Below are 72,089 nucleotides of genomic sequence, written 5' to 3' on the forward strand. Positions count from 1 at the left end.
GATATGTATTATGTTTGTATATATAGGTGAGGTTTTAGTTTTGAAAAGATTTTTTTTAATAAATATTAACGGTCAAAATGGACTAAATGGGAGAAAACGGTCAAAAAACGAGGCATCCAATCAAATTGCGCGTAACCACCTGTGAACCATGTCACTCCGCGTCACATTCACCGGGGAGGGGGACGGTGTTCACGCGTAAATACCCCCCTCCACGTCACCCTTTACGTGTCAAAAAACCCATCATACCCGGTGGCCTTATGATCGACACCCACCATTGATTTTCTATTAATGCATTGTTTTCAAGTTTGAAACTTTTTTTATTTGACCAACGAAAACTTTAATTTAATGCTGAATGAGTTTTTGGTGTATATTATTCAGATCTTATAATGCTAATGCATAAGTTACAATTATAAACTACAAATAATTAAGTTAACCAAACCAAAAAGAAAGTTAGAAAACCGAATATAGCATAAGTACAAGACACCAAACAAAATGTTGTTTGAAACTACAAATAAACTATAAAAAACAAGACTTCTAATAACAATCTGTAATTAATTCGAATTAAAATATGTTCAAAAACCACGTACACCCACGTCGACCTCATGTAGGGTGAGATGAAACGTCCACCAATGTATACCAGTTGTAATCCTTAGCTAGAAAGATAAATGCTGTGTATAATAAATAAAAACTATTGTCCTTATTGAGCTCAGCACATCATTGTCATGTTTTCCATATTTACTATGACATTACATGTTAGTGTACTTTATAGTAAGCAAGATATGACAGTGTCATTCGTAAGAATATTAAGTTAGAATCAAACAAAGCAACTTTAACACAAAATAAGAAAACAAACCCCTACTTTTTTTATGGGAATGTTTTATTATTAAAACCAAGTTTGTGTTTCCTAGCGGGGTACTTTTGTCTTTGGGAGTGTAACATTTATGCCTTACCGGAAAATGTGGCGATGTTACTAAACTAGAGATGTTTGTTGCAAGTAGTTATCATTGCATATTATGTCGTTTCCCATGAAAGATTAGCTTTCATTTTTCAAAGTGGAATAGTATAAAAGAATAATGCATTTTATTATCCTGGATCAAGAGATTTTGGTAAATCTTATGAATCATGATGGGTAAATACTAAATACATAGTGATTGAAGAAATAAACAAAAAATGATAGATAAATTTGGTGTTTGAGAGTTGTTTGTATATCATTTTGAACGTGTTGATCCGATTATTATGAATTCAACTTATAATTAGAATGGCGATATTTCAAATTAAAATAAAATATTTTAATTATTTATGGGTCAAATGATTAATTTGATACTATCCATACCAAAAGTGATTATCAAATTGCAAAGTAAAATTACTTATATATGATTATTTGATCTATTATTAAACAAGTAGATGTTTCAAGCATTAATACGACAGTTAAAAAGTAGTTATTGCAACTATAATTGGAATTAGTTACAAGTAAAAATGAAATATTTAATTAGTGTGGGTGCTACCCCAACTAAAATGGAGGCACATAAAATGAAATCGATGTGGAATGCGATTCTTAAATCTTGATCACTAAAGTAAAAGCCATTCCCTACTCCATAAATAGAGACGACAAAAAGAAGTAATTTAATTCCCAAATCCCCAACAACTTCTTATTTAATTTTCAACAAAAATTCGTAAAATAAATTAGAACAATTATTATCATCATGATTTATTTTATAAAAACAAATAGATTTTTTTTAACAACAGCAAACTATACATAAATAATAAATAAAAAAGTAATATAGTAAGTAGATATCTAGTACTAGGAATCGACACTACCAGAATTGCAACCACCTTTGTAACTAGATTCATCTTCGAGGGCAGAACTGTCCAAACGAGGGGCAGTTTGGGAAAAACAGTTCCGAACTCAAGACATTTCATTACATAGTGCCAAAATCAGTATTTTTAAATGGTGTCATCACCAAATCCATCAGTTTCATCAGTGGGCATGATCATTTTCGTCAAGGGCAAAATCGTCCGATTAATGGGAGATTGAGAATTATGGTATCGTTTCGAGTTCCTGACCAATTTATGAACACCATCATCATTCATCAAGGGCAAAATCGTCCCTCGAATAAAGCTCACATGTAAATGACTTGCATCGAGGAAAGAAGGACCATAAATGATCCAAGTGCACCTGAGTTTCTTTCTGACTTCATTTTGTAAGACCTTAAAAAAATTATTTAGTGTATGTAATCCATCAAATACTCCTAATTTGCTAAGAATTTCAAGTTATAGAAATTTGTTTCTAAGTGCTATACCTTAGGCATAAAAGTACAATTGTGTTTTAAGGCATTGAGAATTTGTTTATTATGTATGATTATGAATTGTTTACAAGCATATCTATGTGGTTGATCCATCATCCAAAAATAAGGTACATGTATGACACATGAATGTGTATTTAGTATATATGGATTTTAAAGTGTTAAGTTCTTAAACATGGGTATGGGAAGCATATAATGTTATTGCATTGTGTAAGATATGAAACATTTAGCTAAAGAGTTCACAACATATTGACTAGTTTTGACAGTTTGGAAAAGTATATTATCTAAATCGCAAAAATTAGTAAAAATGGAGATTGAGATGTTGAAATATAATGTTAATCCTATAAAATAATTAACTATGTTATTTAAAGGGTATTTAGGGGATTTTCACCGTGCGATGATCAATAAAATTAATCAAGGAAATACTAAATGTGATTTAGGTCTTGTTTGTTTACCTCTTAATTGTAAAATTAAGAGACAATGTCTTAAAAATTCAGATTCAGATCTATTGTTTGCGTCTTATTTTTTACCTTTTAAAATGGCTGAGTTTACATGTGTTTTGCGATGTGGGATAGAATAGCTGGGAAAATAAAACAAAAGTAAACAAAGAATATGTAAAAAGCATGAATTGATCTTGAGACCTTTACTTCAATAACCTAACACCTTGACCAGCAGACCAACTGTTTATTTGTATTTATAAGTGGAGGGATGCGTATATATACACTATACCGAATTTTTTTTTTTGAGGGATACGTAAACAAAAATTACACTACCGAAAATTTTTTGAGGGGTATCCCGGGCTACCCCGGGATCCCCTTGGATCCGCCCCTGTTTAAAATTAAAAACACCTCTTAATTTTTCAGATACGCAACAAAGTCTGAATTTTAAAAAAAGAATGTGATTCTTGTTTTGCCCTAAACCACACAATCGAACATAACCTGCCTCCTCTTCTCTGTTCTGTGCGTCTTCTAATCCAACGTCTTCTTCCATTCGCGTCTGCATATCTCCGACGACATTGCCTGAAACAACATCGCCCACCCCAACGTCGATGTCACAGCACCCTTGCAACGCCAACGCCGCTGCACCTCTGCATATCTCGGATTGTGCCCTAAACTCAAAAATCAAAAACCGAAAACAAGTTCGTTCTCTTCTTTTGAAAATCGATTGCTCTTCTTTTGTTTCTTCCTTCTTTCCCCCTAAAGTCGAAAATCAAAAATCGAAATCCATTCTTATGTTATGCTTATCGGTTTCTGATTTGTTAAATCGTAATCTATATTTGATGTTATGCTCGATTTTGATGGTATACGATCAAATTTAAATGTGTTCAATGGATGTGATGAAATGTTGATGTTGAATTTTTTTTATGCTTTTTTGAAGTTAAAAAACAAAACCAGCTATGTGTACAATCCGACAACTAACACCTTCAATCTTTCCAAAGAAGAATGGGAACTAGAATCGAAGGTGTTTTGTTTACTTATAAAAAATATATTATCATGTTTAAATAATAAAATATTTTTTCCAGAAAGTCAAACAAACATGTGGATTCTTTGAGACGCACGCCACTACCGTACCCCGACCTTTGCACACAATTGTTTGAAGACGTGACTGCGACAGGCAATCATAGTTGTTGGCCAACTTCTACCCTTCCCCGTCCTAGTCAAGATTCAAGCCACTATAGTTTGCATGACTTTGATGACATCGATTGCACTCAACAAGAAACTGTAGGTCTCAGTAAGGAGTCCTCTGCTCATTAAAAAAACAAAAGACTACAAATACAACAAAATGTCAAAATAAAAGTAAAGATAAGAGTAAAGATGCATCGAATTCAAGATTGCTTGAAATCGGGGAAGATATTGCAACAATTGCTAAGATATTTGTGGAAAAACATGCTTCTTCAAAATTGGGTGTGTGTATGGAAAAGTTGGAGAAGTTAGGATGAGGAATATTTGATCCAAGATACACTACTGATGTTGCTCCTTTTGGTGAAGGTGCGGATAAGAGGCACGTGTGGTTAACCATTGATCCAGCTGTTTGTGAGAATTGGGTCAAGACTATTGGAGCATATTGTGGAATGTTTCGCTAAGTAGATGTTTTGAATGATTTGATGGTTTTTGTTGATAACTAGATGTTTTGAACACTTCATGTTTTGGATAACTAGATGTTTTCAATTACTTTATCTTTGGTTTGAACTAGATTTTTATATGACAAGAATGACTTGATGTTTTGGATTACTTGATCTTTGTTTTGAACTATATTTTTATATGACAAAAATGACTTGATGTTTTGGATTACTTGATCTTTAGTTTGAACTAGAATTTTATGACATGAATGACTTGATGTTTTGTATTACTTGATGAATTTTTACGTTATATGTTGTTAATATAATTGTTATGTATTTTCAAAATAACAGATTGCTTATGGATTCAGATGAAGAAATTGCATTTTTCATTTCACTATGTTGTTATTGGTTGAATCTAGCGTCCAATAGAATTGGAAGGACAATTGATAACGATTCGAAAATAAGCGGTCATCAACATACACAAGAATTGTTACATGGAACTTCTACACAATGTCATGAGTTGATGCATCTTTCACGTGAAGCGTATGTACTTTTATGCAATCATTTTAGACGAAACAATTGGTTGCAAAGTAGTAGGCATATAAGCGTTGAAGAAAAGATGGATATGTTCTTGACAACTATAGCACATAATAAACGGTTCAGGATTGTCAAACAAAGGTTTCAACACTCCACAAAAACTGTTCATAGATGCTTTCATGAGGTGTTAAATGTAATGATGATTTTTGCAAAAGAAGTTATAGTGCCAACAAATTCTAATGCAATCGTGAAATTCCTTAGAGAGACATCATAGGCTAAAAGAAAAATATTTCCTGGAGCAATATTTGCGTTAGATTGAACTCTTGTACATACAGTCGTACCTGTTGATCGGAAGAGGAAAAGGTGAATGCTTTCAAAATGTTTTAGGAATTTGTGATTTTGATATGATATTCATATTCGTATGGGTCGGTTGGGAGGGCATAACACATGATTCACGAGTTTTGAAAGAAGTTGCATTTAACCCGACTTCAAGCTTTTCGTTCCCTCCTCCAGGTTTGTAATTCTTTTTAAATTTATTCTGAAATACGATTTTAAATTTCTATATATAATACTTCCTTCATTCATGTGTATAGATAAATATTACCTTTGCAATGCTATATACACCAACACTCATGGATTTATGACTCCTTATCGCAACACGAGGTATTGGTTATCCGGTTATCGATGGTGACATGCGTTAACTAAAGAAGATAAATTCAATCATTCACATGCGCAACTCAGAAATGTTATTGAACGTGCTTACATTGTTTTGAAGGTGAGATTCCCAATCCTAAAGTAAATGACTCATTTTCCTTTTCCAGTGCAAGGAGATATAGTCGTTGCTTGTTTTGTGGTGGTTGTCGAGGCCAACACAAATAATAACCCTAATTATTACACACTAAAATAGTGTATAGTGGTAAAGGGATCGAATCCACGGAGATTGGTTCAATTTATAACTCTATGAAAAATCTCTTTGTAAAAACACTTGTAAAATGACAATAAAATAAATTGGGGGTTTTGGTGTTTTGAAATACTTGAAACAAACTAGAGTTAACTATGATTTAAATAGACAAATGCAAAAAAAAGTAAGGGTTTGATGTAAAATCAATAAGGGAGAGATGGTTGACTTAAAGTTTCCTCACTTTGACTTTTGATGAACATATCATTAGAATCCAATGGTGCAATACTTTGATTTAAATCCTTAATTTGGCTATAGTAATCCAAGGAGCTTGAGATTACCTAGACTTTTCTTAATTGTTGAAATGGCTAGAGAAGCTCATAACAATTTCCTTAGTCAAAGTCACTAATTCCAAATAGCACGTAATTAGTGAAAGTCAACTAGCATTAAGAACCAAAAAGTCACCAAATCCAAGAGGAGTCAATTGCTTTCACCACCATGTTGGAGGAAATGTTTTTATGATTGTGTGAAGCAAAAACAACACAAAAATCATTTGTTGCTTGCTAATGCCAAATCTCCCAGCAACCAGAGAAGATAAAACTACCCTAAAAATCCCATTTTAGATTTGATAGAACTGCCTTGCAACCAGGTCACGCTGATAAGTCCACTCGATAAGATACAACTTCCGGGGCCTTATGGGGGAGGGCCGACCTTGATCCACTTGGCTACATCCGCCCCTACCCCCGCACAGGTTTCAGTCTCTATCTATGCTTTGTTCCAGGGGTGAAGTAGCTGCTTCGAGTTGGACGTTCGTGACTAGTGCCTATGCAGCCTTCACTTGGTCAACGGAGTTGTCCCCTCTTATCTGGTAACCCGCCGCCGCATATGTCGAAAAAGAGGGAGCGGGGAAGGAAGAACAACCGTTTTACTTTGGCGCCTCATCCAAATGAGACTTGGAAAGCGAGATAGGGCCTAACTGGGAGGCAGGAAGAAGACTACACGAGTGGTTCGGGACGGAATCTCTTTGACGATAATGGCTTTATTCAGATTATTGAAACCGGTTCTTTGGAATAGTTGTTTTTGATAAGAAGAGAAATGAGTCCCGTTCGGCGGAAGGGCTCTCTGTGGCTCGGATGTCGATGACAAGCGACTCTGTGCTTCGGTGTACTAGCATGTGTACTAGAGCGGCTGAGTATGAATTCCATTTGAGGATCATTTACTTAATCAAGAAATTAGCCAACTAATCACCACAAACACATTTAAACTCATGAATAAAAACATACTAGTAGTGATAATATGATAAAACAAAAAACATTTACATAAAGATTTAAGAATAAGTTCATGGATTCTTCAACATTCAACAAAAGTTCAAAGGATTCAACAAAAAGTCAACCAAGATTAGTTTAGCCAAGCATGGCTAAACTCAAAGAAACAAAGTTAGTTAAGATTGTACCAAAAATTTGACAAGAATCAAGAGATGAAAAGAAGATATTCTTCAAGTGTTCTTGGCCTCCAAAAGTGCTCCAAACTCCAGAGAGAAAGTATAAAAATTGGACCTCAAGATCAGGCTAAAGAGGCACACCCACCTTCCCAATATAGATCTCTTAGCAAAATCCCAAAATTGCCCTTGTCAGGAATCCACGCGGGCCGCGGGGAATCTTACGCGGGCCACGGGCTCTGACGGGTATTTTGGGCTTCTTCAAGTCTTGGGCCCTCACAGCTAATCCATTGGCCCAGTTCGAGTCCAATCAGCTTCTAGCCCATTTTTTTCAATATTTCTTCAATTTGAGCCCAATTTGTCTTTCCACATCACTCAAAACTTCCACAAACTCCTAAACATCGATCTTGCACACTCAAGAATTTTCCCGTGCCTTTCAAATTTAAAGTTCAACACTTCCAAGCCTTCAAGCAATTGACAAGTCCACTCCATGAATCACCTCCATAGCCATCAAGCATGAAATCCCCATTGCTCTTCAAGTCCAATCTCCTCCCAAGAGTCCCGCTCAGCTAGTCTCCAAGAAAATCTGCAATAATGCTCAAGAAACTAGAAAGTACCCGAAATGGTCATAAAAATAACAAAAGGGAAAATATGCATGGAAATTAACTAAAATGCAAATGAAATGTGCTAAAAAACTATAAAAAGAAGTAAATAAAATGAAACTATCAAATCACCCCAAGCTTAAACCTTACTTGTCCTCAAGTAAGACAAGACTAAAATGAACTCGGGATGAAGTATCCTAAGGAAAACAAAAAGAATGGATAGAACCGCGGAACCTGATCACCGTTAGTCAACATGGTCAGAATTGATCTTGCTATTACCTCATGAATTTTTCATCCGATGACAATGGGACCATAAACCACAGCCAGGACAACTCCTTTAGGTGAGTAAGGAGGGATGAGTAGTCGCATCTCCATTGGAACATGCATATAATGAAGAACATCTGTAGTACGGAGAAAGCAGTTGGATGGGATCGTGTGGAGCTCTTCTTTAAGTGTACACTTTGATCTCACGTCTGCCGGTTTCTATCATGCGTAATTGGGTTTAATCGCTCGGGCACCGTTATAGGAATCAGTTCACTTAGTGTTGGCCCAAACCTCCCGTAGTATCCGACTCGACAGTCTCCCTAACATCACCAATTTGTGAGAAAAAACAACTCGATCTATATACAATAAAACAGACCTGTACAAATGAATATCAAACACCGGGTGACCAAGATGTTGGAAAATTTGTTCAATAATTGAACCGGCCACCTATCTAAGATAGTTGCAACTGAAAATTTGCATGCTTCTTTTTGCTTTTTTTTTGAATTCTTTTTTTTAAACACATGAAGTTAATGTATTAACAATCGAAATTTTTAACAAGAAAACCCTTTGACTCAAAATTTGGTTCCCAAAGGTGTGTAAGTGGAACTGAAAGGGTAATGATATAATGCGAATGATCTAAGTGTGAAAATGACCATGTGTGGAGCATAAAGATGTAATGTAAGCTCCTTTTTCAAACTTGTGGTTTTTCAAAGATAATGAAAATGTCCAAATGTGAACTAAAAGACTCTCTAAAATTCTAAGAAAATCGCAAAAAGATATGGTGAGGTAAAGAGACCGGATATGGATTCTACTCGGGGACAAGCACCAATGCTTCATCCTAACAGTTCAAACATGATCAAGTGTGATCCTCTCAGCAGTAGTGACCGCAAGGCTAAGAACATTCATTGCTATAGTATATCCTACAGTTGTTAGTATTGTACGCATAATTCTTCATGAAACTACCTGGCCATGATCACTTACCCCTTTAAGCTACTAGCATCTGATCCCAAGTATGAAATCCCAAACTGCAGCTAGTGGTCCCGGTTCGATGGGTGAGGTAGCAACAAGATCCTGGACCAATAATGATACAATAATTGTGAACCTGTTCCATGGCATCCAAGAGAGGTGAGAATAAACAGACAACAAAAATGCAAGAATGCTAATGCCTTAAGCTAAATGTTATGCAAAAATAAAAAGTGGAAAAGAAGAAAATAAAATCTTTTTTGAAATTTTATAAAAAAAATTGAATACAAATTAACTTAAACTAATATGATATGCAACCTAACAAAAAAATGCATGAAAAAATAAAAGAAAGGGAAATGCCCCACCCCAAGCTTAAGAACAAGCATTGTCCTCAATGATTAAGGAAATGGCGGAAATGACCATAATCGGAGGGTTGGGTAGAGCATAAGGGTTTGTAGAGGAGGAAAAATGGTGAATAATGGTGGTGGTCTCGCGGGATTCTGACCGGTAGATCTCTGGGAAATCGAGTTTTTGTCTGGAGCGCGGGCGGGGAGCGGGCCGCGTGTAACATTCTTGGTTTCCTCTTGAGTTCACAAAAGGTTCAGAAGAATTTTGGGTCAAAACACGCGGGCCGTGTAAAGGCCGCGTGAACTGAAGCTCAAAAAATACTAAGTGTTGAAACCAGCCCCGCGGGCCGCGTGGAACCCGCATGCTGGTCGCGTGAGCTGAACAGGGCTAGAGGTGATTGTTTTACGCGGGCAAGGAATGGGCCGCATATAAGCCGCACACGACCTTACGCGGGCCGTGTGACTTCCTGCACCTTAAAATTTGAAATTTTTCTAAAAACTTATTTTTGGCCAAAACGATTCTCGTAAAGTCCCGTTTTCAAAAACACAACAAAAAGTTTGGACCAAAGGTGAGAATAAAGCTTGAAATTTTTCAAAAATGAACATTTTCAAAACAAAAAAAAAATCAAAATCATTTTATTCGTTTTATAAAAGACGAAAGCACAATGCTTCCCAAAAATGTCCTTCTTTAACGTCTTTGGCGAGACGCCTCCAAACTTCACTTTAACACTTTGGGGCATCCAAATGGATGACATCTTGGACATTTGAATCAAAACCTTCATACAAAGGTTTCAACCGATGTCCATTAACATTGAAAATTTGCCCCGTGTCGACATTTTTTAGTTTCCACACCTCCATTGGGACTCTTTTCTTGTATTTAACTTTCTTTTTACGGGAGAACCATACCGGACTTAGACCTTTGATAATAGCAATCACCCAACCATATTCTTCCATGTACCTTTTCAGTAAGGTGACCAACTCTTCCCTCTTTGACATGGTGGTCGAGCTGGTGACCGGTTAGGTCTCCTCCTTCTCGGGATATGTATCATTTAAAGGGTCCGATAGATTCATCGTTCCTGGCTCTTGTGGTTCATCTACCACTGGAGTTAGTTTCTCAATGGTAGTGGTGGCTCAACCTCTCTTTTGTTAACACCGAACACTTCCTCTATAGTTTCATTGACATCTTTCTCAATTTTTTCTTCCTCCTTGATAGCCTCTTCCATTTCTACGCCTTCTTCCTCTTCTCCATATAACACTCTTGGGCCATCAAAACTTTTCTCATCTTTCAAAGGAATGGAACATGGGCTCTCTTTAGATGGTAGTTTGTCTTGATCTTCCATTATACTTATTGTTTGAGCAAGTTGTGTTATTTGTTGCTCTAAGCTTTTGAGGCTAGCTTGCGTTGTTTCCTGGAAATTTTGGGTAGATGTGGCAATGCTCTTCACAATGTCCTCTAAGGACATGCTTGGCATTTAAGGTTGTTGAGAAGGTGAAGGATATGGATGTTGGAACTGTGGAGGTTGTTGATATTGGTCACTTCTCCAACCTTGGTATGAGCTTTGGTATTGGTTGTATCCCCAAGCTTGGTTGTTGTCCCACCATTGATCATGTTGAGGTTGATCATAACTCCATTGGTTTGACCAGTAGTAGCTTCCCTTCTCTTGCACTTCTTCCCATTCTCCTTGTAAATATGGACACATGTCGGATTGATGTCCATTATGGGCATAAAAATCACAAAGAAGAGGCGTGGGCTGCACACTTTGGTCACTTTCAATCATCATAACTAACTGAGCTAGATCAGAAAGTTTATCTTCAATGCTAGGAGTGTTCATTCCCGAACCACACTTTTTTCTTCAAATTTTGAGTTTTAAACTAAAGTACATGCACAATGAGATCTAGGCATATAGAAACAAACTGATTAAATCAAAACCAATCCCCGACAACGGCGCCAAAAATTTGGTGGTTGTCGAGGCCAACACAAATAATAACCCTAATTATTACACACTAAAATAGTGTATAGTGGTAAAGGGATCGAATCCACGGAGATTGGTTCAATTTATAACTCTATGAAAAATCTCTTTGTAAAAACACTTGTAAAATGACAATAAAATAAATTGGGGGTTTTGGTGTTTTGAAATACTTGAAACAAACTAGAGTTAACTATGATTTAAATAGACAAATGCAAAAAAAAGTAAGGGTTTGATGTAAAATCAATAAGGGAGAGATGGTTGACTTAAAGTTTCCTCACTTTGACTTTTGATGAACATATCATTAGAATCCAATGGTGCAATACTTTGATTTAAATCCTTAATTTGGCTATAGTAATCAAAGGAGCTTGAGATTACCTAGACTTTTTTTAATTGTTGAAATGGCTAGAGAAGCTCATAACAATTTCCTTAGTCAAAGTCACTAATTCCAAATAGCATGTAATTAGTGAAAGTCAACTAGCATTAAGAACCAAAAAGTCACCAAATCCAAGAGGAGTCAATTGCTTTCACCACCATGTTGGAGGAAATGTTTTTATGATTGTGTGAAGCAAAAACAACACAAAAATCATTTGTTGCTTGCTAATTTGAGGATCATTTACTTAATCAAGAAATTAGCCAACTAATCACCACAAACACATTTAAACTCATGAATAAAAACATACTAGTAGTGATAATATGATAAAACAAAAAACATTTACATAAAGATTTAAGAATAAGTTCATGGATTCTTCAACATTCAACAAAAGTTCAAAGGATTCAACAAAAAGTCAACCAAGATTAGTTTAGCCAAGCATGGCTAAACTCAAAGAAACAAAGTTAGTTAAGATTGTACCAAAAATTTGACAAGAATCAAGAGATGAAAAGAAGATATTCTTCAAGTGTTCTTGGCCTCCAAAAGTGCTCCAAACTCCAGAGAGAAAGTATAAAAATTGGACCTCCAAGATCAGGCTAAAGAGGCACACCCACCTTCCCAATATAGATCTCTTAGCAAAATCCCGAAATTGCCCTTGTCAGGAATCCACGCGGGCCGCGGGGAATCTTACGCGGGCCACGGACTCTGACGGGTATTTTGGGCTTCTTCAAGTCTTGGGCCCTCACAGCTAATCCATTGGCCCAGTTCGAGTCCAATCAGCTTCTAGCCCATTTTTTTCAATATTTCTTCAATTTGAGCCCAATTTGTCTTTCCACATCACTCAAAACTTCCACAAACTCCTAAACATCGATCTTGCACACTCAAGAATTTTCCCGTGCCTTTCAAATTTAAAGTTCAACACTTACAAGCCTTCAAGCAATTGACAAGTCCACTCCATGAATCACCTCCATAGCCATCAAGCATGAAATCCCCATTGCTCTTCAAGTCCAATCTCCTCCCAAGAGTCCCGCTCAGCTAGTCTCCAAGAAAATCTGCAATAATGCTCAAGAAACTAGAAAGTACCCGAAATGGTCATAAAAATAACAAAAGGGAAAATATGCATGGAAATTAACTAAAATGCAAATGAAATGTGCTAAAAAAACTATAAAAAGAAGTAAATAAAATGAAACTATCATTTTGCAGTCCATAATTTCATAAGGAAATGTAATATTCATGATGAGTTATTTATGACGTTCGAGGAGAACAATGGTCAAGCACAACGGGGAGAGAATGATGGCCAAAACAACAAGATATGGAATATGGTTCACAAGGCAATGAATACATGGATAATTTGTGTGACCAGATTACGAATCAATTGGGTTCAAATTAAATTTGTAGGATTTTATTTGGATTTTAGTATGATTTTGTGGATTTGAAAATATTTATGTTTGATTTGGATTTGAGTTTAATTTTGATTTATGCTAGATTTGGATTTTATATGGTGTTTATATTTTTTTATACTAATTTAAGAAATTTATTAGGTTATTTTCTAAACAAACAGTTGAATTCAATAAAAAATAAAACAGAAGGGTAAAATGGTTATTTTAATAATTCAACACAACAATTCAGAGGACCCAACCAAACATCATGTTAAACATTCAGCTCTTAAAATTTCAGACCCTCTTAGAAATTCAGATCTTAAAAATTCAAATCCTGCCAAACAACCATCTTAGAGAAACAAAGAGAAATAAGTTTTTGGCTGTAGATGGGTTGGAAGGCCACACAACGTTGAAGTTGAGGTCCATTTGGTGTTAGTATCTTGTTTGGGCCGAAAAAGGCTCATTGAAATATCATGAGATCGTACAAAAAAAAGCTTGAGACTGGTTTCAAGAAAGACGAAATAGATAGATAGATACCAAAATGATAAATTAAGATTTATTAAAAATGATAAATGTAACACCCATAAAAATCATGCCAAATTTAAACTTTTAAAAACATTTCAAAACCATTAATCATTACAAAACTTGTTTTCAAAATAGTATAATATCAGAGTATCCCAGAAACAAAGTCATAAACATGAGGAGCTGTATGATCACGCCTTTGCCTTCCCGCGATCATCTGATGAACCTGAAACAAAATTGAAACTGTAAGCCCAAAGCTTAGTGAGTTCCCCAAAAATACTGATACATAACAAGCAGTACATATAATAACAACGTGTAATGGGTCCACCACTCTACAGACTGGATTACCCCCTAGGCCCACAGTGTGAGTCTGGCTTGCCTTCCGAGCCCACAGCTTACATCTGGCTTGCCTCCGAGCCCATAGCATAAGTTTGGTTTGCTTTCGAGCCCACGACTTATGACTGGTTTGCCCCCCTTCAATCCTAAGACTAAAATATAACTGATTAGCCCTCAGTGCGAGTCTGGCATGCTCCCCTGGCCCTCAGCTCGCAACTGGAATGCTCCAATACACTCAAGCCCTCAGTACGAGTCTACCACTTAGTCCTCAGCTCGTATCTGGTATGCTAATGATTCCTCAGTATGTGTCTCGTATGCCTTCTCGTCCCTCAGCTCATATCTGGCATACTCCAGGGTTTGTTGGTCACCGCACGAAGCAGTGCAACCTCAACCCTACCCAAACAACATGTCTACATATACAACTAATTGCACATACAGATAATCAAACAGTAACACAGGTAGTTCTACATATCTACCTAACTGGCATAGCAAACTAGCATGTATAACTATCTCATACTCAACACATCATCAACTACTGGAATATCAAATCCAACGGGTCGGCCTTGGTACCTTAGACCCCTTAGTATAGTGAGGATAACTCACCTCTCAACTTTCGAATCGAAGTGATAAACTCAAACTCTCGAACCACGGCCACGAACTCCACCACATATATTTACCATAAGACCATTTCCATAAATTTCCAATTTACCAAAATACCGCAAAAGTCAACTAGTCAACCCTTGGTCAAAGTCCCAGTCAATGGTCAAGGTCAACAGTCCATGTTGACCCGACTCGTCGAGTGCAGTTCACCGACTTGTCGAGTCCTTCCTGAACTCGAGAAGTCGTGAAATCCCTCGTTGACTCGTCGAGCTTCACTGCAACTCGCCGAGTTCATGCATGTTCAAAAGTCGGGAAAACCCTAGCTGACTCGCCAAGTCCATGCAGAAATCCTTACACGACAATCTTCATCGGACTCGACGAGTTGGCCATGAAACTCGTCGAGTCCTTTCTCCATCCAGACGATTTTTAAGCCACTTTAAAGCTCCATAATGCAGATCCAAGCTCCTAAGGCATACTTCTTACGTAAAGTTGTAAACTTTACATACATGCAAGGTGATAATGGCCCAAATCAAGCTAAAGAAAGGTTCTAAGGGATGAAGAAGGTATTAACTCACTAAAGGCTGAAACTTTATGATATTGCAGACCAAGATAAGCCTAGATCTGAAGTTGCAACTTTAGATCACGCCTAATACCCAAAATAACATATCAACATGGCCAAAGTGGCCTTAATCTCATACATGCATAGATCTAGATAGAAAAAGGTCAAGGTAATAAATCGTTACCTTAAAAACGATGCTAAGATGAAGAAGAAATCGGATCTACAGCCTTCCTCTTGTTCCAAGCTTGAGTACTTTAAGATCTCCCTTCCACAATCCACCACAAGGCTTAATATCACACAACAAGAGAGAAAAACGACGATTTAGGGTTTCTGGACTCACAAGGGGCTGTGAGTGGGGCTAAGGGAGGCTAATGACCCTTTAAATAGAGTGTAAAACCCCGAAAATTAGAGTTTCATCCTCCAGCTCCAACTCGTCAAGTCGCTCCTCCGAGTCAGTGAGTTGGCCACTTAAACACAGGGCCGAAAACGTTCCTACTCGACGAGTCAGGGCATCCAACTCGTCGAGTAAACCTTCCAATATGAAAATAAAGTTGTAAAATTAATACATGAGGGTCAGGGTGTTACAATAAAATTTAATTTTAATTGAAAAAAAATGAAAGACATAGTTTGATTAAAAATTATGTAGTTAACGAAAAAATAATTTGTCAAGGATGACTATCTTTGACCGTTCAAAAATGACGAAAAATATGCATAAGTTTAAAATTGCTGAAAAAATAACAATAACAACTCTTTTTTGGGCATTCTATTTCAACCAATACTAATTCAATTAAGATGGTTCCAAAGTCTAACCAACACAAATGAGAACATACATAGAAAATTCAGTTCATCCTGAACTCGGATGAGAGAGAGAGAGAGAGAGAGAGAGAGAGAGAGAGAGAGAGAGAGCATTGTACACATTATCAAATTTCCCCTAACTCAACAGTAACGAAACCAAAAGTACTGAGAATACCATTCGTTAGAAAAGATGATACTTGTATATATATAACTAGAAATTAATATTCAATAACTTCAAAAAATAATTATAAAAATGCAAACAAACGTTTAAATAATTATATATATATATATATATATATATATATATATATATATATATATATATATATATATAATATGGAAATTGTTTCTTATGAATAGTGAACTTCCATAATTTTTGTCTATTTTAGTCACTGGACTTTATGTTGTTTTTTTGGCAGAATTGGTCCCTGTACTTTGGCAACTTTGGTCCTCATTTTTTAGCCATTTTGACACTTTTGGTCATTGTAATCAATATTTTTATATTTTTTAGGAACCTTTTAATATTTAAAGTTTGGCCACAAAATTTTAACGGTTTGACAACTTTGATCCCTTTTCTATTTAGGAACCTTTTAATATTAAAAGTTTGGCCACAAAACTTTAACGATTTGACAACTTTGGTCCTCATTTTTTAGCCATTTTAACACTTTTGGTTCTTGTAATCGATATTTTTACATTTTTAGGAACCTTTTAATATTTAAAGTTTGGCCACAAAACTTTAACGGTTTGACAACTTTGATCCCTATTTTATTTAGGAATCTTTTAATATTTAAAGTTTGGCCACAAAAATTTAACGGTTTGACAACTTTGGTCCTCATTTTTTAGCCATTTTGACACTTTTGGTCCTTATAATCGATATTTTTACGTTTTTAGGAACCTTTTAATATTTAAAGTTTGGCCACAAAACTTTAATGGTTTGACAACTTTGATCCCTTTTCTATTTAGGAACCTTTTAATATTTAAAGTCTGGCCACAAAACTTTAACGGTTCGACAACTTTGATCTCTTTTCTAAAAACTTGTTAATTCCTACCGCTTTAATTGTTTAGCCATTTTCACACTTCTGGTCCTTGCAGTCAAAACTTTTATATTTTTTCATAAAAACATGAACAAGACGGTCTGGGGCAAAGCCCGAGCTTGTCATCCTTGCACTTTCTACGTCTGTCATATTTATCGATTCGAAAACAACATTGAAAGCTTCTGGCCCCCGCGTAGCGGGGGTAACCTTTCTAGTTATTATTATTATTATTATTTTAAATCGTTTTGAACAATGTTGTTTTTAGAATTTTTAGAAGTTGAGTCATGGTTGTTGATAAAATCAATATCTAATTGAGTTAGATCAAGCCTCTACCCATTAAAAAGTGTATCTTGGTTATTAGACCGAATAAAAAACTTTAAATTGTGACATCAAACAATCTGAATATGATCAAAAACTTCAAATTGTGATATCAAACAATAAACAATCTGAATATGATCCGAATATGATCCAACATCTAATCAAACCCAATAGAAAACATATCAATAAGTCTAATATGACTTTAAATCTGATATGAATTTGACCCAACATCTAATTAGATCTAATAAAAAACATATCAATCATTAATTAAACTTATAGGAGTCATATCAGTTAGTCTTTTTAACTATAAATCTTACATGAGTTCATCACTCTATACACTTTGATATACTTTTTGTTAGTTGTATCTTGATACAGATTTTTTTTTTTTGTATTATTGGAAAGTAAAGTTTACATATGTTATTTTCTTGAAATAGGAAAATAATTTACCATATTTTAAAGTTAAATAAATAACAATGTATATTTTGCTTATTAAACACAAAAATAATTGACTATTTAATTATTGCAATATAAGAAAAAAAAAATCCAAACACTACATTTTGCAGACTAATTTATGAAGCTTAAATATGTAATTCTTATTATTTTATTAAAAATTAAAAAAATTTCAACATTTACAAATCCACATGCCGGAGATAACCGAGTTCACCACCGTGTGGAGGTTTGAATAAAAGTCAAAGTCGATTCATCTGGAACCATCTACTCTTTCTTACGTCAGCATTTACGTATCCATACTTCTCCCTTCATCAAGCCACATACTTCTTCCTCCTTCCACCATATTCACACACATAAATACAAAAACACATCGTAAATTTAGCAATCTACGATTTTCCTTACAATTCGCAGTTTTCATCGTGATTGGTACACCCATTAGAGGTAAATTCTCTCGAATTTTCAATCTGAGCTCGATCTTTTTCAGTTTGATTTATCTGTCTTGAAGAAAACATGATTCTTACGCCTTCCATAGATATACATATGTCTCCTTTTAAGATTTTGATCAATTTAGATACATGGGTATCCTTTCTAAGTAATTTATCCAAAATCTTTTCTTTTCCTCGCGTTTTTCGTCTTATATATGGTCGAATTCGGTTTTTTCCTTCTTATTACCCCTTGAATTGCTTCCGAATTTTATAATCCTGTTGATTAATGCTCTGGGTACTGTGTGGTTTGATGCTTTTACGATGATCGAAGCCTTAGTTTTGTAGTCGATCAATATATGAAGTTGAGATTGAATATTAGTCTCTTTCAATGCAATTTCAAGCCCTAAGATATAATTTTGACATGGATAAAACGTCGAGATCAATGAAGATGCTACTTAGTAATAGCCACCTACTTCTTGTTGGTAATTTAGGGTTCCGATTCAAGTTTCTGGTTAGTCATAGTAATACTCACCTACTTCTTTCAGGAACTAAAAATGGAGCGCGAAAGAAATACCAATGATATATCGGTTACATGGAGGGGGAAGAATTATGTCGCGACTATGAATTTAGATGCCACTCTCGAAGAATTAGGGCACGAATTACAGAAATTGACAGCAGTGAAACCAGATACTTTGAAGCTCATTGTTCAATCCCATAAATCATCAAAACTGTTATCCCCATTTTCCGATCAACACTCTCACCTCACTTTACAAGAAACATCCATTCTTGAGGTGCCAAATCTTTCTATTGTGTATTCTCCTAATACTAAAACAAAATGTACATACCCTTGTTCTTAATCACCTACTTTATACTTATAGGGCAAACCTATACGGATGATGGGAGTGCCAAAAGAAGAGATCGATCAAGTTCTAGAAAGTTCTAGAACAGACATGAGGATAGCTGGATTTGATGAAGAAGAGAAGCGAATGAGGCAAAGAATGTCAAACGGGTTTGATTCCCCATTGAAGCTTCCTCAAGGAAGTTATATTTTTGGTGATTTTAAAACACTTGATCTTCCAGGAATCAAGGTATTTAATGATTTATGCATTCATTTCATCATATACTTTCATCTAGTTTTAATCAAAATTGACATGATTATATCAATTATTACATATGTTTTATAGCTAAATCCTCCACCTTCAGAAGCACTCAGACTAATGCACACACTTGCTGCAGATCGAGGAATTGTAGCTGTCATGAATAAGGTATTGTATAGTTTTATATTTTTATAAACACTTTTTATAATCTATAATCTTATATCTTATTTGTTTATTAAAAAAAAAGCATAAATGGCGTGTGGGAATCATGACTGAAATGGCTCCAGAGGGTTATGTTGGTGTAAGCCCAGTATGCATCCTTGGTCTTAACAAGGTAAAACTCACCACCAATTTTATAAAAAAAAAACAAAATATAAAAATCAGTTTCTTACTTTTTTTTTTTTATCTTTATTACTTTTTTCTTCAGAATAAAGGTGAGGAGATATCTTTGCGCCTTAGAACTGATGACCTGAAGGGATTCAGAAAATACCAAAGCATTAAAAAGACTCTTTTACATGAACTTGTAAGCATCTTTATCAATTCAAGCTTCCATTTTTTATAAAAGGGTGCTTTCTTTTTTACTAAAAAACTCTTCTTTCTTTCAGGCTCATATGGTTTTCTCTGAACATGATGCTAAATTCTATGCTCTTGATAAACAGGTAACAACAAAAAAAAAAAATCAAACTTTGAATCAAAATTCAAAACCCTTTTTGCTAATCTTGTTTCACTATGAACAGCTCAACCTTGAGGCCAATTCTCTAGACTGGACAAGATCCACGGGTCACACCTTAAGTGGGTCCCACACAAATCAACAATATGAACCAAATTTCCATGTTGAAAATCATAAATTTTCCCATAAACTTGGAGGAAACTCATCAAACAGTTCATTAGCAAGTGCTCGAGCATCATCAGTTGCTGCTGCTTATAATCGTTTAGTAATCACATCCATCAATCCATCTGAATCCCATCAAGAACCAGATCCTGATGATTCTATGGAACTTATTGAGCAAAATTACGAACCTGACCCTGATGCTTCTATTGATATCATTGAACAAAATTATGAACCTGACCCTGATGCTTCTATTGATATCATTGAACAAAATTACGAACCTGACCCTGATGCTTCTATTGCTATCATTGAACAAAATTACGAACCTGACCCTGATGAAAATGAAGTGGTTCAAAAACAAGAACCTGATCCAGATGATAGTGTAAATGAACCTATGGAGTCTGAAATCAGAATTACTTGTGAAAAAATTGAGGGGAATTTTAATTTTGTTTCTGAAAATGAAATGAAGATGGAAAGCAATGAATTTGAGCCAGATCCTGATGATGAAGAGCTTCAAAGAATTCAAGATCCTGTAATGGTGGCATGTAATCGATTGAAAAAGTCGATTCAGACCCTGCAATCTGAAGTTAGTCCTTCAGAGGCTTCAATGGTGTTTCAGACTTTGGTTAAGATAGTGAAGAATGTTATTGAACATCCGGATGAAATAAAGTTCAAGAAATTACGCAAGGTTTCTCATAAGATTTTCAAGAATCATAGTTTTTTAAAGATTAAAGACTCATATTTTTTGGTTATTTAATTATTTGATTTTTTGCAGGCGAACCCTGTGATCCAGAAGAACATAGCAAATTACAATGGTGAGCATCTTCTCTTGAATCTTGATTGATTCTGTGATTTCAAATCTTTTATTAGCATGACTTAATTAGGGTTGGAATTAATCTGGACATAATGACTTCATAGGTTAAGATTGATGATTGTTGTCAAAATTGATGGATTTTGTGAGAATTGTTTATTTGGAATGTAAGGGTAAAATGGTCATTATATTAGATTTGTGGAGTAGTATAGATGTTAGGGTATGCTCGGTAAAGGGTAAAATGGTCATTTAATCTCGATCAGACGGAAAAGAAACAATACTTTATCCAGACTTTATGGTTTAAGATTGATGAATATTGTCGAAAATTGATGGATTTTTGTACATTATATACGAACTTTTTTTTTCTCCACTTTTTACTTTTTTGTTTGATTGCTAATATATCTACCCTTGTTGTTTTTGTTGTTAATAATATAATATAATAATAATATTATATTTATGAGTTGAATTGTTTGATGTGGTAGGTGCAATGGAGATATTGTTTTTGATTGGTTTTTGTGAAGATGTTGTTCAAGATGAGATTGGAAGAGCGGAAGCTTATTTGGTATTGAAAAGGAATGATCCGGGATTGTTGTGGTTGGCTAAATCTTCATTGGAGACATGTGTTGCTTTTTAGATTTTTGTTAAATGCTGATTTTGCATTATTTTTCTCTTGTACAAAAATATAATAATGGGCTAGTGTATATGTATTGTGAATGTGAACTTGAGGGCTTCTTGTATATCGATTGAATAAGTCTTTAGAGGCAATTTGCTCCTATTAAAGGCTTCAAACTATTTGTCATTTCCAATTCCAATGTAAAATATATAATTTTGGTACAAAAAATATCACTAAGGTTGTGTTTTACGTGTTTGGTGATACTATTAAATTAGTTTAAAAAAAAAAAAAAAAAAAAAAAAAAAAAAAAACTAGCTTAAAAATAGACTTAGCTAAGTTAAAGTTAGTAAACACATCGTTTTTATTTTTTATTATTTATTATTTTTTTTCTGTTTACCAAAGGTAGGGGTGTTCGTTTGGATGGATCGGTTTGATCCGATCCAATCAAGTGAATCTAAATTGATTTCAGTTTTCAAAACATGGATCCGAATAGTCCAAACTAAATTCAAATCCGATCCGATCCGATCCAATTACAATTCGGTTGGATCGGTTTTTATAATTCGGTTTTCAAAAAACGAAAAATTTTAAAACGATATATAATTATAATATTACCCAATTTTACATAAGAAGTGAAACAAATTATTTGGTTGTGATATTGAAATTTATAAACAACTACTAAGAAGGTATGTTATAGTTAAATATTTTATAGATATAAATTTTTTGAGAGAAAATGCATATTAATATTTTTTTATCAGGTGAAACATTTTGAACCAATTTTAAAGAATAAATTACAAATTAATATATATATATATATATATATATATATATATATATATATATATATATATATATATATATATATATATTAGAATAAATAAATAATAAATGTTTATTCGGTTTTTTTGGACTATTCGATTCTTATTTTATAAACCAAAACCAATCCGAAATCCAAAATAATAATTCGGTTTTGTTGAAAACCAATCCAAAAATCCGAATATCCGAACCAAATAGTCCAATCCAAATTGTCTAATTGGACAATTCGGTTTTATCCAAATAACGAACAACCCTAACCAAAGGTTATATATATGAAGAAAAAAAACCCATATTGTCTACCATTTATTTAACTCCTTATCCTATTAATCATTTTAATCTTATTTCAGCTAGTTTTTTTTTTTTTTTTTTTTTTTCATATTTGAACCATTCAACGAAAATTTCTAAGTTCTATAGGGGAACAATATCACAATTGAAATGTTAAGGGGAAAAATTGACATTGCATTCATACACCAAGGACACAAACAACAAGATAAATACACGAACAGCAAAATCAGTCAGGGGTTTTAGAGATTTCTTCATCCTGGTCGAATTCCTGAAAGAAAAAAAAAGTCCAAGCGAAAAGCCTCTGATGGCTATGAAGAGGCGTTTGTGGTGTAAATCTGCACAATTATGCCACTGTATTCATCGCAATTTCTCATCTTCTAGCAGCTCTCTTGAACCCTTCAAACCTCCTCCTTTTTTCCCTCATAGAAGAGTTGTTGTCACTGGTAATTTCTTCTCCCTAGCTGCATCTGAGTTCTTGTATTTTCTCTTTTGATTCAATCTGCGCTATTTTCAAACTGTTATAGGATTAGGAATGGTTACACCATTGGGTTGCGGAGTAGAAACTACATGGAATCGGTTAATCAAAGGGGAAAGTGGTATCAGAGCTTTATCTCTCGAAGACCTAAAGATGAATGGATTCGATCGAGACACTCAGTCGTATACATTTGATCAATTGACTTCCAAAGTGGCTGGTATCGTACCTTCTGGTACTAAACCTGGCGAATTCAACGAAGCATTATGGCTCGATTCCAAGGTATCATACAACAACAATCTTTCAAGCGTATCATTTTCATGATTATCCAACTATAATCAATCAAATAATCACTTTTTTTTGGGGATTTCCATTTTCAGCATGGTAAATCAATGGCAAAGTTCATAAGCTACGCTCTATGCGCTGCAGATGAAGCACTTAAAGATGCAAACTGGATACCCTCTGAGCAGGATGAAAAGGAAAAAACTGTAAATTTCCTTAATAATGTCATTTCCCCCCTTTCTTTCTTTCTTTCTTTCTTTCTTTTTTTGTTCTAACGTAAATCAATCAGGGTGTTTCTATAGGTGGAGGAATTGGAAGCATTGGTGATATACTAGATGCATCACAACTAATCTGCGAAAAGGTTTATCCTTCTACAATTTTCCATGACTTTTATCCCCTTTTTCATCAACTAATTGATTTTTTTATCTCAGAAACTACGACGCCTCAGTCCCTTTTTTGTCCCTAGAATCTTAATCAACATGGCAGCTGGACACGTCAGCATGAAGTATGGCTTCCAGGTGTGTGAATAAATCATAAAATCATTATTCCAAATAAAGTTTTCTTCATGAAAATTAGGTTACCATTTTCAGTTATAAATCTTTGAATTTAGGGGCCAAATCATGCTGCAGTGACAGCTTGTGCCACAGGGGCAAACTCCATTGGTGATGCAGCAAGAATGATTCAATTTGGAGATGCTGACGTCATGGTGGCTGGAGGAACTGAAGCTAGCATTGATGCTTTATCTATAGCAGGATTTTGTAGGTAATAATAAAATAATAATGAGCATTTAGATTATAAAAGAAGGATTGGATTTTATTTTATGTGATATAAATATGATCGATCGATTTGATGTAGGTTAAGGGCATTATCTACAAAATACAATTCTACCCCTCAAGAAGCTTCACGCCCTTTTGATTGTGATCGCGATGGATTTGTGTATGTTAGTAAATAATTTTAAATATATGATTTTCTTTAATGTGAAAAACAATAAAAATGATTTTTTTTTTTTTTTTTTTTTTTGATGCAGAATAGGAGAAGGTGCTGGTGTTCTTGTTTTGGAAGTGAGTAATCATAATGTTTTTTTTTTTTTTTTTGATACAGAAAGAATGACTTTATAGAAAAAAGTTTCAATTTTTTACAAATTTGCCCTTGTTTTGTAAACATTATTTTGTTTTAGGAACTTGAACATGCGAAAAAGAGAGGAGCAAAGATTTATGCGGAGCTTCGTGGTTATGGGATGTCAGGTTTGACTTTTTTGTTGACTTTTGGTTGTCATACTTTGACTTGATGTTTTACAACGTATGAGCTTTCTTGTTATAAGGTGATGCACATCACATCACACAACCACACACAGATGGAAGAGGCGCCATTTTGGCCATGTCACGTGCTTTAAAACAGGTATCAGGTTAAAAATATGTTTTTTTTTTTTTTTTTTTTTTAACTAATAATTTATCTTTTCTTGTGAACAAAAGTCGGGTATTTGCCATGATCAAGTGGACTATGTGAATGCACATGCTACATCTACACCTCTTGGTAATATACCCTTTTAAAATAATATATAAAATATTCACTAATTTATTTTACAATAAATATTAAAAAAAAAGTATATGTAAAATTCAATTTGTTTACTCATTAGGTGACATGGTGGAAGCCCATGCAATTAAGTCGTTATTTTCCAAACATGCAATGTCTGGTGCCTTAGCTTTTTCATCCACAAAGGTATAACTTGTAAAAAAATATCTTATTTTAATTTTTAATAAAGTTTTTAACTTTAATCATGAAAATAACCCGAAAAGAAAATATGTTTTCACACATTTCAGGGTGCTATTGGGCATCTTCTAGGAGCTGCTGGAGCTGTTGAGGCAATATTTACAATTCTTGCCATTCATAAAGTAAAATACAAAATCTTGCAACTATGTTTTTTTTAATTGTTATTTATTTAATTTGTTGATTATTTTTATTTGTAGGGTATTGCGCCCTTGTCGCTTAATATAAGTAACCCGGATCCCATTTTTGAAGAAGCTTTTATGCCTTTGAAAACTTCAAAGAAGATGCAAATCAAAGCAGCTTTATCAAATGCTTTTGGATTTGGAGGAACAAATGCTGCTCTTCTGTTTGCAAAAATTCCATAAGAGTTTTAATCAACACTTTTTGGTTGAGATATTGTTCAATTAAACATGTTTTTCTTCAACAATGGTTCGTAGTTAACATTTTACATATGCACAATGATTCAACAAAAAATCCCACAAAATTTGACAACTTCAAATTTTATCTTATGATGTGTACATTGACCTAAAACCTTCCGTAAGAGGAACAACTTTTCCTGAAACCTTCGATTGCAATTTTGCCACAGCTTGACGAATTTCCTACAAACGTGATAAAAAAAAGGATATAAGGAGGGTGTTTTTGTCTTTTGTTCCATTAACATCTAATGCACGTGAAACACAGTACAACGTGTTCTGCTTTATTCTAAAAGAACAAAAACTTGGGTGTGTTATTTGATTACCTCGATATGGTAACGTGAAGAAAAATGAGTCAAAAGAATGGCTTTGTTTCGGATCCATTTTGCATGCTCCATAATCTAAAGTTTAAATCTCCGATTATAATCCTTGCATACAAAAATAAATCTTTCTTTTCCTAAAATTTTAAAGCGTGTATATCGAATGTATCAAATACCTCATCAATATGCATATGACCATGTTCTCGTGCATGCTCGATGTTGCATTTGTCGTCCAAAAAAGTCGCCTATCCAATAATTTAAAAAATACGCAACAGGATATTGTAAGTAACAGATAATGTCAAAAATCCACTGAGAGATTTAGCACTGTGTCGCTCAGATCTGACAATATTAACAAAAAAGGTACCTCGGTTATGAGAACTTTGGCCCTCAAGGCATCGGAACTTCTTGGATCAAGTAGAAAGTCAGAAGTTGTATCTCCGGTGAATGCCACCTCCGGGGACAATATGATATCGGTGATCTAAAATCACAAATAGAAATTATGAAAGAGTGAATATGTATAAATAGTTTTATGGAAAATATAAATCCAAAACTACAAACCTCAACACCGGATTTTTTCTTTTTCTCAATCTCCCTTCCTTTTAGATGTTCGTATTGCTTTTTTAGCTTCTTGCGAACCGAGTAAACAACATAACCCTAATGATCATCACAAAAGTCAACCACTTTTACTCAATTGTTTTCTCTAGAACCCCATACATTCATCAATATAATGACATAAATTGTTAGTGATACTCCAAAAGAGCATAAACCAACAACACATAACCGAATAAACATAATGAAGTTCAAGTCTCAAACAACTTGCAATATGAGAAATTCAATTCCAATATGGATTTGTGTACCTTATTTATATCTCACATGATGTTTTTGGGACAATATAAATAAGATCAGGAAATTATACCTGACTGGGTATCACATGGTGAGTTTTAAACGGGCGTACAACAAGGTCATTTCGTAACTCATATGTTTCTCCTTCAAATAAAAAAAAATGTTAAGATTTGAAAATTTATCAAGTGCTAATGTGTCATAATACAAAAAGGGCTTAAAAAGAAACCACACCTACATCCAATGCAACCAAATCAAGATTTAACTCCACCATTCCCATCTTCCTATGAAGCTCCATCAAATTTTCAACATCATCTTTAATGGCAGGAGGAACAAATACAGTAGGAGGAGTCAAGCTGTACAAACCACGAGTTGCTACATACATGGGTAGCCCACCCTAATCAATCCAATACTTGTTAAATTTGGTTGATTAAACATCGAAATTGGAAAAATTGAAGAACTTACAATGTGATCAAGGTGAGCATGAGTAATAAACAAGAAATTCATGGCGACTGCTCTAGCAGGACACCTTCCGATATCAAATGCGCACTTCAATTCAGGAACAATTACACAAGTTTCATGACCTCCGATTGAAAGACCCTCAATTGTGTAACCTTCTAACCCTGTTCCTTTTCGGATAACTTCAGCCCTAGCTTTCCGATACTCTTGTTCTTCGATTGCGTTTCCAATTGCTGATAAAAACCCGGATTTTTTTAGGGATTTTATGGAATTATCATGGGGTTTTGTTGGGTTTTGATGAATTGTGATAGGAGGGTGTTTGTATGAAGGGGGGTGGGAAGTGGAATGGTGGAATGGGGGTGAAGATGGGAAGCTTGGGGTTGTAATTGTCATGGAGAATTGCATTGTTCTTGTGGGTTATCTTTGAAAGAAGGGTTTAAGAAAGGTTTAGGCGGATTTTTGTTGTAATCCGTTTGTTCTTTCGGATCGTGTAATGAATTGATGTTTTTGCAATTTTGCCTATGTTATCCTGTGCTCATTCGTCGTAATTGGACTTTCACCCCCTAAACTATTTGAGGTTTGTAGGTTTAGTCCTTCAAAGTTTCTGTTTGAACCATGGAACACCTTATGTTGTTTAACCCACCAACGACACCCATTCAATGTTAGTGATTTTTGGGTATCAAGTAGTTTAGATAATTGTGACTTATACAAGTAAGACTATGCTCAAATACCATTGAAGTACATAGTGATATGAGATAGTTTTTACGCATCTGATATTTGTTGATTGAGTTAAATGTCTAAATAATTTTTTTTTGAATATGTTCTGATTGAAATCATAATGTTTTTATTATATCTTTGATAAGACGTGTAGAATAATGAAAATGACTATTTTACCATTATGTTATATTGTTATGTTGGATAAAATATATATTTTTGATAAAATATCTGAAAAAAGTAGCTACATAATTTTAGAAAAAATAAAAAAAATCCAAATTAAATATAAATAATTTGCATACAAATTTGACTTGGACCATTTGAAAATAATTAATTGGTAATCTAGTCATGTAAAGTAGCCATATATTTATTGCCTAAATCTCATTTTATATCTTGTATGTATTAGCCATCACTTTCTCCACTTTGCAAAGCCTATAAATATTTAATCATGAATATTTCGTTTTCTTATAAAGTTATGAACTGCAAAACAAGCAATGATCAACGATAAAATTACGTTTTGGCCATCACTTTTTGACAATCACTTTCAACCCAACCGCATTATTTGATTTTAAATAATTGTATGGATTCTTCATTTGCTTTTGATCGACTACAAAACTGTGTTATCTTTTAGTTTCTACAATGCTACCTTCCACGAGTTTGCTTTCAAGCTACAACCTTCCTGACCATTAGTTGTATTTCGTGTATGCATACTTCAAGACAAGTTTTGTCCACACATTCTTGATTCCAACTAACTTTAGGCCTCTTTTTGACATGTCTAGGATAAAATCAATGATAAAAACATAAAACACTTCAGCATACAAGGTCAAAAAAATCAAATTTTAGCATAAAAGTTCGTAATTTCAGCATTAAAAGTTTAAGAAATAAGTTTTAGCATACAAGTTCATAATTTCAACACACAAGTTCAAGAAATCAGACTTTAGCGTATAAGAAATCAGATTTTAGCATACAATCATATTTTAGCAACATTTCAAGTTAACAAAATCATATTTCACAACTTCGGAGGAATTCCAACAATATTTCAAGTCGAGAGGACATAAAGGTTTCAAGATCATAATAAAGAAAACGATTTCAGAAGACAAAATCAAATTCAAGTTCATACGAGAAAAAAACCCTCAATCAGTCATGTCTGACCGAATCAAATCATAGGCATTTGACCGAATCAAATCGTACGAGAAAAAGAAGCCAAACATGTATGTACAATTGGTAAAAAAATCGTGTATTCATAATTTAAAAGAGTTAAATTCATGAACAAGGTTAAATCATACATGAAGTCTCAAGAACTATACATATATTATACAACATTGTACAAGATGAATCTCCCTTCATGATCAATGAAGTGTAAACAAGTGTACGACTAGGATCAAAGGGTTCTTTATAATTGAATTCACTGCAGATTGTTATTCTTGAATCCGAATATCTCAACATTTTGAAGTTTAATCCCACATAATACATGCAAAGGAAAGCTTGTTGCAAGGTGTGCATTTATGTATGGTTATGGTATTGGGTCTATTCGCATGATGCAATAACACGACAAGCTAGCTGCTTGGCAGCAGTGCCAAAACGTTAATCAGGGAACACAAATCATTCAAAAATCATAAAAATGGAATTTAATAAAGGTTACCAATTATATACAAGCAAAAAGTATTCTGGATTGATACACACATAATTGGAGGGGTAGATAGAGAGATTTCCAAGTTCATATATTCATTTGGGTATTTTTTTTATAAAGTTGAGGGGCAACAAATCTCCAACTGGTTGTGTTTAAAAGATTTTGTTCAGGAACTTTATCCACAATCCATCGCATAAATATAGCTTGAAAAATCAAATTAAATTATGTGATTTAAATGAAAAATGCAAGGCTTTAAGGCCCATTTGTTACTCATAACACGACAAAGCTTTTTGTAACGTCATAATTTTCAAGACTAAAAATTTTCTTTAATTCATTACCAAAACCATATTCGTAAAGACATATCATAAGTCATAACATGAATTCAGAGTATCATTTCCAAAACATATTTTCATTATCAGAGTAAAACATCCCTGACTGACTAATCTATGGTGTGTGACATGCAATCACCACGAGCTCTTCCCTCCGCTACCGGAAGTACCTGAAACCAAAACTGAAAACCGTAAGCACGAAGCTTAGTGAGTTCCCCAGCCTACCACATACCATGCTTAACCACATACTGCACATACTGGGCCACGCCCGCTATTCTGGGCCTCGCCCCCTACCTCGGGCCTCGCTCGCTACAACGGCCCCGCCGCTCCAGGCCCCGCCTGGCTTCGAGCCCCGCTCGAACACATATCTGTTTCGCTTAGGCCTCGCCTGTCACTGGGCCTCGCCCGCCAACATATACTAACACATAACATATCACAACACATAAACTAAACATATACTACTGAATCCTGTTCTAAAGGCCTCGCCTATCTTGGACCTCGCCCATGTCCTGCAACTGATGAGTCATGGAACCCCGTCCACGCTCCTACTGATAGTGAGATACGAGCCTGACCCACACTCACTCTTTCCCTAACCTGGGCCTCGCCCTTACTCTGTTGCTAATGAGATATGGAACACCGTCCATACTATGCTGCTTGTGAGATACGGGACCTCGCCCACACTCACCTTCCTACCAGGCACATACATGTATCACACAGACAACAAGTATAACTATCATGCAAACCATTCCTTGGTCACCCACTCGCTACACTAGACCTCGTCCTGAATATCATACTAGCATATTGTGCCTAGGGCTAACCCCCGGGTCTTCCTACTCACAACTACATGGGCTGGCATTATGGCCGTAGACCCATTCATATAAGGGGAAACTCACATGAACTTGCTGAACTTGCTGATAACCCCTTTAGCTGCTGTCCGGCAACTCTCTGAACTCCTGATCCACTAGCTCCCCAAGCTACCAATATTAATGCAACACTTAGTCTAACTGTCCCCCGAAGTCAACTAAGTCAACTTTGGTCAAAGTCAAAGTCCTGGTCAAAGTCAACCTTCCAGGTCAACCCTACTCGCCGAGTCTGCCTATTGACTCGCCGAGTTCATATGCTTAGAGTCCTTCCATTCGTGACTCGACTCGCCGAGTCAGCCCATGACTCGCCGAGTCCACCGATTTCCGAGTCATGTCCTGTCCATCTCACTGAGTCACCACCCGACTCACTGATTCGAGTCTTACCTCGAAGGGTTCGGGGTTTCGCGACCTGACTCGCCGAGTCCAAGAACAGACTCGTCGAGTCCAAGGCAAACTTCAACAGACTCGCCGAGTTGCTCATCCAACTCGTCGAGTTCCTATAATCTTCATGCTACTCGCTGAGTCCACTCGAAGGACTCGCCGAGTCTATTCAGTCCTTCATACATTTAGAAGCTTTTTAAGTCATGCAGGGACTCCAAACTGTAGATCCACTCCTCCAAGGCCTATTCCTCACGTAAAGTTGCAAACTTTACGTGTAGCTAAGGAGATTTAGGCCCAAAACACTCCATACTCGGGTTTAAGACAACCATGCTTCACCCACACCCTCAAGAATGATACTTTATGACTCTCTAGGCCAGAATACCCTTAGATATGAAGTAACAACTTCAAATCTGGACTTCTAACTCCAATTGGCTTTAGAACATGGCATAAAAGCCCCAAATCTCATGACAAAAAGGAAACTATGAGTAAAGGAGTGAAGGTAATGACTTCTTACCTTCAAATGCTCTGAAAAGCCACACCAACTCTGGATCCAAGGCTTCCTCTTGCACCACTATGAACTTCCTTCTCTTCCAAGCTTCAAATCACAACTCCAAGGCTAGATCTTTGCTCAAAAACGGATATGGCGGCTAGGGTTCGATGTTTTGGACGAGAGGAGTTGTAAAGGAACCCTAAGGAAAAGAATGAGGTGCTTAAATAGTGCACAAAGTCCCAGATTTAGGGTTTCCCTCTTCAGACCGGACTCGCCGAGTCCATACTCCGACTTACCAAGTCGGTCACTTACTCTTCGACCCGGATCCCGCTCGGACTCGTCGAGTTCCTCCCTGGACTCGACGAGTTGACCCCCTTGGCTTAGGGTTTTCTTTCCTTTCTTGGTCTTTCTGATTTTCGGGTGTTACAACTCTCCCCCACTTACACTAAACTTCATCCTCGAAGTTTCTCTACAGCCAATCGCCTTGCAATCTGCTTTCTATACTCTACTTATTAATCTAACACCAGCTGCCTACCTTCACTGGCCTTTCGCCCGGTCATCTTGACGACCCTTAATCCTTTCGAATAGTATTCTCAGGTTCACCCCAACCCTGGTTGTAACGACCGAAAAATTTCAACCAATTTAAACTTTTCAAAAACAACCCGATTTCATTAAATTATTACAAAAAGGGTTTCAATACAATTCATTTAGAGTATTCCTAGAATCACATCACAACATAAACATGAGGAGCGGTACGATCACGCCTTCGCCTTGCCACGGTCTCCTGAAGAACCTGAAAAACATTAAACCACAACTGTAAGCCCGAAAGCTTAGTGAGATATCCCCAAAATACCAACCACACATCCGCCCTTCCAGGCTACGACCTTCCGGTCCAAATCATAATGCCTTCCGGCCCATAACATAGTGCCTTCCGGCCCATATCATACATAGCATACGTATCATAACAGAACACAGAACAGCCATGCACTTCGGGTCTACTGTGAGACAGGTCCGCCGCACCGTCCAACAGTCCACCTGGTCCACCCTCCGAGTCTAGCCATATACATCGAGTCTACAATGTGATTGGTCCGCCCGCATCGGGCCTACAACCCACCTGGTCCACTCTCTGAGTCTACAGTATGACTGGTCCGCCCGCACCGGGCCTTCAGTCGGCCTGGTCCACTCTCCGAGCCTCGGCACGTCTGGTCCGCCCTCTTGGGGCCTACAGCCTATCCGGACTGCTCGTTGGGCCTTCGGGACAACCGGTCCGCCCTGGGTATCTTGGCCTACAGCACAAAGCAGGACCCGCCTCAACCCAACTCCAGTCCAAACAACCATGTGCACATAAACATACAATCATATAAGAATTCACAGTCAATAAGCCGATCAAACAGATCATATAACATATCATCATCCTAACCAGGATACCGACCTAACCGATCACTAGCATAGCATCACCCTACATATCAGGGAACCGACCTTAACCAGGTCTCTAACATATACCATCCTAGCTACCAGGATGCAAACATATCAAAGCAATAACATAACAACAATTACCCGGATCTCAATCCGATAAAGGGTCGGCCTTGGTGCCTTAGACCCTGTCGATATAGTGAGGATAACTCACCTCGCACTGCCGAAACTCTGAACTGAAGAGCAGGTTCTCGAATCCAACTCACCGCAAATCCCGAACTAGCCATCAACAAAATAAACATTAGGCCGAGCATACATCCACTTATCGGGCCAAGGCCAAAGTCCAAATCTTATACAAAGTCCAATATTGGCCCAATTTACCAAATTGGGCCCACCTCACCAAATGGGCCTAGATCCAAGGTCCATAACAATAATTGGGCCCAAAACGCTCTATCCATAATTTCCAGACTTGGCCCATAAACCAACTACCCACAAACGGCCCAAACTCTAAGGCCCAATATTAAGGTCCAATCAGGGGGAGTATGCTGGGCGTACCCTCCTTGGTACGTGGGGCGTACACACTAAAATGCAGCTGAGGATCGGGGCCCTGACCCGCTACATGGGCGTACAACCATGTTACGCGGGGCGTAACTTCACTACTCATAAAGTCCTTATAACCTCTTAATGGCTTAAGCTCTTAAGCCCAAACTTCAGATCCCTAGGCTAAATAAGCCTAAGATTCATAAAGTCTCAAACTTTATCACTTGGGACGTCTAAAAGCTCTTAATCTAAGGTCTTAATCCATTAAGACATATATATCTCACACATGGAACAACTACAGCCCTTGGGACCTCATTTTTCTCACTCAAGACCTCTCCAAAGGTCTGAAAGGACAGATAATCTCGGCCAACACAAAGCATTAATCAAGATGAGAACTTTGGGACAAGAAAGATGCTACAACTTCACAACACTTAGATCTATGCAAAATAAATGGCAAGCAAGAAGCTTTATACCTCAAATAAGCTCCAAAGGATGATATCTCTTCAGATCTACAAGCTCCAATCGTTCCTTTCCTTCTTTGACAACTTCTCCTTTCTTCTTCTAGCTTTTCTTTTGCCAAAATGAGCTTTCCAAGGCCAAACACACCCAACAATGGAGGGAATACGGGTTTCTAGGGTTTATGAGGTTAAGGGAGAGCTTATGGAGGCTAGGGTATGCACCAACATGTTCCTTATATAGTGACTGACCCTAAATTTAGGGTTTTAGAACTCTGAGAGTACGCTGGCCGTACCTCTAGTACGCCGGGCGTATTCAACCTTGCACCCGCATCACTTACCCAATTACGCTGGGCGTAATCCCAGCTTACGCTGGGCGTACTAGGCGAGTCCCCAAATTTCATACTTGCCCCTCCTTTTCTACTTTTCCCACAAGATGACCAAAATATCATTTCTCTTAAATCCCGGGACTCACAATTAGGTACTCTTAGGAACAGGGCGTTACACTGGTCATCCTGGAAACACAACTTACTCAACTGACAACCCTTCTGGTACTCCCCAAGTACTCATGCTGAACACCCTGTGGATTCACCCCTTTCTTTCCTTGTGCGATTTCCAGCCTTTCCAAGGCAACGTTCCATAACCAACTACTTCCTCTGCCACTGTGAAGGTTCTATCCTTCACCAACTCCATCACCCCCGCTACTTCCAGTACGTGTCATTATCGCCAGTATCCACTGGACACTTCTTAACTCCACTGCCACTGACTGAAAATCTCTGTTGTCCCTTATCCGCCTTCTGGATGAACCGAGACCACCCTGGTCCCTACTGATCTATCGATATCTGGATTACCGGCTCCCACCAGTCGCTAGCCTCAACACAACCTCCTATCGCTCCCAGCAACTTCCGAAGAAACTTAGGCTATATAATACTGCCCCCTCTACTCTGCCACTCTGGCGCTACAAGTCCTGGGATCCTCGATCCCCCAACTTGACCCTAAGGTCCTCACCAGATCCCACCTGTACTATTAAAACTCACGAGCCTCGCCCACGGGTCTCACCCGACTATACTAATGGGCAACCCTGCTCTCAGGTCTCACCTATACTGCTACTCTCACACGGGCCTCGCCCACGGGTCTCACCCAACTACATCCTGAAATGGCCTATCCCAAGGTCTCGCCTCTCTAGGGCTATATAGGCAAGCTCCCTACTATTCTCAGCCACTACCTACTCCTGATCCCTACCTTGATCACTAGGAGATAAGGGCCTCACCCCAGCTTCGCTAACGAAGCTACTAGGGAATGCTACGGCTTACCCGTAGTCTTACAACACCTTCCACCACTGACTGCTAGTGAATGCTACGGCTGCCCCGTAGTCTTACAACACTTTCCACCACTGACCGCTAATACGAAAGCATCCCATGCTATCAGTCCTTAAGATCTTCATTCCGAATCACTCGAGTCCTACAGGCGATCCTCCAACCTAAATTCCCAACTAGGCTTTAACCATCACCATTACACGCACTAACTGATGGGGAGTTTCTCAATCCGAAATTCTTCAATCCATCAAACATTGTGCTACTTCTTTTCCTTCTCAGAGGTCGTGTACTCATCCTGGGTCTGCGTGCTCTTGCCCTTGTACACTCGGAGGGTTCTCCCCCACTTCGATCCTGCTTACACCTCGCTGCTCAATGCTCAAAAAGAAATCCCAATCCTTTCTACCATTCCATAATCAATCTGCTAAGGAACCCAAGCTTACCCTAGCTAGGGATCTAACTAGTCCATCTCTAAAACTATACAGCTCCGAACTAGCGAGACATACCAAGTCCCTCCCAGGCATGCTACAGTTACTGCATCCTAAGTAACCTTCTCCAATAGAGCATGTCCCTTAACTACCATTCAAATATCCAAGGTATGCAGATGGCATATAACTCAATCACAAGCAAGCCACACAAAATTAAAATACTCATACCGATAATGATGCAGAACCATAACAATATAATCATGCACAAATAAAAACTGAAAGCGGAAGTCGCATACATGCAACGTCCGACGTTGCTCGTGTCTCTAAGGTAGTCATCTGAAAAGCCCTGCCTCCTACCGCAGGCGCCTCTACACGGCCCTGACGGCCATCTGTGATCCTCAAAGTTGCAGGGGCAGGTGCCATCACCCGTCCTGCCGGAAGCAAATTGGGGCACTGAGCCTTCTTGTGGCCCCGCTGACTGTAGTGAAAACATATCAAGTCTAATCCCTGTGTGGTGGTAACAATACAATTCCTGCTAAAATGACCAGTCCGACCGCACTTGAAGCAGCCAGACTCGCCACCGCTACCACTCCTACACGCGCCCCCGTGCGCCCTGCCACACTTCCCACACCGGCTACGGTCCTAATAATCCCTCGATCTCGAATCTGATCCCTTGGGCCTTTTGCCCGAACTTGTGGCTACCTGAACCTCATCCGGCTTCCTCTTCCGGATCTGCTCCAAATCAATTCCCCTCTCTCTAGCCCAAGAAATCATATCTTCCAGCGTCTTACAGCCGAACCTGCTCACGAACTCCCTGATGTCATCCCTCAACATCTCGTGATATCGGGCCTTCTTCATCTCCTCATCCGCGACATACTGCGGTACAAGAAGAGCCCTCTCCCTGAACTTGGCGGTGATCTCCGCCACAGTCTCAGTGGTCTGTGTCAAATCCTGAAACTCCCATGTCAACTGTTGCACCTCAATAATCGGTGAAAACTTAGCCCTAAACTTGGCTGAAAAATCACTCCATGTCATCGCGTCCAACGCGGCATCATCCCCCAAAGCATGACCAATCTCTTCCCACCAATCCCTCGCTCTGTCCTTCAGTTGACAGGAGGCGAGTCTGACCTTGTCCCCCTCGGGACACCGGCTCGTACGGAAAGCGTTGGCAACATCAGCCAACCATCTACTGCTAGCAATGGGGTCCCTAGCCCCATGATAATCTGTTGCCCCGCAAGCCCTGAACTCTCGGAATGTCAAAGCACGCGCTCCCATCAAAGCCATCATCTCGGTACCAAAGGCTCCCAGCTTCTCATCCAAGATCTCCAGTATACCCTCCTTGACCGTGCCAAAGATCACAGGAGTCTGGTCTAGTATGTTGTGCATAACCTCAGCTGATATCAACTCCCTCATCAGCTCCTCGAGCTGCTCGGCTCCCGAACCCGAGCCTGATCCCTCTCCGGCACCTCGTCCGCCCACTGGCCTCTCTCGTAATGTCCCCATGCTGACAAACATAACACACAACTATCAAAATACACATCACTACTGAGGGATCATACACGTTCACACTACAAGTTCCCCGGTCTCATCTCCGCCTTTCCTGAATCAAGTACGGATCCTCTGCTTTCAGTAGTACGAGCCCATACTACCTTCCACATCTATCCGTACTTTCCTCGGGAATTGCTTCGACTCCACCAGGTCCCTTTTCTACTACTACTGCTCCCAGAACTGCCTCATCCTAGGCTTACCCTAGGGAAACCTCTGACTCAACCAAACCAGTCCTCAGCCGCTGAAGGCCTCCTTGTGATGCCAATCATCCATCACCCGGATACCATCACATGTGACGAGGCTTAGATAATCCTTTGAGTAAAAGATTCATCCCTACAACGGTTGGACTCAAAAAAGAGTTGCGCAATAGGGCCAAATCCAACACTTTGAGATTATTCAACCCTGATCACATGTGACGTGACGTATTCACCTAATGGCTAACTCCCATCACTCAGAATCCCACAATGCACAAAGCAAGCAGCATTCAGACAAGGGAAAAACTAACCATAACATACGCAAGCAATCATAATCTCATATCAAGAATTTGCACTAGCATGCGACATAAGCTCATAAACTCAGGCATAACCTAAACATGCTATCCTACTACTGTCTAATCAGCACTATCATGCAGCTCAAAACACATATAACAGGCACATAAGGCATCGTCCCTAGATCCTTAGTCCTAATCAAGCATGCTGTTCTACTAACTGATAATCATCACATAACTTGTATGGGTATTTTGGGGTACTTACTTGAGATCGGCTAATTGCATGCACCACATCCTTTTCTCTTATCAAAATTCTTTTCTTTCTGAATTCTTTTCGCTTTTCAAAAACTGTTTCATTTCTAAAAACTCTTATTACAAAACTGTCTTTTCATTTTGAAAACATTTTATCCAATCCCTTAGTTTGAGTTCAGACACACTCGAGAGTATGTCCGAATCCCTCAAACCAAGGCTCTGATACCAACTTGTAACGTCCTAATTTTCAAGACTAAAAATTTTCTTTAATTCATTACCAAAACCATATTCATAAAGACATATCATAAGTCATAACATGGATTAAGAGTATCATTTCCAAAACATATTTTCATTATCAGAGTAAAACATCCCAGGCTGACTAATCAATGGTGTGTGCCATGTGATCACCCCGAGCTCTTCCCTCCGTTACCGGAAGTACCTGAAACCAAAACTGAAAACCGTAAGCACGAAGCTTAGTGAGTTCCCTAACCTACCACATACCATGCTTAACCACATATAGCAGATACTGGGCCACACCCGCTATTTTATGCCTCGCCTCCTACCTCGGGCCTCGCCCGCTATAACGGCCCCGCCGCTCCAGGCCCCGCCTGGCTTCGAGCCCTGCTCGGACACAGATCAGTTTCGCTTAGGCCTCGCCTGTCACTAGGCCTCGGCCGCCAACATATACTGACACATAACATATCACAACACATAAACTAAACATATACTACCGAATCCTATTCTAAAGGCCTCGCCTATCTTGGACCTCGCCCATGTCCTGCAACTGATGAGTCATGGAACCCCGTCCACGCTCCTACTGATAGTGAGATACGGGCCCGACCCACACTCACTCTTTCCCTAACCTGGGCCTCGCCCTTATTCTGTTGCTAATGAGATATGGAACACCGTCCATACTATGCTGTTGGTGAGATACGGGACCTTGTCCACACTCACCTTCCTACCAAGCACATACATGTATCACACAGACAACAAGTATAACTATCATGCAAACCATTCCTTGGGCACCCACCCGCTACACTGGACCTCGTCCTGAATATCATACTAGCATATTGTGCCTAGGGCTAACCCCCGGGTCTTCCTACTCACAACTACATGGGACGGCATTGTGGCCGTAGACCCATTCACACAAGGGGAAACTCACCTGCACTTGCTGAACTTGCTGATAACCCCTCTAGCTGTTGCCCGACAACTCTCTGAACTCCTGCTCCACTAGCTCCCCGAGCTACCAATATCAATGCAACACTTAGTCTAACTGTCCCCCGAAGTCAACTAAGTCAACTCTGGTCAAAGTTAAAGTCCTGGTCAAACTCAACCTTCCAGGTCAACCCTACTCGCCGAGTCTGCCTACTGACTCGCTGAGTTCATATGCTTAGAGTCCTTCCATTCATGACTCGACTCGCCGATTCAGCCCATGACTCGCCGAGTCCACCGATTTCCGAGTCCTGTCCTGTCCAACTCACCGAGTCACCACCCGACTCACTGATTCGAGTCTTACCTCGAAGGGTTCGGGGTTTCGCGACCTGACTCACCGAGTCCAAGGCAAACTTGAACAGACTTGCCGAGTTGCTCATCCAAATCGTCGAGTTCCTCCTAATCTTCATGCTACTCGCCGAGTCTATTCAATCCTTCATACATTTAGAAGCTTTTTGAGTCATGCATGGACTCCAAACTGTAGATCCACTCCTCCAAGGCCTATTCCTCACATAAAGTTGCAAACTTCACGTGTAGCTAAGGAGATCTAGGCCCAAAACACTCCATACTCGGGTTTAAGACAACCATGCTTCACCCACACCCTCAAGATTGATACTTTATGACTCTCTAGGCCAGAATACACTTAGATCTGAAGCAGCAAATTCAGATCTGGACTTCTAACTCCAATTGGATCTAGAACATGGCATAAAAGCCCCAAATCTCATGACAAAAAGGAAACTATGAGTAAAGGAGTGAAGGTAATGACTTCTTACCTTCAAATGCTCTGAAAAGCCACACCAACTCTGGATCCAAGGCTTCCTCTTGCACCACTATGAGCTTCCTTCTCTTCCAAGCTTCAAATCACAACTCCAAGGCTAAATCTTTGCTCAAAAACGGATATGGAGGCTAGGGTTTGATGTTTTGGATGAGAGGAGTTGTAAAGGAACCTAAGGAAAAGAATGAGGTGCTTAAATAGTGCACAAAGTCCCGGATTTAGGGTTTCCATCTTCAGATCCGACTCGCCGAGTCCATACTCCGACTCGCTGAGTCGGTCACTTACTCCTCGACCCGGATCCCCCTCGGACTCGTCGAGTTCCTCCTTGGACTCGACGAGTTGACCCCTTTGGCTTAGGGTTTTCTTTCCTTTCTTGGTCTTTCTGATTTTCGGGTGTTACACTTTTAGGGTTATATCTGAAGATGAGGGGGCATCCACATCTTTTCACACATGACTTGTACCATCTTCTTTGAGTGGGAAAAAAAGTCACAATTTTTATCCCAAAAAATATTGGTCGAAGTCTTGGAATGACATGTCATGAAGAGACAAGTTTTCTAGGGATATTTTTTACGATAATGATAAGGATACTATTCACGACTTTTTGCACAAACGAGGTGCTCCATCTTGTTCCATCTTTTTAGGTGAGACAAAATTTACAAATTTTGTCTTAGAAAGCCTTTGGGTCTTAAAGCAACATGAGATGACAAGATAAGCTTTACATGTCTATTTTTTATGATAAAGATACGGAAGATATTTACATGTTTTGCACACACGAGTTGTCCCACCTTGTTCCATCTTTCTGGATAGGACAAAAAGTTACAACTTTTGTCCCCAAAAGTCCGATTGTCAACCCAATACATGTCAAACACAATACAACTTGTTCTCATTTGTCATATGTAACAAATGGGGATTAAAGAATACGAATAAATAAAGGATTTGTTGAGTCACACTGTAGTACAAGAAAAATCCCGAGTTGAAAACAACTTCATCTAATGCAATTCCAACCATTTTTTGAGGATCTGAACAATAAACCGGTGTTTTCAACATTTTCCCATATAAATGATGTTCTTTTTTAGAGTCTACAAATAACCCATTTATCCAAAATCCCTAGGAATTGTCGATCAAAAAAGGGTCGTTAAGAAATGTCGTATGCAACGAGGCAATATTATCAACATAAATTAATTTGGAAGAGATTGCACTTCAGATCCAAGCTTTAAAACTCCCGCTTTTAGTTTCTTGATAATTTCTTTTGAGACTTCCGACCTTATTGGTTCTTCAAAAGCATCAACAATCCTAAAAGGCAGTGAAAACTAATTATTAAGATAAATGAAAAATCAATTACCAAAGGGCTAGCGGTATCTGGTGTTGCCCTCCTTCTTTGAGGTCGAGGGTTCAAGTCCCACTGTGGACATATGTGGAATAATGTAGGAGTTGTTTAATATATATTTGTATTTTCCATTCCAAAAAAATCAATTATGTGGATTTTGAAGTTAAAAAGTTGTCTATTTGACTAACCATACCCTAGATAGAGCCAAGATGCACCTCCAATTAGGTCTATAGAGATATCGTTGTGACAACCTGAAATTTATTTCGTCACTGTAACCCGTTTCTGTCAATAAAACTCGTCTTTATCGAATTGTTCTGTTAACATTTTGATTAGGTTATTTAAATTGAGACTTCTATTATGTCTTTATGAGTGTCCAAACGCATTAGAAACACGTGAAACACCCTCTATATTTCTTTTTAAAAGTTTCTAATTCACGACCACGTCGGGTTACGACAACTTAATTGGGTAAGATCATAAGCTCCGTTTAACGTCGGTATCGGGTAGATTTCCACCGAGCCACAAACTCAAACCCTATATAAGGGTGAGTGGACTTCATTTGAAGCTTTTTCCAACTCATAACACCCTCTCTCTACAACTCAAATTTGATCCAAAAACACCCCCTTTCAAGCTCCAATTTGGTAAGTAATCTATCCTAGCTTATAGTTTAGCTTGTTTAGCATGCAAATTTGTGTTTAAATCATCCAAAAGTGTAGAAATCAAGTGTTTACGGCCCAGGAACAACCCCAAACCGTAAACACCCTTAAATAGGTTTTGGAGCTCCAAAACCCTCCCAAATCACTTCTAGTGCTTAGCTATGACTTAGGGGCTTGCATGAATGGACTTAGAACACCAAAATCTTATCATTTGGGGAGTAAACATGAGTTTACGGCCCAAGAACATTTTTGGACCGTAAACCCTCCTTCATAGGCCGTAAACACCATATAAGGTGTTAAATTGCCCCTTAAACACCTCCTATGGCTTGGAATAATGTCTAGAACCAACCACCATCGAAGTAGGGACCCTAAACATCAAGGAAACCATGAACTTAGGAGATTACAGTCATAAACCCCCCAAGGAATGATCCCTTGGCCATAAACTCCTCTAAGGAGGTCAAATGGTGCCCTAACTTCCTTCCATGGCTTGTATATTGGACTAGAATCATGTGTGCTTAACCTAGAACCATCAAAACACAAAAGGAAGGGTCAAGTAAGAGTTTACGGCCGTAAACTCATGTAAATGGTCTATTTGAAGACTTAGCCACTTCCTATGCCCTAGAATTGAACCTAGCCTAATTCCACAAGTGTTGTAAGACCTTTAATCATCCAAGAACACACCACCCATGAGTTTACGGCCGTAAACTCATGGGTATATGGTCATTGGGCCGTAATTTCTTCTAAGATTTTACTCTTGAAGAGAAAACTCCATATCTAGGCCCTACACCCCCTTAGATACAACCCGGATCATTCCTAACACTTGAGATAAAGTGTTTTCGAGCCTCGGAGTGTATTATCTTACTTAATTAGTAGTTAAAATTCTAATTAGATACAATTATGTATCTCCTTATGTTACATAGGAACCTCGCACGTGTTCAAGCCTTAAACTGATACTTAGCATCCTACCCGACACATTTCTCGTCTGGTGAGTTCATACCCCTACACCATTTTCTGTGTTTTTCATGTTTTCAGGGGGGAATACAAGCAAAAGTACAAGGAAATCTTGTACTCAAACTTATTATTTCGTATGAAATGTTTCATATTCTGTATGCTTTTACCACAGAAATCCGTATTAACCAACCGTTTAACTTGCAGAGTTAGTTTTCAAACAAATTGCAAAACTCATTATAAAATGTTATATTTTATATTTCATAAAGGATTTCATGTCATTCATAAAATAGGATTTTCCGGATTATTACTTGTAAATTCGTTATTCTTAAGATTGGAGACACGTCCTCTGAAACACTCCACAGAGATACGCGAGTGGAGGACCGCCCTTGTAACCAGAATCTCTTAGAAGGAGAGCGTGACTTGAGTGTATAGATCTATATGGGGCTGACTACCCCGCACCTTGCTGCTAGCTCCAGTGGGACCGGCAGGTCTACGGGTGAAAAAAGTCATAAAATGATATTGGCCTTCTTGCCATATCTAGTTTATCGTATGGTTATAGAACTCGCAACTTAGATAATGGAGATTTACCTTTAAGTAATCAAGATCTTAGTAAATTAATACCTTAGGAAATTAGTTTACAACCTACTTATTAGTTTTATATACGTGTTAAAACTAATGTACTTTTCAAGGATAACCAGGCTTTCAGGATACTTCACTTAAACGCTACTAGTATGGTACATACTTGTACACTTCATTCCGAATCGATAACCAACTACCAACTTTTAAGGAAAATAAGGGTTTTTCCTGGGATAACTTAACTTCTCTTAACCAGACTGTTTAACAAATTGATAACTAAACTTCTCTTATAAGAAAATATGGGATTTTCTTGGATAACAACTTTTTCATGAAACCAAAGGAAAATTGATTCTTTTACCAGAAACAAACCGCTTATGAACTCACCAGATTTATGCTGATATTTTTGAAAACTGTTTGTATTCTTAGGTTCCCGTTAGACAGGTATCCCGCGTTCTTTTGGAGAAGACGGAGCGTTTAGAAGTCTCGTCTTTACTTTTGTTCGTACTGATGTATATATAAAACATGTATTACTTGCTTTCAAACAAATGTAAATATTCTTATGTAATGTAATGGTGGTGTTTACTATGCTCACTATGTACATTGGTTGTGATACTTTACATGACGTCCTCCGCCCCGGAACGTTTCCTCCATCGGTTTCGGGGTGTGACAGATTGGTATCAGAGCCCTTGTTTATAGTGAACTAAGTATACCGAACCTTACATGGTATATAACTATAAACACTAAGGGGCCGAAGTGCTCTGAACTAAAAGTATACTTTAAAATATAAGTATTTTTCAAAAGTATACAAGAATATCTAAACGCCAGAAATCGTAACCACAAGTAGAACAAAACATAAGTAATTGGGTGTTGTGTACTGCGGTTAAACCTTGGCAGTTATGTAGTCGTGTCTAGGGTCAATATAGCCTAATCAACTATATTCATTCGAGACACGGCCAACATGTGCTTGGGAGTGACTGTGGTGTGCAGCAGGCCTAAAACTTACCAAATATCCAAACAATAAGTCATCGTCGTAACCAACCATAAAATACTATAGGAGTATTTTAGCCAAAGCCGAATACGTTGTAGAAATTCATTCCGAGTGTTGCTACTCATTCTTTCCTTAACGATAGTCTACTTGCTTCGATAACTCTTTCTAGTTTTATCGCTTAGTAGAACACTTTATCCGCCATAATGAGATATCTCTTGTTTCATATCTCTTGATTCAACCCAGAGGACTTACCATCCTCTCTTTCCTGATCATTTTATATCAATATGCCTCCAAAAAAGGACCCAGCTCAAGAAACAACAATCCTCCGCCACCACATCCTTCTCAATTCGACCCTATCATATTTCAGGTAGTTGTTACTGTCATAGTGACGGCTGCAATGTCACACTTGAACCCCGGCGGGTCTGGCGGACCAGGAAGTAACACCCATCCCCAAGATCATCAAGGTGATCATGGGCATCGGAATGAGTGTAGTCAAAGTAAGAAGATATTCTGGAAAAAGCGAAAGGTTCAAAGTTCGCAAGGGCCCTCCAAGAAGCACAAAACTGTGGCAGTCCAAGCTGCTACTACTCCTGTCGCTGCTCCTACAGCTCAAGCACCTACCAATATGTATGCTGGTGACCTCCCTTGGTGCAACAGGTGAAGTTACCATCATCGTATCCCTGGCCCATGCCGTGAGATGATTTGCAACAACTATGGCAAAAAGGGCTACATTGCTCGAAACTGCAAAACACCAGCCCAACCAACCAATCAAGCTTCCGGAGCGGGTGTCGATCATGCCTGCTACAGGTACGGTGAAGTCGGGCAATTCAAGCGAAACTGCCCAAAAGCAACAACAACCAACAACACCGGGATAGTTCTAACTATAAAGCAGGAGGAGGCAGCCGCCAATGCCATCATCGTCACAGGTACGTTCCTTCTCGACAACTCTTACGCTTGTATCCTTTTCGATTCTGGTGCTGAAAGAAGTTTTGTTAGCGATTCATTCAAACATCTTCTTAAACCTAATCCTCAACCATTAACCGAAATGTTTACCGTCGAGATGGCTAACGGTGAGAAAGAGAACGCTAACGATATATTCATAGGGTGTACCCTTACCCTGAATGATCATTCCTTTCCCATTGACCTAATGCCAGTTTCCATAAAGAGCTTTGATGTTATCATTGACATGGATTGGTTGAGTCCTAATCATGTTGATATCCTTTGTTACGAGAAAGCCATCCGTCTCCATCTCCCCTCTGGCCAGACCCTCATGATCTACGGCGATAAAATTAGTTCCAACCTTCGCATCATTTCGTGCATCAAAGCTCAAAAGCTTCTGCGAAAGGAGTGTTATGCATTCCTAGCCCATGTGATAAATGGGAAAAAGGAAGTTAAAGATCTCGAGAGCATCCCCGAATTCTGCAACTTTCCTGATGTCTTTCCCGAAGAGCTCCCGGGAATTCCTCCCGAACGTCAAGTCGAGTTTTGCATCGACCTAATTCCCGGAGCGAATCCTATAGCCAAGTCTCCATATCGCTTAGCGCCAGCAGAAATGCAGGAGTTGTCCAGTCAGCTCAATGAGCTACTTAGTAAAGGGTTCATCAGACCGAGTTCCTCACCTTGGGGAGCCCCGGTTTTATTTAAGAAGAAGAAAGATGGATCCTTTCGGATGTGTATAGACTACCGTGAGCTGAATAAGTTGACCGTCAAAAACCGTTATCCTCTTCCGCGAATAGACGACCTTTTCGATCAACTTCAGGGAGCCAGTTACTTCTCGAAAATAGACCTTAGATCTGGGTATCGTCAGTTGTGAGTTCATGAGATTGATGTTTCCAAGACAACATTCAGAACTCGATATGGTCACTACGAGTTCGTAGTGATGCCCTTCGGTCTAACCAAATCACCGGCAGTGTTCATGGACCTGATGAACCGGGTGTTTCGTCCCTTTCTAGACAAGTTCATCATCATGTTCATTGACGACATACTTGTCTATTCCAGAAGCGAAAAAGATCACAAACAACACTTGAGGTTAGTGTTGGAAACACTTAGAACGGAGAAGCTATACGTGAAATTCTTCAAGTGTGAATTATGGATTCGGAAGGTAACCTTCCTAGGTCACGTGATAAGTGAGGAGGGTATACACATGGACCCGTCCAAAATCAAGGCGATAGAGAATTGGTCGGCACCGAAGACACCCACAGAAATCTGCAATTCTTGGGTCTCGCCGGCTATTATCGCATATTCATCCAGAATTTTTCTAGAATCGCCAAACCCCTAACCACTCTGACACAGAAAGGTGTACCCTTTTGTTGGAGTGAAAAGCAGGACACTGCATTCCAAACGTTAAAGCAAGCCTTGTGCAGCGCACCTATCCTGTCCCTGCCCGAAGGGACAGAGGATTTCGTTATTGCGACGCATCCAATCAGGGCTTAGGCTGTGTGCTTATGCAAAGGGGAAAAGTTATTCCTTATGCCTCGAGACAGCTGAAGGCACACGAAGTTAACTACACGACTCACGACCTGGAGTTAGGAGCAGTGGTCTTCGCACTGAAGATTTGGAGACATTACCTTTACGGAACCAAGTGTACGATCTTCACCGACCATAAACGCATACAACATATCTTCGATCAGAAAGACTTAAACATGAGGCAACAGTGATAGGTAGAGTTGCTTAGTGATTATGAGTGCGAAATCCGCTACCATCCCAGCAAGGCCAATGTGGTAGCAGATGCCCTTAGCCGAAAGGAAAGTTCAAGCAACAAGGCGAAGACATTGACAATGACCATCCATTCCCACTTATCCGCACAAATCCGAGAAGCCCAGTTGGAAGCCTTGAAACCAGAGAACGTATTGAATGAAGCCTTGAGAGGAATGGATAAGAATCTTGTGATCAGAGGTGACGGAGTCTACTGTTTCATGGATCGAATATGGACCCCAAAGTTTGGAGGTTTCAGGGAAGTTGTTATGAATGAAGCTCACAAGACCAGATACTCCGTTCACCCAGGTTCTATTAAGATGTACCTGGATCTCAAGAAGCTATACTGGTGGCCAAACATGAAGGCCGAAATCGCTACCTTCGTGGGCAAGTGTCTGACTTGTGCCAAGGTGAAGGCCGAATATCAGCAGCCCTCGGGTCTGCTCCAGCAGCCTGAGATACCTGAGTGGAAATGGGAGATGATTACTATGGATTTCATCACCAAGTTACCCAAATCTCCGAGTGGGTACGATACCATTTGGGTAATTGTCGACCGATTGACAAAATCCGCTCACTTCCTTCCGATTAAAGAAACATTCAAGATGGAAAGACTCACGCGACTCTACATTCAAGAGATAGTCTGATTGCATGATGTACCTGTGTCCATTATCTCGATCAAGATAGCAGGTTTACCTCAAGATTTTGGTAGTCCCTTCAGAAAACTCTCGGAACTAAGCTGGATATGAGTACAACTTATCATCCTCAAACTGATGGACAGAGTGAGAGAACGATTCAGAACTTGGAAGACATGCTGAGAGCATGTGTCATTGACTTCGGAAAGTCGTGGGACACTCATTTACCCTTGATTGAGTTCTCGTATAACAACAGTTACCACACCAGCATTAAGGCTACCCCGTTCGAAGCCCTCTACGGTCGCAAGTGCAGATCCCCTCTGTGCTGGGCCGAGGTAGGGGACACGCAGCTAGCCAAGAGTCGAGTCCCCGACAGTGCTCTCACTGGTCTTGAAATCATTCGCGAAACCACCGAGAAGATCATTCAAATCCGATATCGATTGAAAGCTTCACGAGACAGACAAAAGAGTTATGCCGATAAACGACGAAAACCCTTGGAATTCCAGGTTGGAGATCATGTCCTGTTGAAGGTCTCGCCCTGGAAAGGCATGATACACATTGGAAAGCGCAGAAAACTTAACCCGAGGTACGTAGGACCTTTCGAGATCCTCGCTAGGATCGGTCCCGTAGCCTATAAACTCCGACTACCTCAAGAACTTAGCAACATCCATCCTGTCTTCCACGTCTCTAATCTTAAAAAGTGTATATCCGATGAAACCCTCGTGATCCCTCTTGATGAGATTGAGATCAATGAAAGGCTGAACTTTGTGGAAGAACCAATCGAAATCATGGATCGAGAAATCAAATGTATGAAACAAAGCCGCATCCTGATAGTGAAGGTTTGCTGGAATGCCAAGCGGGGGCACGAATTCACTTGGGAGCGCAAAGACTCGATGAAACAGAAATATCCGCATCTCTTTCCAAATCCATGATTTGTATCTTAATTCTAAATTTCGGGACGAAATTCCCTCTAACGGGGGGATAATGTGACAACCTGAAATTTATTTCGTCACTGTAACCCGTTTCTGTCAATAAAACTCGTGTTTATCGAATTGTTCCGTTAACATTTTGAATAGTTATTTAAATTGAGACTTTTATTATGTCTTTGTGAGTTTCCAAACGCATTAGAAACGCGTGAAACACCCTCAATATTTCTTTTTAAAAGTTTCTAATTCACGACCACATCGGGTTACGACAACTTAATCGGGTAAGACCATAAGCTCTGTTTAACGTCGGTATCGGGTAGATTTCCACCAAGCCACAAACTCAAACCCTATATAAGGGTGAGTGGACTTCATTTGAAGCTTTTTCCCACTCATAACACCCTCTCTCTATAACTCAAATTTGATCCAAAAACACCCCCTTTCAAGCTCCAATTTGGTAAGTAATCTATCCTAGCTTATAGTTTAGCTTGTTTAGCATGCAAATCTGTGTTTAAATCATCCAAAAGTGTAGAAATCAAGTGTTTACGGCCCAGGAACAGCCCCAAACCGTATACACCTTTAAATGGGGTTTTGGAGCCCCAAAACCCTCCCAAATCACTTCTAGTGCTTAGCTATGACTTAGGGGCTTGCATGAATGTACTTAGAACACCAAAATCTTATCATTTGGGGAGTAAACATGAGTTTACGGCCCAAGAACATTCTTGGACAGTAAACCCTCCTTCATAGGTCGTAAACACCATTTAAGGTGTTAAATTGCCCCTTAAACACCTCCTATGGCTTGGAATAATGTCTAGAACCAACCACCATTGAAGTAGGGACCCTAAACATCAAGGAAACCATGAACTTAGGAGATTACGGCCGTAAACCCCCCAAGGAATGGTCCCTTGGCCGTAAACTCCTCTAAGGAGGTCAAATGGTGCCTTAACTTCCTTCCATGGCTTGTATATTGGACAAGAATCATTTGTGCTTAACCTAGAACCATCAAAACACAAAAGGAAGGGTCAAGTAAGAGTTTACAGCCGTAAACTCTATGTTTACACCCGTAAACTCATGTAAATGGTCTATTTGAAGACTTAGCCACTTCCTATGCCCTAGAATTGAACCTAAACTAATTCCACAAGTGTTGTAAGACCTTTAATCATCCAAGAACACACCTCCCATGAGTTTACGGCCGTACACTCATGGGGATATGGTCATTGGGCCGTAATTTCTTCTAAGAGTTTACTCTTGAAGAGAAAACTCCATATTTAGGCCCTACACCCCCTTAGATACAACCTAGATCATTCCTAACACTTGAGATAAAGTATTATCGTACTTAATTAGTAGTTCAAAGTCTAATTAGATACAATTATGTATCTCCTTATGTTACATAGGAACCTCACGCGTGTTCAAGCCTTAAACTGATACTTAGCATCCTACACGGCACATTTCTCGTCTGGTGAGTTGATGTGCACGAAAGTACCCACTAATTTTAATATTTATAACCTAACAACCTTAAACTAACTATGCACTTATAGGCAGTGTACCTAGTCAGATTACAGTATAGTTTGGGTAAGTCGGGTGTCGATCACAGGGAACGGTGTTACTAATTAATTTACTTACTATTAAATTAACCTAATTATTAACAAGTTTAAAAGGGGTTTTATCTGATTTTACAAGATCAGACGAACTTAAATCAAATTCAATAAGTAAAACACATTCTTGTTTAGTTTGAATCCACTTATTTCTTATGGCTAGCTAATGTTTATGGATCATCTAGTTGGTTTTAATTATATTAGTAATTTAGTTCTAAATTTACCAATAATTAACTAATTCATGTCAAACCATGTATGTTCACACACAATTAAACACATAACTAATTATGAATGTAAATATGCTATGTAAGATTTTATATAAACGCAATTATGGTCACAATACACGCTCTCTAGCACAGCTAAGCTTATTTATTCTTATTACTAACTAAGATTGGTCAATCCTAGCTCTAACAATTCAATGTTCACTAAATCATTAGGTAAACAAGTTCATGCAGTTAATGGTCACAAAGCTACACAGAACATGCAATCAAGCAATTAGAGCAATAAACATAAACATGCTAGGTAATACAAATCAAACACAAGCAATTTTACCAACTAAATAAATCCATGAAAATTGAGCTATTCATAAGTTGGAAGCTTCATCTAGCTAAACAAGAGTAGCTAGATTCAGCTGCTCATCATAGCAACAAACAAAATAACACAAGTTGAATTAATTGGAAACATGATCTTAATTAACTAAAATAAACTAAATTATGAACCTTCACTCTTTTTGGTGTTGAAAGCCTCTTCCCAGAACTTTTCTCTCCTTAAAATCGCCTTCTGGAACTCCTCTCTCCAGCCAAAAGTTGCCTCTATTCGTAATGGTCAAGGATTTATATAATTGCTGATATCCATAAATTCACGTCGTGAATAATAAGAAATTCATGTCGTGAGTTGTAAATAACCGTGCTCGTCAAGGATTCCTTCACCCGCGTACATATCTTCTAGAACCAACTATTCACGTCGTGAATCCTTTAAGTCTCACGTCGTGAATAATCTTTTTTCCAGATTTTCTTCACTTTTACTCTTTTAATTCCCAAAGTTTCTTTCTTTAACGCTTTTAGTCCTTTTTCTTCAAAATGTCTTCTTTTTGGCTGTAAATAACATTTAAGCTCATAAGTACCATTATTCTAAACAAATTACCAACTTTTTAATAAAAATGTACTTAAATATTGCCTAAAATTAAGTATAAATATGGCAATATTAAAATACCCCACACTTAGACTTTGCTTGCTCTCAATTAAATGTAAACTTAACCCTTGATTACTAACATCACATAGAACAATCCGACTCCAGCTCAGCCATTATGCCAAGACCTCAACACATGCATTTGTGTCTAAAATTTTCCTAAAGTACCCCCCATACTTTAAATACTCACAATCTTCATAAACACTCGCCCACTTTTTCCGAACAATGCTCATTTTATGCAACCCTCCGAATCCATCCGCAGAAAACCTCCTTATCCTCAAGGTATTTTTAGTTGAGCAACCTAAGCATACATAATCTAGAATTACAATCTATGATACCACTATGGAGCTCTTTTGGAATTCTTCACTTCCTTGATAATTTGATCTTTGATTTCTTTGAATTCACCACCTTTGTTGTTTTGATTTCTGGTATCTTCAACTTTTTGGAATTTTGATCTTTTGATCTTCACTTTATTTGCCCCAAAATTCTTCAAACTTTTCTTGAAATTCTCTCTTCTTTTTTCTTTTTTTTTTACATGTACCTCACTTTTTTTACTCAAAACCTACATGCTTAAGCAGAGGCGCTCAACCTCAACCTTTATTGGCTAACGATAATAATTTTCCTAGATACATTTTAGGTTTAGGCTGCTAAACATATTGCATCCCTCAAACCAAGCGGGGTTATGTTTTTGTTCCATGATTTCACTAAAATAAGGGAGTCCACAAATGCACTATAACGTATATTGGCACAACTAAACATTTGAACTTTTATCGGATCATCCCACATAACACTAGCAACTACAGTTCAAATTATTATTACTAGATTCAATTATTAAAAATTTCAATTTTAAAATTTTCAAGTTTACTATCAAATTCTATCATTATCTAGAAATTTACTTTTTCTACCCCTACCCCACACTTATCTCATACAATGCCCTCATTGTATGCGTCAAAATTAAAGAAAAGGGAGAAAAAAGAACAGATTCCCCTGGGATAGTGGCGTGAACATCTCCAAAAGTGTGTGTGACATCCCCAAAATCTCGGCCAGGAAAGACCGATTTTCATTTATGCTTTTAAAATAATTTCAGAGTAAATCCTTTTGATTTGAAAGAGTTGCGGAATTTGTTCCCAAAAACAAAACATGATAAAACAATGTTTACCAAAGCATTTCATAAAAGAAATGTATTTCATTATATTATCAAAACTCGGGGTGTCATGTTCCGATACAAACCAATAAGCATAAACGATAACATTACAAGTCATTCAACAAATATATACATATACATACTTGTAAACAAAACAACTTGATGGTTCATCCATCTTATGCCCTCGCGCCACTTCCTGTAATACAAATTAAAACTGAGTGGGTCAGGCTTGGGAGCCTGGTGAGCATATAGGGTTTTCAACCCACAATAAATAATCATATTTAATTTCCACCAACCAACAATAACCCAATTACCCATTCCCGTTATTCTCACTTTATGTCCCTAAAACAACCAGCATAAGGGACCTAGTCTAAGAATATTTCATCGGGCGACAACACATGCTTGGGGGTTCCTCAGCAATATAAGTCAAATAAGGCAACCATGAGGGGGATGGAGTACAACGAATGAACACCCAAGTTCATTAACACCTACAGGTGGCGAACCTGCTAATGTTTCCATAAGACTGTCTAGAAAAGTCCGTGGTCGTCATCTAAACTCCGCTAGATGACTAAATCAAACAACAACGAGGCCTCTCATCTGTTTATTACACACCAACTATCTACCCATGTTCTACCCAACATATTAGTAGATAAAAATATACATTTTTATACATAGTTTAAAAACCTGTATAGCATGCTTTAATCAATACATATTCCACATAACAGATGAGGCACACACACACATAACACGTATTTCATAGAGAATAAATCATATCTATGAGATAAAGGAAAGTGATTACACATTCACACATATAAACAACAATATACTTAATACACTCAAACCATACTTGTATTATTATCACGTTTATGAAAGGTAGTATACACTCACTTGATCAGAAGATGATCGGACAGCACTACGACTTGCAGAAGTAGTAATCCTCAGCAGATCTGGAAGATCTTCACAAAAATCGAACTTCTCGCGGGCAGAGCTTCGCCTCGGGAACCGCACTTCTCGGGATCTTCGGGATCTCGGGACTTGCCTCGGGGCTCGAGAATATTACCGGGGTTTCGGGGTAATTCTGGCATGCAAATCGATGCAAAACGGGAGAGAGAAGAGAGAAAATAGCAAAAGAACTCGGCTGCCCTTGCATCCTATTTATAGGAGGCTGGAGCCTCGGAGTACGCGAGGCGTACTGCAGTACGCGGGGCGTACTGCTCCGAAATGTCATGGCGTTAATCATCCGAATTAAAGATTAAATTTAAATACAAAATATTTAATAAACTTCGGAAATTCATAACTTCTTCATACGAACTCCGTTTTCGACGTTCTTTATATCCACGCGAAGGTGAGACTACGCTCTACAACTTTCGTTTAGACTCCGTCGGCTAATTTTAAATTATTTTTATTATTTATTTTTAATAGGACGGGACAGAAAAAACTTCGTTATAAATTCATAACTTCTTCGTTTGACGTCCGCTCTCGCCTAACTTTTCATCGCTTCGATACCAACAACGAGACTTTCGATCCTCGTTTAGATTGCTTCGGCTAAAAACCCCTCGATCTCAAATCGAGTAAAACAGGCTACACATCGCTAAGTCGAAACTTCAATAAATCATAACTTCCTCATACGAAGTCAGATTTGGGCGTTCCATATATATTCGGAAACCTCGTTTCAACTACTACAACATTAACCAAAGATATCAAGTTTATTTTACACTTAAATTTTGAAGCTTATTTTTATTCTTAATTAATCAAACCACATAATTAAGCAATTAAGCACAAAACACATAATACTCAAATAATACAAAACGGGTTACAAAGGTTAACCTAGACTATTACATCGCTAAAAATGGCAAGCCCGGAAACACATGCATTACAATTCTCTCCACCTTAGAATGATTCCGTCCCCGTAATCACACATCAACAAACAAATGCGGATAGCGACTCAACATGTCACTCTCCGTCTCCCAGGTGAGATTCGGCCCATTCGTGTCTTTCCATCGGACAAGCACTAACCCAACCATTTTGCATCGCGACTTCTTAGTCTTTCGGTCAACAATTGCCTCTGGTTCTTCAATCAACCTTTTGTTCTCATCAATTCTCAATTCAGAAATTGGAATTATATCGGGAACTTCTCCCGTGAACTTCCTCAAATAACACACATGAAAAGTGTTGTGAATTCCATTCAGTTCTTCGGGTAATTCTAGCTTGTAAGCTTGGTTCCCAACCCTCTGAAGAACTTTAAACGGTCCAATAAACCTTGGACTCAACTTTCCCCTTTTACCAAATCTTATAAGTCCCTTCCACGGCGAGACTTTAAGCAAAACCGAATCTCCAACTTCGAAAGTCATCGGTCTTCGCTTCTTGTCAGCATAGCTCTTTTGACGATCCTGAGCTGCTAACATTCTTTCCCTAATTATTTTTAACTTTTTATCAGTTTGATGAACCATCTCCGGTCCCATAAACTGCTTTTCCCCAGCCTCAAGCCAACAAGACGGCGTACGACACTTCTGTCCATACAAAGCTTGATAAGGTGCCATCTTAATGCTCGTGTGAAAATTATTATTATAGGAAAATTATACCAATGGTAAATGTTCATCCCAGTTACCTAGGAATTCCAGGGTACATGCTCTCAGCATATCTTCAAGTGTTTGTATTGTTCTTTCACTCTGACCATCAGTCTGCGGATGGTAAGCTGTGCTTAAACATAACTTGGTACCCATTTCCTCTTGTAGACTTTTCCAAAACCTTGAGGTGAAACGACTATCACGATCCGATACAATCGTCAACGGAACACCGTGAAGCCTCACAATTTCCTTCACGTAAGAATTCGCAAGCTTTTCCATAGACCATTTCTCCTTGGCTGCTATGAAATGCGCACTCTTAGTGAATCGATCAACGACCACCCAAATCATGTCGTGACCATTCTTTGTTCGGGGCAGTTAAGTGACAAAATCCATAGCAATGTCTTCCCACTTACCCATAGGCACAGGCAATGGTTCTAAACTCCCGTATGGTTTCTGATGTTGTGTATTTACTCTCGCACAAGTCACACACTCAGCCACATACTTTGCAACATCAAGCTTCATCGTCGGCCACCAGTAGTAGGGTTTCAGGTCCCTATACATTTTAGTGCTACCAGGATGAATCGAGTACATGGTTTTGTGAGCTTCTTTCATCAGAAGATCCCTAATTCCTCCTGTCTTAGGTATCCAAATCCGATCTTGGAACACCTTCAGTCCATGACTGTTTATACCGAACACTAACGTTTTACCTAAACGTTCCTCCTTTCGGTCATTCTTTTCAGAAGCTTCGCTTTGAGCTTTCTTTATACTTTCCAAAATAGTCGAGACAACTTCAATTCTCAATGCTCTTGTCCTTTTCCTTTCAAGATTGACTTTTTGATGGAGAGCATCAGCAACAACATTAGCTTTACAGGGGTGGTAAAGTATCTCGCAGTCGTATTCTTTAAGTAGTTCTAGCTAGCGTCGTTGCCTCATATTCAATTCTTTCTGATTAAAGAGATATTGGAGACTCTTATGATCAGTGAAAAGTTTGCACTTCGTGCCATAGAGGTAATGCCTCCATATTTTCAGAGCGAAAACTACTGCTGCCAACTCCAAATCATGAGTCGGGTAATTCTTTTCATGCTCTTTCAGCTGTCGAGACGCATATGCTATCACCTTTTCTCTTTGGGTTAAAACACAACCCAATCCAACCCCAGACGCATCGCTATAAACAGCGAAGCCTTCAACTCCATCGGGTAGAGAAAGTATCGGTGCCTCACATAGCTTCTTCTTTAGCTTCTCGAATGCCTCTTTATGCTTATCACTCCAAGCATAAGTAGCTCCTTTGTGGGTCAAAGTTGTCGATGGAGTAGCAATCGAAGAAAAGCCTTGGATAAACCTTCGGTAATATCCGACTAATCCTAAAAAGCTTCGAATCTCCGTGGGACTTTTCGGTTGTTCCCACTTCATTAAAGCTTCAATCTTCGCTGGATCAACCATTATCCCTTCTTGGTTGACCACGTGACCCAAGAATTGGACTTCACGAATCCAAAAATCACATTTGGAGAACTTCGCATACAAATTCTCCTTCTTCAAAACTTCCAACACTTCTTGCAAGTGTCTGTCATGCTCCTCTTGGCTTTTCGAATAAATCAGAATGTCGTCTATGAACACTATCACGGATTTATCAAGGAACGGATTACAAACCCTATTCATCAAATCCATGAATGCTGCTGGAGCATTGGTTAGTCCAAACGACATAACCAAGAACTCGTAGTGTCCATATCTAGTTCTGAATGCAGTCTTCTCTATATCTTGCTCTCTTACTTTTAGCTGATGATATCATGACCTAAGATCGATCTTCGAGAAATAGCTCGAACCTTGCAATTGATCAAATAGGTCATCAATCCTCGGCAACGGATATCTATTCTTTATTGTTGCCTTGTTCAGCTCTCTGTAATCGATGCACATTCTCATACTTCCATCTTTCTTCTTCACAAATAACACCGGAGCTCCCCAGGGTGATGAAATAGGTCTAATGAAACCTTTGTCCAACAACTCCTGAAGTTGCATCATCAGCTCCTTTATCTCCGTCGGTGCTAATCGATAAGGTGCTTTTGCTATTGGCGTGGTCCCTGGTAACAAGTCTATTCTGAACTCCACTTGTCTATCAGGTGGTAATCCAGGAAGATCTTCGGGAAATACTTTCGGATAATCACACACCACTGGAATACTCTGCATCACCTTCTTTTCCTTCTTAGCATCGATCATGAATGCTAAATATGATGTACATCCCTTGGTCAAACACTTTCTGGCTTTCATTAGGGGAATGATTCCAGAATTTACTCACCATTTGTCCCCGTACACCATAAATGAATCCTTCCCAGGCGGGTTTACTTTAACTAACTTCTTCTTGCACAATATTTCGGCATCATTGGTGCTAAGCCAATCCATTCCCAACATGATGTCGAAACCATTAAGTTCGATAGGCAATAATTCCTCGTGAAACTTATTCCCATTAAGGTCGATTAAGATGTTTTTCATACGATGGCTAACAGGTACAAACTTGCCACTAGCAACTTCGACTAATACAGCATTATCTAGTCTATCAACAGGCAAAGCTAGCTTTCTACCAAACTCATGCGAAATAAAGGAGTAGTTGGCTCCAGAATCAAACAAAATTTGAGTAGGTAGTTCGTTAACAAGAAAGGTACCTGAAGCGACATCAGCTTCATCTTTCGCAGCCTCAAGTGTCATCTGGAAGGCTCTCGCCTTCGACTTTGGTGGAATGTTGGGCCTAGCTGCCTCCTTCTTCTTCGGATAGTCTTTCAAAATATGCCCCTCTTCATTACAACCAAAACACATCCTTTTGTTGTTCGGACACTCATTGGCAAAATTTACAACCTTTCCACACTTGTAGCAGGTTACATCCTTGCTACATTTCCCAAAGTGCTTCTTCTTACACTTATCACACCACTTCGCTTCTCCTCCTTTTCCTCCACCAAACTTTTTCGAATCAGATTTCGAAAATTTGCCTTTCTTGCCGGAACCAGATGTTCCCTCAAACTTTCTTTTCTCACCAACCTCAACCTTGTCGGTGGTTCTCCCCTTTATCATGTTCTCAACAGACTTGGCAGCCCAGATAGCTGCCTCTATAGTATGTGCCTGACGTACTGGCACCTCGTACTCCCATGGGAATCCCTTCGCATACGGTCCACCTTTGTCAACTCGTCTGGGACGATACGCAAGGCAAACTCCATCTTATCGGTGAAGTTATTGGTGTATTCATCAACTGACATGCTGCCTTTCGTTAATGTCAGAAACTTGTTCTCTAGTTCCAACAGATTTTGAGCCGAGCAGAACTTGCGCTTGAACTGCACCAAGAATTCTGCCCATGTCAATTGCAGTGGCTCATTAGGGCTTAAAGTCTTCCCTAGAGTGTTCCACCAACGAACGGCTCCACCTCGGAATTGACGCACTGCATAGATAGTCTACAACTTGCCTCTGCAGCCACAAGTCATGAAGGCTAACTCCATTTCGGAGATCCAATCCATAACTCCAATCAGATCCTCCTTTCCATTGAAGGTCGATGGTTTGCAAGTTAGAAAGTCCTTGTACTTGCATCCCATTCCATCATTCCTTCCATCATGGTTGTTTTGCCTAACTATCGGTGGGTTGGCTTGACCAATGGACCCACTGAAGTTTCCACCTTCCGAGTGCCCTTCATTTAATTCAGGCTCCTCCACACGAATTGACAGTTCTTCACGATTTTGTTGAAGTAACCGTGTAGTTTCATCCATCTGACGATCCAACATCGTCTGAATCATCATTTGCACACCAGCCATGGTTATTGGCTCAGGTGCTGCTGCTACGATAGGTATTTGTTCAATCATTGGTGGTTGATTCCTGTTTTCATCAGCATTTCCAACTCCATTTCTTGTTCTCACCATTTTGATCTACACACCGAATAAGGTGAAATTAGATCCTCAATCACGATAGATATTCAAATCATCCTTATCACTCCGAAACGTTTACATGCTAGTTCTAATATTGTAGACGTACGCTTAGAATCCTACACACATAAGGTTTCTAGATACGGTCGGCAACAGACCATAGATCCGAACAAATAATATCATATATGGCAACATATAACATTTAGCACATAAAAGCATTTTAGGCAACTTTCCTAAAATAAACCAGTGCTCGTGTCTAAAACATAACAGACACACATCTCAAAACTTCACTTAGCATTCTAAGTTTAAGTCTAGAAATCCTACAAATTCCTAGTTCGCTTAAACTAATGCTCTGATACCAACTGTGACATCCCCAAAATCTCGGCCAGGAAAGACCGATTTTCATTTATGCTTTTAAAATAATTTCAGAGTAAATCCTTTTGATTTGAAAGAGTTGCGGAATTTGTTCCCAAAAACAAAACATGATAAAACAATGTTTACCAAAGCATTTCATAAAAGAAATGTATTTTCATTATATTATCAAAACTCGGGGTGTCATGTTCCGATACAGACCAATAAGCATAAACGATAACATTACAAGTCATTCAACAAATATATACATATACAGACTTGTAAACAAAACAACTTGATGGTTCATCAATCTTATGCCCTCGCGCCACTTCCTGTAATACAAATTAAAACTGAGTGGGTCAGGCTTGGGAGCCTGGTGAGCATATAGGGTTTTCAACCCACAATAAATAATCATATTTAATTTCCACCAACCAATAATAACCCAATTACCCATTCCCGTTATTCTCACCTTATGTCCCTAAAACAACTAGCATAAGGGACCTAGTCTAAGAATATTTCATCGGGGCGACAACACATGCTTCGGTGGTTCCTCAGCAATATAAGTCAAATAAGGCAACCATGAGGGGGATGGAGTACAGAGAATGAACACCCAAGTTCATTAACACCTACAGGTGGCGAACCTGCTAATGTTTCCACAAGACTGTCTAGAAAAGTCTGTGGTCGTCATCTAAACTCCGCTAGATGACTAAATCAAACAACAACGAGGCCTCTCATCTGTTTATTACACACCAACTATCTACCCATGTTCTACCCAACATATTAGTAGATAAAAATATACATTTTTATACATAGTTTAAAAACCTGTATAGCATGCTTTAATCAATACATATTCCACATAACAGATGAGGCACACACACACACACATAACACGTATTTCATAGAGAATAAATCATATCTATGAGATAGAGGAAAGTGATTACACATTCACACATATAAACAACAATATACTTAATACACTCAAACCATACTTGTATTATTATCGTGTTTATGAAAGGTAGTATACACTCACTTGATCAGAAGATGATCGGACAACACTACGACTTGCAGAAGTAGTAATCCTCAGCAGATCTGGAAGATCTTCACAAAAATCGAACTTCTCGCGGGCAGAGCTTCGCCTCGGGAACCGCACTTCTCGGGATCTTCGGGATCTCGGGACTTGCCTCGGGGCTCGAGAATATTACCGGGGCTTCGGGGTAATTCTGGCATGCAAATCGATGCAAAACGGGAGAGAGAAGAGAGAAAATAGCAAAAGAACTCGGTTGCCCTCGCATCCTATTTATAGGAGGCTGGAGCCTCGGAGTACGCGGGGCGTACTGCTCCGAAACGTCATGGCGTTCATCATCCGAAGAACTCGAGTGCGAGGTGCGTCATGCTTCGCTGTACGCGGGGCGTACTTCGGATCAGATCGGTGACTCCTTCGGATAATCATCCGAATTAAAGATTAAATTTAAATACAAAATATTTAATAAACTTCGGAAATTCATAACTTCTTCATACGAACTCCGTTTTCGACGTTCTTTATATCCAAGCGAAGGTGAGACTACGCTCTACAACTTTTGTTTAGAATCTGTCGGCTAATTTTAACTTTATTTTTATTATTTATTTTTAATTGGACGGGACAGAAAAACTTCGTTATAAATTCATAACTTCTTCGTTTGACGTCCGCTCTCGCCTAACTTTTCATCGCTTCGATACCAACAACGAGACTTTCGATCCTCGTTTAGATTGCTTCAGCTAAAAACCCCTCGATTTCAAATCGAGTAAAACAGGCTACATATCGCTAAGTCGAAACTTCAATAAATCATAACTTACTCATACGAAGTCAGATTTGGGCGTTCCATATATATTCGGAAACCTCGTTTCAACTACTACAACATTAACCAAAGATATCAAGTTTATTTTACACTTAAATTTTGATGCTTATTTTTATTCTTAATTAATCAAACCACATAATTAAGCAATTAAGCACAAAACACATAATACTCAAATAATACAATCTTATTATTTCAAAACGGGTTACAAAGGTTAACCTAGACTATTACATCGCTAAAAATGGCAAGCCCGGAAACACAGGCGTTACAGTATGGAAAACGTGCATCTTGAATATGGACTCCAAAAATAGAAACTTGGATCTTGAACTCGCGAAATAAGGAGTATACCGGCAAAATAGGAAATCTAGCCTTCAATCGTCTTCTAATGTGGTGTAAATCTCCAAAAGTAGAATGACCAATGTGGGAAAGCATACGTCACATTGTATGGTGATAAAAATGAGCCAAAATAATCTTGAATATATTGACAAGAAGAATAGCATCAACCCATAAAAGACTAAAATGTCAAGGGCCTTGAAATTGTAAAAATCTCATATTCACGACGTGAGTGTGAAACAATTCACGACGTGAGATCGAAACTAAGCGTATTCTGAGAACCTCCTGATAACTGACTCACGACGTGAATAATAAAAGTTCACGTCGTGAAAACCGGGCAGTCAGAAAAACATTGCCAATTCTTCTTCTAATGTCTCAATGTATTAAGACTCTTCTAAATTCATCAGGTTATAACTCTTTCGCTGACTCTCCACTCCCTTGACTCACCCCACACTTATTTTGAAAATATGGGTCTCGACTCTCAGCGTTAAACACTCCCGGATAAAAACGTACGCATTCATAACTTGCTATCCTCTCAAGGTGCTCCTAGCAATTTCTGAGAAACAACCAACAACAGAGAATAAAAGTAACATAATATTCAAAGTAGTTCTTACAATCCCATAAAAACAAACTAAAAACAAACCAAAAACAAATCAAACAAAATAACAATAAATAACGATCAATCATCCTCCTCTTCCTCATGTGCTCCACTGGGTCCAACTCCATCACCTCCGTGTCCACCATACTCCGACCATCGTGGGCAAATCGAGTAATGATACCCTAAATGAGGCGGCTGCTCCACCCCAAGATGCCGGACAACATTCTCCATAGTGTCGCCTATCCAATTCACACTCAACGATAACTGGTCAAAGTAACCAACCATATCACTCCCAAAAGGCGCACCAACCATGGAAGCAGGTGGGTGTATCGGCTGCCCGCGGTCTCCCCTTCCTCTCATGTTCCTGCGCCTCGGTCTCGGCTCTGGCGCAGGTTGGTCGGCTGGCTGATCATCCTCATCATCACCCTCAACATCTGATGGAACTATGCCCCAATGCGATCCAAAATTTCTGACCACCCGCATAGTTTCCAAATATCCCATACCAAAGTCATGCTCGTCCACACACGTCATGGATCTATTAATATCGGGAACATCCAAATGATAAAAACGGGCCAAACGAGTAACAAAATGCCCCCCACAAATGGGGCTCCCAGGGCGCGAACTCGCGGCAGACCCGACCAGAAAACGGGCTAGAAAATATGGGATGTTGCAACAGACACCAGGCTGTAAGATGCACCATAAGAAAAATAAGTTCTGCTTAGTCACTTTGTCGCCATGCCTCTTATGGTTGATGGTAAAGGTGATGAACCGGTGGAGTAAACGATGGATCAGGGACCGAATATTGCTCTCGGGAGATACTCCGGAATTAAACATCTCAGAGGCAATGTTATGCCAAAAAGAATACCACGTGACACCCTCCGCATATTCTCTAGCAGCCCCACTCAAAAACATGCCAAACTCGGGAGTCATAGCCTCCTGTCGATCATACAGTCCTACTCTCCAAGAAAACTCAACCAAGCTGCACTCCCGGTACTCACCCCCCAATCTAAATACCAACACCTGTGGCCAATGTGTATCTTGAACCGTTTCCTGAAATGTCACCGTTACGAAAAACTCGACACAAAACTCCTTGTAGACCCGCTCTTGCACCCGGAACAGATTCTGCCAACCAGAACAGGTAAACGAATACCCACCTCCAATGAATATCTTTTTCAAAAACGGGCCCACCTGGTCTACGAGCCCTACTTCCCTCAATCTTGTCCAATTGACTGTTGGAGCAACTGCAATTTCCCTGTTGTAAAGTCATCCCAATCTGTTGTTCCAATGAGTCAAAACATCGCGGGGCATTGTTGCTGGAAAATTGTAAAACGGGTGCAAACCCGCAACCCCAGCTGGAACCTCTCTTCTTGGAGCCATTCCTGCAAAAACAAAGAAAAACCACAGCCAAAACAATAGTCCACAAATTAAACATAGAGGAAAATGAATTATGTTCAGCCCCAGAATTCACGTCGTGAATTCGCAATCCCAGAAGGCAGAATCGTAACAATCGGGGAAAATTCCAGTCAAAATATCCATGGGTTTTACTCCTATACTACTTCCAAACACTTAGCATGAACATTCAAAGATTATTACGAACTTTAACGAATTAATTTCGTCATTTCACTCAATTAACAAACCCTAACCCTAAGTTCATCTACTAGGGCAAAAATTAAACTTAATAACCAATAATTATTACCTTTGTTGGAAGTATTACGTAAGCACAAGGAAGATTAGTGGAGTTGTCGGCTAAAATCACAGCAATGGGGACCAAGGGGGGGACCAATTTCTGCTTCCACTTCGTGAAGAATAAACAATTGAAGGGTTAACTGGTTTCTAGGGGTTTATTCTGTGGTCCCGTACTTTTGAAAATTCACGTCGTGAATAGTGTCTGGGCTTAAGTTTGGGCCATGTACTCACGGACTGATCTTGGGCTTGCTAGTCTAATGGGCTAAGCCATATCATGGATTATGTGTCCGATTCATTCACAATTTACGTCGTGAATTGCTAAAAATTCACGTCATGAATTAAGTCTGGAAGAGAAAAATCAAATTTTGACTTTAAACTAAGTTCTCAATTATCACTACTTCCATTTTAAGGTCCCTACATTATGTTCTAATAGAGTTGGATGACTTGATCTAAGTTTTTAAAACCAAAATGCAAAAAGAAAAAGAAAAAAAAATTGCAAACCAAACTCGGGTTTCCTCCCGAGAAGCACTTCTTTTTCTTGGAGTCTTGAGCTGGACTCCGTGCCTCCTACGTTGAGTCCTCGGAAGAATCCACCACTAGGATCTTTTGTTTCTTGAATCGCCTCTTGTAAGCTTGAACTCGCCTTTTGTATGCCTTCTTTGAATTTTCTTTTTTAACTTTCACCTCTTCTTCAAGCTTGCGTTTTGTGCCATTAGTTTCTTCCTTGCACTTCATCGCATCCTCCTCCTCTTTCACCACCGGCTTTGTCACTCTTGAAGTGACCTCCTCTTCATCACTTGTCATCTCCTCCTCCTCTTTGCTCACCCAAGAAGGTGGACTCTTGTAAGCTATGACTTCAACCAAAAATGGAACAGATGCTCTAGGTTTTGTTCTTTTGACTTGATGAACTGCCTTGATCTCTTCTTCCATAAGCTTTTCCAGTTCTTCTAGTTCATTGTCTTTGTTAGTTGTGAACACCTCTTCTTGAACATGATCCTCTTGGAAGTCATCTTGTATCCCAAAAACTTCTTTTTCATCTCCAACTCTCAAGGTGAGCTTAGACTCGCGGATATCAACAAGAGCTCCAGCAGTGTTAAGCAATGGACGACCAAGGATAATTGGAACATCGGGATCTTCCTTCATATCCATTACTACAAAATCTATTGGAAAAAAAAATTTCCAATTTTTACCAAAATATCCTCCACTATGCCCCGGGGTTGTGTCACTGAACGGTTCGCCATGTGAATCGTCATTTTTGTAGTCTTCATCTTCTGAATTTCCAATTTTTTATAAAATGAAAAAGGCATCAAATTAATGTTAGCCCCAGAATCGGCTAAAGCATTAACCTTCAATTTATTACCAAACTCACATGGAAGAGTGAGGCGTCCAGGATCCCCCATCTTCTCTGGTGTCTCTCCCAACACAACTTTTGAGCTTTGTTCACTTAGAACTACCTTAGACTGCTTCTTTAATTTCGTGCGAGTGTCTATCAAATCTTGCAGTAATTTTTGATGCTCGGGAGTTTTGGATAAGGACTCGACAAAGGGAGTATTAATCGGGATCCCCTTCACATGCTTGACAAACTCTCTATGCTCTCTCTCCAGTGGACTAAGGGTAGCTTGGGAAGGAAAAGACAAAGGCGGCTGATAAACCGAACCAACTACAAAATTTTTCTGTTCATGACGGGCCCACGTCGTGAACATATAGAATTCACGTCGTGAATTCTGGAACTCAGCAGCTTCATGATTTTCGAGCTTGGTCTTCTTCATCTTTGGATCGGGCTGCTGTGGTTCTTCTTCCAATGCCTCCAGGAACTCAGAGATGGCTTCTTCTTCGGTGTCTATGGCCATTACATGAGATTGGGTCTTTGTTTCGGTATTTTTCGGGGATAACTTCTCATGAACTAGAGTGGCTAGTTGACCAACTTGAACTTCAAGGTTATGGATGGAGGCTTGCTGATTCTTAATTAAATTTTGCTGTTCATTAATAGCAGAATCAGTGGCATCGTGTCTCTTTTCCGAAGCTTCCATAAACTTCATCAACATAGTCTCTAGATCGGGTTTCTTCTCAGCTGGTGGCTGCTCCTTTTGATAAAAGTATCGACTTGTCTGCCTATACTTCTCTTCTTTTTGCTTTTTATACTCTTCATATGGCAACCACTCCTTCTTCGGTTTCCTCCAGTCCTCATCAAACTTATCCCCGCTTGAGTAGCACACTTGAGCTTTTTTGTTCCCAAACTCATCTAAATTGCAATCTTTGGTCAAGTGTGGACCACTACATCTCTCGCAACCCACTCTTATGGCATGTATTGACTGGTCCATTTGTGTTATCCTTCGATCCAAATTATTCAGCATAGCCATCACAACTGCTATTTCTTCAGTTTGGGACCCTCCACTGCTTTTGATTCCATCTTGCCTAGGGTTGTGGTATTCGCGAGAGTGCTTCGCGAATTCTTCAATCATCTCCTTAACCTCCCTTGGATTTTTCTTTGTCAAATGTCCTTTAGAATCAAGGAGTTGTCTCATCATAACGTTGACCCCATCATAGAAGATCGACATCTCTTGTTGCACATTTAGGTCATGCTGAGGGCAATTTCTGAGCAAGCCCTTGTACCGCTCCCATGCTTCGTATAATGACTCCCCCGGCTGTTGCTCAAAGTTGGCTATTGCCTTCTTGAGTTTGGCTATCTTGGATGGTGGGCAAAACTGGTCCAGGAATTGCTCACGTATTTGAGCCCAAGTGGTAATTGTACCCGGTGGAAGTGACTTTAACCACTCCTTAGCAGCTCCTTTGAAGGTGATGGGAAGCATCCTAAGCAAGACTGTGTTTCTGTTGACATTTGGAACATTGAAGTAATCCGCAATGTCGTTGACTTCATTTAGATGCTTAAAAGCATCCTCATGATCTTTCCCAAAAAATGGGATATCTTTCAGTGCAGTCAATATGTGCCCCTTCAACTCGAATGTGGCAGTGGCAGGTATTGCGGGTTGGACTAAATCGGGACCTATATCTTCTCGGATCCGCTTCTTGTAAGCTCCCATGGACATCTCTTCAATTGCTGCCATCTCGTTCCTTGGCTCGTTCTCGGGTTCGCTCGTGTGTTCTTCAAATTCCGGCTCGGTATCGTATTCGGACTCGGTTTGGACGGGTGTTTGATCCAAGTGCTCAAAATTGCTCTTGTGCCTCTCGGATGAACTTGACTCTCCTATCTTCTTTCCCGACTTCCTTGAAAAAGCTGAATTCAATTCTTGTAAGGGCGTCTTTTTCTTGTGAATTGCAGACTCGGGATCTTCAAGTGGTGGCACCAAGGGTGTGTTTGAGCCTCTGGTCATGAACTCCTGCAACTTGCTAAACTAAAAACAAAACATAAAACTGAACTAAAATAAGAAAATACTAAAAACTGAAATCTCAGCTTTCACGTTGTGAGTTTATTAAAACTCACGTTGTGAATTTTGTGACAGGAACAGAAAACAAAATTTTTTGTTATATGCTAATCAACTAAGCTAAGCTAACAAAAATAAATAACTAATTAACCTTTTTGCAGATTTTATTCCACAAAAGGGGTTGATTAATCTAACGCAACTAAATAAACTAATAATCTAAGCCGTTCCCCGGCAACGGCGCCAAAAACTTGATGTGCACAAAAGTACCCACTAATTTTAATATTTATAACCTAACAAACTTAAACTAACTATGCACTTATAGGCAGTGTACCTAGTCAGATTACAGTATAGTTTGGGTAAGTCGGGTGTCGATCACAGGGAACGGTGTTACTAATTAATTTACTTACTATTAAATTAACCTAATTATTAACAAGTTTAAAAGGGGTTTTATCTGATTTTACAAGATCAGACGAACTTAAATCAAATTCAATAAGTAAAACACACTCTTGTTTAGTTTGAATCCACTTATTTCTTATGGCTAGCTAATGTTTATGGATCATCTAGTTGGTTTTAATTATATTAGTAATTTAGTTCTAACTTTACCAATAATTAACTAATTCATGTCAAACCATGTATGTTCACACACAATTAAACACATAACTAATTATGAATGTAAATATGCTATGTAAGATTTTATATAAACGCAATTATGGTCACAATACACGCTCTCTAGCACAGCTAAGCTTATTTATTCTAATTACTAACTAAGATTGGTCAATCCTAGCTCTAACAATTCAATGTTCACTAAATCATTAGGTAAACAAGTTCATGCAGTTAATGGTCACAAAGCTACATAGAACATGCAATCAAGCAATTAGAGCAATAAACATAAACATGCTAGGTAATACAAATCAAACACAAGCAATTTTACCAACTAAATAAATCCACGAAAATTGAGCTATTCATAAGTTGGAAGCTTCATCTAGCTAAACAAGAGTAGCTAGATTCAGCTGCTCATCATAGCAACTAACAAAATAACACAAGTTGAATTAATTGGAAACATGATCTTAATTAACTAAATGAAACTAAATTATGAACCTTCACTCTTTTTGGTGTTGAAAGCCTCTTCCCAGAACTTTTCTCTCCTTAAAATCGCCTTCTGGAACTCCTCTCTCCAGCCAAAAGTTGCCTCTATTCGTAATGGTCAAGGATTTATATAGTTGTTGATATCCATAAATTCACGTCGTGAATAATAAGAAATTCACGTCGTGAGTTGTAGATAACCGTGCTCGTCAAGGATTCCTTCACCTGCGTACATATCTTCTAGAACCAACTATTCACGTCGTGAATCCTTTAAGTCTCACGTCGTGAATAATCTTTTTTTTTTCCAAATTTTCTTCATTTTTACTCTTTTAATTCCCAAAGTTTCTTTCTTTAACGCTTTTAGTCCATTTTCTTCAAAATGTCTTCTTTTTGGCTGTAAATAACATTTAAGCTCATAAGTACCATTATTCTAAACAAATTACCAACTTTTTAATAAAAATGTACTTAAATATTGCCTAAAATTAAGTATAAATATGGCAATATCTTGAGTTCATACCCCTACACCATTTTCCGTGTTTTTTATGTTTTCAGGGGGGAATACAAGCAAAAGTACATGAAAATCTTGTACTCAAACTTATTATTTCTTATGAAATGTTTCATATTCTGTATGCTTTTACCACGGAAATCCGTATTAACCAACCGTTTAACTTGCGGAGTTAGTTTTCAAACAAATTGCGAAACTCATTATAAAATGTTATATTTTATATTTCACAAAGGATTTCATGTCATTCATAAAACAAGATTTTCCTAATTATTACTTGTAAATTTGTTATTCTTAAGATTGGAGACACGTCCTCTGAAACACTCCACAGAGATACGCGAGTGGAGAACCGCCCCTGTAACCAGAATCTCTTAGAAGGAGAGCGTGACTTGAGTGTATAGATCTATACGGGGCTGACTATCCCGCACCTTGTTGCTAGCTACAGTGGGACCGGCAGGTCTACGGGTGACAAAAGTCATAAAATGATACTGGCCTTCTTGCCATATCTAGTTTATCGTATGGTTATAGAACTCGCAACTTAGATAATGGAGATTTACCTTTAAGTAATAAAGATCTTAGTAAATTAATACCTTAGGAAATTAGTTTACAATCTACTTATTAGTTTTATATACGTGTTAAAGCTAATGTACTTTTCAAGGATAACCAGGCTTTCAGGATACTTCACTTAAACGCTACAAGTATGGTACATACTTGTACACTTCATTCCGAATCGATAACCAACCACCAACTTTTAAGGAAAATAAGGGTTTTTCCTGGATAACTTAACTTCTCTTAATCAGACTGTTTAACAAATTGATAACTAAATTTCTCTTATAAGAAAATATGGGATTTTCTTGGATAACAACTTTTTCATGAAACCAAAGGAAAATTGATTCTTTTACCAGAAACAAACCGCTTATGAACTCACTAGCTTTATTCTGATATTTTTTAAAACTGCTTGTATTCTCAGGTTCCCGTTAGACAAGTATCTCGCGTTCTTTTGGAGAAGACGGAGCGTTTAGAAGTCTCGTCTTTACTTTTGTTCGTACTAATGTATATATATATAAAACATGCATTACTTGGTTTCAAACAAATGTAAATATTCTTATGTAATGTAATGGTGGTGTTTACTATGCTTACTATGTACATTGGTTGTGATACTTTACATGACGTCCTCCGCCCCGGAACGTTTCCGCCATCGGTTTCGGGGTGTGACAATCGTGCATATGAAAATTACATTCCATGAAAAAAAGATTTAAAGATCCTTCTTGTTTACGAAATCTTAACTTTGTACACGTTTCCTCCATGCCGATAACATTGGCATGAAAACATCAATATTCATCAAAAACAATAATTTTTTCTTTATTATTTTAGAGTGATAATATGATTATGATTAGTGTTTGGGTAATCTACTTATGTGTATGATTTTTTTTTGAAAAAGTTTTGTGAGGACATAACCTAAGATAGGAGGGTGCAGGGGTTTAAAATCATGATAGTGGAGTATAAAGATCTAAGTTTTTTTTTTTCCACTTGTACCTTGTGTACAATGTTTAGTTTCCTATTTTTATTCCTTTTTACTTTTAGCTTGCTTTATTGATGGACTCACATTTTATATATATCAGCCTGAAAGCAGTCTCTCTACCCTTAGAGGTACAACTGTCTACATCTTACATTCCCTTGCCCTTATGGGATTAGGCTATTATGTTTGTTTTCTTAAAAAATAATTATTTTCCAAAAATCAACATCATCAAAAATGATTATTACAACATTAAGTAGCATAGATATACTCAAATACTAAGGGCATGTTTGACCATGAGATTTTAAGAGCTTTTAGCTCTTAAAAAAAGTCTCAGATTTAAAGAAACATATTTGTCTGGGAACATGAGCTTAAAGATTTTTATTTAGAACAAAAAAATTCATAATCCAAAAGTTATTTCAATTAGCATTTAAAGAAAAGCTTCTGCCTGTTATAACAAAATTACTATGTTGTCCTAAAAAACCACATATTTTTATGTAAATTTAAACCTTTCAAAATCTTACAAGTAATTTTTCCAAAGGCTTGCCTAATTCTTGCATCATTTTTTATTACAACTGATTACTAAATATCCAAACATTAAAACTCCCGCCTTTAGTTTCTTGATAATTTCCTTTGAGACTTCGGACCTTGGTTCTTCAAAAGCATCCACGATCCTAGAAGGTGGTGAAAATTGATTACGGAGATAAATGAAAAATCAATTATGTGGATTTTGAAGTTAAAAAGTTTTCTATTTGACTTACCATACCCTTGATAGAGCCAAGATGCACCTCCATTTAGGTCTATGGAGATGGAGATATCCCGTATCCTACTTTTTTACCTTTCAAAATCTTACAACTAATTTTGTCAAATACTCATCTAATTTTGTCAAACACTTGGCGAGCTCCAAAGTCACAGCTTTTGTATCATATTTTATAATAATAAAAAGTTTAATATCAATATGCAAACATTAAAATTTTTATAAAGTAATTGAAAAAAGAAAGTAATCAATGAGTTTGTAATATTTATGTGAATTTATTCTCAAATTAATAAAATGATAACCTTAATGAATAGAATGAAAACCTTCCATATATATAACCGTAAACCCTGAAAATTTGGTGTAAGATTGAAAAACCTAAAAAAATGACAAGTGGATAATAAAAAAAATAAAAAAAAAAACAAAAAAGTAATGTGGTAAAATGAAGGAGAAGAAGACATGTGACAAAAAAAACCTTAATTTATTAGAGAGGATTATAATTGACAATCAGTTCCATAATTAATATCCAAACACGACCTTGCTTCCGGCTTTTTGACTCCTCAGTTACATTTCACTTGGCTTTTGTCACACAGGTTATGTACAACACTAAAATTAGTTTCGAGAAGCCACAATGCCATGGTTTCATCTGTCAAAAAATTCTCAAACTCAATCAAAACAATTGTGCTCTTCAACATCGATTTCATATTACAATGACCTTAGAAAATCTTTCATATTACAATAACCGAAATCAATTTCATATTAAAATGACAAAAATCAAGTTACCAAGTTCATATATTACAATGACTAAAATTGATTTTAGAAAACCTTTACCGAAGAAAAAAGATTTCTAATCTTAACTTCATACCAAATACGATTTTAGAGACCAAAATCGCTTTCAACTTCATAGGAGAGAAGGAAAA

The 72,089-nt window shown here is 38.4% G+C and overlaps 3 protein-coding genes and 1 non-coding gene across 4 annotated transcripts; 3 read left to right on the forward strand and 1 right to left on the reverse strand.

Moving 5' to 3' along the window:
- The first annotated feature begins 18,027 nt into the window (after positions 1 to 18,027).
- Positions 18,028 to 21,768, forward strand: LOC111902817 (uncharacterized). Its single transcript, XM_023898632.3, has 10 exons — positions 18,028 to 18,185; positions 18,715 to 18,960; positions 19,048 to 19,257; positions 19,354 to 19,434; positions 19,514 to 19,600; positions 19,694 to 19,789; positions 19,872 to 19,925; positions 20,004 to 20,783; positions 20,871 to 20,910; positions 21,389 to 21,768. Exons 2-10 carry the CDS (start codon positions 18,724 to 18,726, stop codon positions 21,538 to 21,540), a joined length of 1,737 nt encoding a protein of 578 aa, XP_023754400.1. The 5' UTR covers positions 18,028 to 18,185; positions 18,715 to 18,723; the 3' UTR covers positions 21,541 to 21,768.
- Positions 21,769 to 22,764: 996 nt separating this feature from the next.
- Positions 22,765 to 25,645, forward strand: LOC111902818 (3-oxoacyl-[acyl-carrier-protein] synthase, mitochondrial). The gene is made up of 14 exons (XM_023898633.2): positions 22,765 to 23,060; positions 23,142 to 23,371; positions 23,470 to 23,577; positions 23,661 to 23,732; positions 23,803 to 23,889; positions 23,982 to 24,133; positions 24,227 to 24,307; positions 24,399 to 24,432; positions 24,549 to 24,615; positions 24,693 to 24,769; positions 24,844 to 24,904; positions 25,008 to 25,090; positions 25,192 to 25,263; positions 25,339 to 25,645. The coding sequence occupies exons 1-14, from the start codon at positions 22,922 to 22,924 to the stop codon at positions 25,501 to 25,503; spliced, it is 1,428 nt and encodes a 475-aa protein (XP_023754401.1). The 5' UTR covers positions 22,765 to 22,921; the 3' UTR covers positions 25,504 to 25,645.
- LOC111902819 (tRNase Z TRZ2, chloroplastic) lies at positions 25,501 to 27,680 on the reverse strand. Its single transcript, XM_023898634.3, has 8 exons — positions 27,177 to 27,680; positions 26,946 to 27,108; positions 26,788 to 26,858; positions 26,430 to 26,525; positions 26,236 to 26,349; positions 26,048 to 26,116; positions 25,878 to 25,952; positions 25,501 to 25,737 (listed from the first exon to the last, which is right to left on the reverse strand). The coding sequence occupies exons 1-8, from the start codon at positions 27,573 to 27,575 to the stop codon at positions 25,645 to 25,647; spliced, it is 1,080 nt and encodes a 359-aa protein (XP_023754402.1). The 5' UTR covers positions 27,576 to 27,680; the 3' UTR covers positions 25,501 to 25,644.
- Positions 27,681 to 66,505: 38,825 nt separating this feature from the next.
- Positions 66,506 to 66,612, forward strand: LOC111902890 (small nucleolar RNA R71). The gene has a single exon (XR_002853995.1). It is a non-coding gene; the product is annotated as a small nucleolar RNA R71 (small nucleolar RNA).
- Positions 66,613 to 72,089: the final 5,477 nt, after the last annotated feature.

This window comes from Lactuca sativa, chromosome 7 (genome assembly GCF_002870075.4).
Source record: "Lactuca sativa cultivar Salinas chromosome 7, Lsat_Salinas_v11, whole genome shotgun sequence".
In the NCBI taxonomy this organism is placed as follows: domain Eukaryota; kingdom Viridiplantae; phylum Streptophyta; class Magnoliopsida; order Asterales; family Asteraceae; genus Lactuca; species Lactuca sativa.

What these genes read in the sequence shown, in the direction of transcription:
- LOC111902819 (XM_023898634.3), bottom strand. Translation starts at nt 27,575, where the DNA reads ATGCAATTCTCCATGACAATTACAACCCCAAGCTTCCCATCTTCACCC. An exon ending in TTTGGTTGCATTGGATGTAG is followed by an intron (nt 26,859 to 26,945) that starts GTGTGGTTTCTT and finishes TTTTATTTGAAG; the next exon opens with GAGAAACATATGAGTTACGA. An exon ending in ACCATGTGATACCCAGTCAG is followed by an intron (nt 26,526 to 26,787) that starts GTATAATTTCCT and finishes GATGATCATTAG; the next exon opens with GGTTATGTTGTTTACTCGGT.
- LOC111902818 (XM_023898633.2), top strand. Translation starts at nt 22,922, where the DNA reads ATGGCTATGAAGAGGCGTTTGTGGTGTAAATCTGCACAATTATGCCAC. An exon ending in TCGTGGTTATGGGATGTCAG is followed by an intron (nt 24,616 to 24,692) that starts GTTTGACTTTTT and finishes TCTTGTTATAAG; the next exon opens with GTGATGCACATCACATCACA. An exon ending in TGTCACGTGCTTTAAAACAG is followed by an intron (nt 24,770 to 24,843) that starts GTATCAGGTTAA and finishes TGTGAACAAAAG; the next exon opens with TCGGGTATTTGCCATGATCA.
- LOC111902817 (XM_023898632.3), top strand. Translation starts at nt 18,724, where the DNA reads ATGGAGCGCGAAAGAAATACCAATGATATATCGGTTACATGGAGGGGG. An exon ending in AAGAAACATCCATTCTTGAG is followed by an intron (nt 18,961 to 19,047) that starts GTGCCAAATCTT and finishes TTATACTTATAG; the next exon opens with GGCAAACCTATACGGATGAT. An exon ending in GCATCCTTGGTCTTAACAAG is followed by an intron (nt 19,601 to 19,693) that starts GTAAAACTCACC and finishes TTTTTTCTTCAG; the next exon opens with AATAAAGGTGAGGAGATATC.